General features: G+C 44.3%; 1 protein-coding gene across 1 annotated transcript; it reads left to right on the top strand.

Annotated features, from left to right (window-relative positions):
• The first annotated feature begins 33,124 nt into the window (after window positions 1–33,124).
• On the top strand, window positions 33,125–52,901 carry MAPK6 (mitogen-activated protein kinase 6). The gene is made up of 6 exons (XM_083183899.1): window positions 33,125–33,284; window positions 42,755–43,991; window positions 47,017–47,161; window positions 47,994–48,158; window positions 48,269–48,470; window positions 50,435–52,901. The coding sequence occupies exons 2-6, from the start codon at window positions 43,437–43,439 to the stop codon at window positions 51,525–51,527; spliced, it is 2,160 nt and encodes a 719-aa protein (XP_083040025.1). The 5' UTR covers window positions 33,125–33,284; window positions 42,755–43,436; the 3' UTR covers window positions 51,528–52,901.
• Window positions 52,902–72,089: the final 19,188 nt, after the last annotated feature.

Raw genomic sequence — 72,089 nt, 5'->3', positions numbered from 1 at the left:
TTAGCAATGGGACATTCGGTGGCGAGTCTGAGATGCATGTTAATTGACTATGTTCCCCCCCTACTCCGCGGTGGAGATCGAAGTAGAAAGCTACATCAAAAAGAACCCCGTTGGATTTATGACTTGGGGACAGTTGCCCCTCGGGGCCTTAATGAACAGATAAGCTATAATGTGTTCCTCTAAAGGAATCTTTTTTGACAATGCAGCAAATGTCATTTTGTCTTTTTCTATTTCTTCTATTTTTTTCACAATTGATATGGTCTTGGGGTGAGACTATTGGTGTACTTATATAGTTTGTGTGCATCGTATAGTAGTCCCCATTTTTCACTTTTTCTTCCCCTTCCCCTCCCAGTTTTTAAGTGTATGTCTATTGTATGTATATACTGCATAAGTGAATTGGTCATATGTATATGACGTATGATGAGGCAGTTCTCTACTGGCTATTTGAGGCATAATACATTTAATATCACTCTATTAGACATTGTGGCATCGCATGTGTTCAATTAATTTTTTGCCAAGTTTTTTATAACTTTTTAACCATAATTATTATGGTATCCAGCGCAGTTTTGCGTTCCAATACTTTGGAACGCATGACACTTCCTGTTATTGGCATTCCGTTTTTCAAGAATATTCCAGTGACGTTTTTTACCCCCTTTTTTCTATGGTGCTTGCGTGCCAGGGTTCTGACAGGCAAAACGCTTTTGTATCATCCCCACACTGGCGTCTTTTGGCTAATTTTTCCGTTTCTCAGTGGGTGCATGCGTTCCAGGGCTCTGGAGCGCATGGCACTTCCTGTGTATATCTTCTATAGCGCCTACGGCGCGTGTGCGTGCGTTCCAGGGCTCTGGAGCACATGACACTTCCTGCAATCCTCCATAGCGCCTGAGGCGCGCGTCACTTCCGTGATTGGCGTGCGTTCCAGGGCTCTGGAGCGCACGCGACTTCCGGTATCGCGCTGGTGGCTTTTTTGCGTTTTTCTCATTTGTTTGTTAACACATGCTGCTACAATCTTATACAGTTATTAATCGCCACTGTATCTGGCGATACATGTTTAAATACACTAGGCTAATTGAGTATATATGGTGTTTTTGGCCACTTCCTGCATTTAATTTTGGCAGGAAGTGGGAGTGTTTGCTAATCAGCACCTGTGTGCTATAAATGGCCAGTGGAGAAGCTGTCTGGTTACACTGCCTTGTGCCTCCAGTCCTTTGGATACTTGCTGTCTTGACAAAGGTCCCTGTTGAGGATCGAAACGTCGACTCCAGCTATGACTGAATAAAAGTTTTTGCTTCAACCCTGAAAAATTGCCTATGGTGAGTGCCTGCTTCTACAAAACTCTTGTTATATATATATATATATACAGGTGAAATGACGGGCGGCACTCGGAGTCTTTATAAACGTGAAGCAGTGAAGGTATTTATTCTACGTTTCGGAGCTCGTGGCTCCTTCGTCAGGATAACACACCAAGTGTACAGCAAAGTGAATTTAAACATAACTTACCGGCATGTCTCCTCCCCGCCGCGCTCCCGCACGTCCTCCGTCGCCGGAACTCTCCTGTGACCGCTTCCGTCTTCCTCACTGGCTTCCGGCGGGTACTGGAGGTCCCTGGCGTCATTGGTCGTTATGGCAACGCGGCGTCGTCAGAGGCTGCACTACAGAAAAAAACATATAGTACAAATATTGTTTAAAACACGTGTAAATTCATTGCAAACTTGCATCTGCAATGTAAGTGCTCTATACAGACACATACTGCGTGATACATTCTTAAAAAACGAAAGTGACCAACATCATAAGACCATGTATGCATACATGGATGTACTAGTGTGCTAATTAAAGAACGCTGCTAACATACATAAAACAAAGTACCCCTTAGGGCACCATGATTAAAAAGGAGCACCATCACCCTGTTTCTGCAGGGGAGTATAAGCTCCTGTGGGCGCTTCTACCTGTATCGACAGCGTCGACAGCATCTGTGTCGACCATTTGCAGCTGGTGACAAAACTTTGTCATATTGTTAATATATTTGCAACTGCTAGTATTAGGAATTCTATTAGTGATGTTTGATACATCAATCTAATGGATTACTCTGCTAATGGTGTGTATTTAGACAAAATGAATGAGCCCTAGTGAATCATTGAGTCCTCGTGGATGGATGGTACTTAGTTTGTAAATCCATCTGGACTCTAGTTGCAAAAGTTTTTTTGCCCTATTGCCTCCTCTCATGCTTTCTGGTACATGATCTATGATCTTGTACTGAAGTGTGGCCATGCTGTGTTTTTTTATCGCAAAATGGCGTGCCACTGGTTGTTCACTTGACCCTGTGCTCAGGGCTGCTCTGATAGCTGTTCTATGTTGTGCCATGCGGGTCTTGAATTGACATTCCGTCTTACCGACGTAGTACAACCCGCATGGACAGATGATTACATAAACAACGAATTTAGTGGAACAAGTGAGGGGCCATTTGATAGGGTACGTTTTGCCAGAATGGGGGTGTAGAATGGAATCCCCTGCTGTGAGATAGTTACACGTAACACAACCTAGGCATCTGAAACACCCATTCTTTCTACGTAGAAAGTGTTGGGTGGTGTTTTTCTTGAAATGGGTGAGATCAGTTTTGACTAGTAGGTCCTTTAAATTGGCACTGCGCCTATAACTTGGCATAAGCCTGGTGTTATTAAGGGGGAGTTCCGTGTCTGTGGTGATAATTGGCCACAAGTTTTTAGCCATTTTAGCTACCTCCCTGCTCCCTGTGTGGTATTCTTGTACCCAGGGGCAGACCTTCTTTTTCTCGGTGGTCTTCTGGGGGAATAATAATTCATTCCTGGACTTCGCTAATGCTTTGCCTTTGGCTACTTTTAGCTCTTTGGGGGGATACCCTCTCTGGAGGAATTTGGTGGTCATTTTGTCTAGTTGTCTTTGAGTTTCTATTGGGTCACTAGTGGCCCTACATACCCTGATGAACTGTGAGTATGGTAGACCTTTAGTGGTGGCCAGGGGGTGAAAGCTATCGTGGCTTAAAATGGTGTTTCTGTCCGTGGGTTTGCTATATAGCTTCGTGGAGATCTTCCTGGACTTTAAGCTGATCTGTAAATCTAGAAAACAGATGGTTTCTGTACTGGTGTGCATTGTTAATTTTATAGGACTTGATGAATCATTCTGGACCTCGATGACCTCTTCTAGTGCCTCTAGGCTCCCTGTCCAAAACAGTATGAGGTCATCAATGTACCTATAATATAACAAAATGTGGGGTGTGGCCACCACATTGGACAGCCACAAATCTCCCTCCACCTCCCACATAAACGCGTTAGCAAATGTATATATATATATATTCATATATTTTGACATTATATATATATATATATATGTCAGCGCAGGCGGTTTCTGTGTTCCCGGCTGTGACCGTGGTGGACCAGTGGAGGGCGCTGTGTAGCAGAATGCCGGGGGTTTAATGTATGACATGCACTAGGGGACGAGGGCACAGCGTACCAGAGGGTTGGCGGAGACCAGTGACAGGGGCGCGGAGTCTAAACTTGCCAGCGGTGTTCACCAGGGAGTCCCGCAAGGAACTTTGGACTTTGCTGCGTCTGACAAGCAGGTCGCGGCCCCCTGCCCTGGTCCTCTGGACGCAGGCTGAGACTAGGGAGACTGAACCCTGGAGCGGCTTTGAGAGATCAGGGTACTCAGGGAGCAGTCTGGGAACTGCGGGACTGACGACTTGGGATGTCGACGTGGTATGCACTCAGGTGTATTGGCTGGATAGGACAAAGATGGAATAGTCTCTATGGAGCACAATAGCTGTAAGTCAACCCAGGTGTTGACGGGAACTGTCGACAGGATAAGGACAAGATGTTGATAGTCACTGAGAATGGCAACTGACTAAGAGCCAGTGAGGTGCTCAGCGAGACACCTTATACTCGACTGCAGGGATGGTATCGCAGGAGTCTTCTGGAGATGGGACGAACCAGGAAAGTAACAGCAGCTGGGAGAAACGCTGTAGACAAGGACACAGGTGAACCTGGATATCCTGGAGCCTTGGGAACTTCCTCTGAACACAGGAGAACTCTGGAACAGGTAAAGCAATTGTTCAAGGCAAGGAGGACTCTGGGAAACTGGCTTATATTCCTCCAGGTGATTGCTTGATTGTCTGCAGCTTGCAGCAGCAGCAGACAGAACCAGGAAGTATGCCTTGAGTTACCTGGGATCATGTGACTGGTGCTGAACTCAGGGAGCTTCACTGGAGTTCTAATCACTGAAAATGCAGAGCAGCTGCAACAGCAGCAGCTAGGAAACAGACAGGCATGGAAACCTCAGGAAATAACTGTGAACCAAGTCAGGTTCATGACAATATATATATATATCTCTTATATATTTGGCTACATCTGTCACTCAAAGTGTGTCTGGAGCTGTAACGCTGGGTTGTGGACTTCCATCTTAATTTGTGATTGTCATCACCTGTTTTAAACAGGGTAATTGATAAGAAAGGTGTTTAAGCACAGGTGATGGTAATCCATAAATTAAGAAGAAAGTCCAGAAACAGAGCAATGTGTCCCTCCTGGAGAGGGTCATGTTGGGAGGTATGCACCTCCCCCCCCCCCCCATTCACGGCATCCCCACGATTAAATGGCACATGCAAAACACTGACATGGCTATGGTCGACAATGAAAAAGGTTGACAAGATTTATTTTTCACTTTTTCAATGTTTTCATATTCATTCTCATGTGTCGAAATGGACACCAATGAAGTGCCACACTTATGTCAACATTTACATGTGTTGACCTTTCTGTGTTGATTTTTTCTTGTGGCGATTCGCGGCGACCCCCCTCCTGCGATTTGCAGCACACCCCCCGCAATTCGCGGCACCCCCGGTGACTCCCGCGATTCGTGGCCCCACCCCATGACACACCCCCCCTCCTGCGATTCGCAGCACCCCGCGACCCCCCCTCCCACAATTCGCGCCAACCCCCCAGGCCCCCCTCCCGCGGTTCACGGTGCCCCCACGACCCCCCCTACCACGATTCCCCACCCCTGACCCCCCCTCCTGTCATTGCGGCAACCCCCCGCCCCCGCGACCCACCCTCCCGTGATTCACTGCAACCCCACACCCCCCCGCGACCCCCCCTCCCGCAATTCACGGCATCCACCCATGACCAGTGTTCCCTCTAAGCTGTGCGCGCGTGCGCGCGCACACAACTCAACGAGCGTGCGCACAGACATTACAACAGAGCGCACAAAGCAGCAGTGGTCCCTTTTTGCAGTTGTGGACTCAATTAATGTGTGTTTCACCCATTAACTACATTGTGTGCTGTGTTTTGAATGTTTAAATGTTTAATATCATTTTGAAGTAAAGTTAACACAAATGCTGAAAGTCATTTTCCAGTTATATATAAGTGACGCACAAAAATGATAAATTTCCTTCCAAAGTTGCACAGCCAAAATCTTTTGCCGCACACAGCCTTCGTAAAATTAGAGGGAACATTGCCCATGACCCCTCCTCCCGTGATTCGCGGACACCCCTCACCTCCTCCCTCCCCCCCCACCCCCGCGCGCGATTCACGGCAACCCCAGGATTAAATGGCACATGCAAAACACTGGCACAGCTATGGACGACAATGAAAAAAGTTGACATGAGTTTTTGAAGATTTATTTTTCTTTTTTTGAATGTTTTCATATTCATTCTCATGTGTCAACATGGACACTTATGTCAACATTTACATGTGTTGAACTTTCTGTGTTGATTTTTTCTTGTGGCAATTCGCGGCACCCCCCGCGACCCCCCACCCGCGATTTGCAGCACACCCCCAGCAATTCGCGGCACCCCCGGTGACTCCCGCAATTCGCGGCCCCACCCCGTGACACCCCCCCCTCCTGCGATTCACGGCACCCCGCGACCCCCCTCCCACGATTCGCGCCGGCCCCCCCTCCCGCGGTTCACGGTGCCCCCCACGACGCCCCCTTCCGCGATTCCCCACCCCTGACCCCCCCTCCTGTCATTGCGGCAACCACCCGCCCCCGCGACCCACCCTCCCGCGATTCACTGCAACCCCCCGCGCCCCCCCCTCCCACAATTCGCGGCACCCACACCCCCCCCCGCAATTCACGGCATCCACCCACGACCTCTCCTCCCGTGATTAGCGGACACCCCTCACCCCCTCCCTCCCCCCACACCCCCACGCGCGATTCACGGCAACCCCAGGATTAAATGGCACATGCAAAACACTGGCACGGCTATGGTCGACAATGAAAAAGGTTGACATGAGTTTTTGAAGATTTATTTTTCTTTTTTGGAATGTTTTCATATTCATTCTCATGTGTCGACATGGACACCGATGAAGTGCCACACTTATGTCAACATTTACATGTGTTGAACTTTCTGTGTTGATTTTTTCTTGTAGCAATTTTTTTCCAGTGACAACTATGAACTATGTGCACACACATCATCAACCAATTCTTTGTATAATATATAACACCTGTTCTGTTTTACTGTAGGTGTTTTAAGTCAGACCTTTTACTGCTACTATTACTGTTTATGTAAATGCATTCTGAATGACAGCAACATCCTACCATCCTTCTACAAGAATATATAACCAACTAGGTGATTCATCGCGCCCCATGCCCCCCCCCTCCCGCAATTCACGGACCCCCCGCGCACCCCCCTCCCGCGATTCGCAACCCCCCTTGCGCAATTCACGCCCCCTCCCGCGCTTTGCGCACCCTCTCCCGCGATTCGCCGACACCTGCGCCCCCCCTCCCTTGATTCACGGCACCCCCCCCGCAATTCACAGCACCCCTAAGCCCCTCTTTAGTCCCCCATATACTCACACACCCCTATCACTACCCAGCTTCCTGCTCTCCTGAACCGTAACTTCCACCACTGGGGAGTCGCTGACGCTGTTTTGCCCACATGCCCCTATCATGCCTCATAGCCCAGCCTCCTGCTCTCATGCACCCGAACTCCCACCCAGTAGGAGGAGACACTGACTAAGGGCCACCATCCTGTACTGCCACGCTGGACCCTCACCCACTGGCAGAAGCTGCACAGTATCTCCCACCCTCCTCTTTAGTCCCCCTTATGCCCACACACCCCTATCACTACCCAGCCTCCTGTTTTCCTGTGTCGTGACCTCCGCCAGTGGGGAGCCGCTGACTCAGAAACACCCTACTATACTATTGCACACACACACCTAAACAACATGCACACACAGCCCCCCCCCCCACACCCACAAATGTCACTGTACCATCCACACTATCAATGTACATCTTACTCTGTAACCGCTTTTTAATTAAACAAAACAATACACACCCCCTTCCACATCATATGCTCTCTATTTAACACATTTCACCTATAACTCAAGTTGCAATACAGGCCATCTTTCATACAATTCTAACCATCTTTCTCATATGCAAATGTTCACAAATTAAGGGGGCGCAGCCCCTTACGACGGTGTGAAGAGCGCCCGTAGGGCGCGATGAATCACCTAGTATATATATATATATATATATATATACAAAGCAGGGATCCCCACGGGGAGCAAGCACGTCACTGCAGCAATTTCTTGTAAAGAATAGATATTTATTGAGCCTCGACGGGCCGTTTCGGGGTACAACCCCTTCTTCAAGAGACTTCAAACAGGGTACATATATATATATATATATATATATATATATATATAGCAGTGGAGGCGGCGGCACTCCCAGCAAGCAGTAGTACAGTGGTGAAAAAAATGGTGCCTTCCACAGGCTGAGCAGACATGAAAGACGCTGGCCAAATGTAAAATGTAGAGGAGACGGCGGCACTCAGTGCAGGAAATAAATCACTCGGTAGGCATGTATAACCAGCGTTTCGTGGCCAGGGTTGCCACTTTATCAAGGTGCCAATTGGCACCGATGGATACAATTAAAATCGCTGGCGCCGTGCTAGGAAACAAGTACCAAAAAAACAATATTGAAAACACCATCTTAGGTAGCTTATTTCATAATAGTGAAAGTAAAAGTCTTAAGGAGATCAGGTGACAGTTTGAATAATATGCCACAAACACGGGAACTGTTGGTTTTGTTGGTTTTGTTACTGAACACAACAGGGCGTTTACTTTCTTGCATTGGCATTCATATTGAAAACAACGACACCTAAATTATCCACTTTCAGATTAATTGAAGGGGATATGTCACCCTCCTGCAAGTTTTAGTGAATACAGTTACTTTCAAGATTACTTCTGTTCTCCTCAGTATCCTGCTTAACTGAATAAACAAGTAGAATATAGAGAGAGAGAGAGAGAGAGAGAGAGAGCGCAAGAGACACTGAAAAATATCACTGTATAAAAATACTATTTTATTTAAGCTTCCTTAAACACAGATATTATATTTAATAAAAAAATACATTGTACATTAAACCCACAGATAAATTAATAAACATAAAAATATATTAAAAATGACTGTGTCCCTTTGCCAATTTCTGCCAATATTTATTTTCCAGAGAAAACTGATAATGTGGATTTCAATAGCCAGATTAATGGTGTTATTTCAGATGATCATATCCACAGAGTTCGAATGTTTCCAATTGATACTGTTTGAATAGCTGGAGATGGAGCAAGTCCAGATATAACCAGATGTTTTGAGGGTCAATTGGACCGTAATTCTGGCAAACACATAGATGATATCAGTAGTCAGTATTATGGTTGAAATACGGAGGCACCTGTATTATTCTCACTTTTAGCCTTAGGTTTATACACTGTCAGTACAGGTAGTGTGGAGACAGGCAAACACGCACTTTCACAGTTACCTTCCTGGATTTGGTATGCCGTATAGTTCCTCAACCTGACCACAGCATGGAGACCTGCTCGCTGTGTCAGGGAGCCGACCGCCGGTTGACGGACGCTGCAGGGAATGGATGTCGCGGCAGTTAGAGGGTATAGCTACCTCTGCTTCCAGCAGGTGATTGGCGGCTTTTGCCATACTCTGCTTTGTAGCATATGTGCGGCTTGCAGTCTTTGCAGTCTCTGTCACTTTAAAGAGGGTTCCTTTGGCGCAGTGAGATACAGGCAGGCAAGGACAAGGGCACCACGGGCAGGGAGAGCTCTTGACGCGTTTCTCAGTCGTACTAATCTGACGGTTTCCTCAGAAGATGGTTAACTGTGTTATGTTGGATACTCCCAATCTGGATAATACTCTGTTCTGCCAATGAACATTCTGGGTACTGGAAAGTTTGGAGGCATGATTGTTCTCTGTTGTGAATAGGTGAATTGGCAATGAATGGTGGGCTATCTACACCTTGGGATGTGACAATAACCAAAATGTGATGAGACCACATATGTTTTTTCAGCCATGTATTTATATCACTATGAAGAGGTGTTGCTCATGCGTCCAGACTCAACCAATCAGCGTTCAAGACGGAAGAATTGCAACAATGGTAAATGTGAAAGCTGCAACTTCCCAGATAAAATGGTAGTGCCGCTGACAAAATTGAAGGAAATGATTTTTCCAGCAATACTGGCTGGCTATCCATAATAGTGAAGGTTGCACTTCACTATGGATCCACAAGCAGAAGTAACTTAAGACGATACTTGCCTACATTTGTGGGGCGGGGCTAAACTTGCTCATCATTAGGCCCCACCACCAATAATCACCCTCGAATTGCGGGTCCATTGCAAAAGGTGGAGCTAAATGATGCAATTCAACATTTAGCCCAGCCCCCTTCCCGTGAACCCTGTGATTGCTGGTGATTGTTATACCATCCTGCACGCTTTACTTGTAAGAGGGCAGGAGGTGGGGCAGTTACCCCTAAAAGTATTTATTGCATGACCCAAAATGTTTTTTCTTTCATAATAATGAAATAATGTATTGACTTTTAGTAAACCACTTATAGGGGGAAATTTAATAGGATGAGAGATTCAGAAAGTGGGAGATTTGGTAAGAAAAGCGGCAATCATTTACACTGCAACCCGGTAATTAGTGCGATGTGAAAGGGGTTACCGGGTCCCGCAAATGGGTAGCAACATGGCAATAAGAACTGATAAAAAAAGAAGTGTTCTTACCAGTTCGTTGCCGTGTTGCTGTGCAGTGTGAACGGGTTAATCGGGTCGAGCGACCCATTTTCCGTTCACACTATGGATGAGGCAGCGCTTGGAGCAGCACCAGCTCTAAAGCGCTGCCTCCTCCCCCACCCCCGATGACGCGCCACTCCATGCCGCACCCTCGGATGACATCAGCAATAATGCCGGTTCGCTAAGGGAATGTGAACATCCCAAAATACAGGGTCGAGCCGGGACTGAACTGTTTCAAAATCCCGATGCGACCCTGCATTTTGCGATGTGAAAGCAGCATCACTTTCTGAATCTCTCATCCTATTAAATTTCACCCTATGAATAAATTGAATTCTGGTGTTTTGAATATGCATAAATGAATAGGCATTTGAGGTTTTTCAAGTTGAATATACTGTATAGCCTTGGTGCAAATCTATGTATATTAACAGCTGCAACTGTGTAATGATTACCAGGGGAATATGAAAGGCTTCCCAGTTTCTGTCTATTATTGGACGTCAGATTTTCTTTACTCAAATACTGTTGTTATTGTCAGCGATGTTTTGTGCTTGTGAGGATATTCAAAGAATATGTTTACGTTATTGGAATGTTATATTATATATTTTTTTACAAGAATATTACAAGAAACACACGCAAACAGTTGCTGAGCTCTGTAATAAAAAAATATATATTCTGCCGTTGAGAAAGGAAAGCCTTATGTATTAAGTATTTAATAGTTGTTTGTGTATTTGTGCAACACTGTCACTAGTGAAACACTTACCCAAACAATAACACTGTAAGGCAGAACGCATCATGTTACAGTATCACTTTGCAACTCCTCATTGTTGATGTAAATAGCAATTGACCGGCAGTATTATTCTGTGCGGGTTCAGTATGATTTATGGACAATTGAAATACCGGCAATCACTTGGCCGACACTGTTATACTGACAGGGTGTAAACAATGATGGTCAATATCCCGACAGGTACATTATAATGACAGTTGAAAGGTCAACACTCAATATACCGACGAGTTCTTAATGTTAAATTGGACAGCGTATTAGTGTACTGCATCCCCTCGCATGGCTTGCTGTGCTCGCGATGCACTTTGCATACTGTTATATTCTCCTGCTGTGCCCATTTTTTGTGATATCTTTTAAAAAATTGTGTAGGGTGTACAGGGTTTAGCAGTGATAGCCAATATCAGACATACCAACGTCAGTCACACCATGCTATCTAGAGTGGCTGGAATTAAGCCCATATGAACTATTGTGAAAACTCGTATTGCTGATATTGACTTTTTACACAACCTCTGGCTAGCTTTTTATTATATTATTGGATGTATTATTTTCTGTAATGTTTTCATTGCTTACAGATAAAATGTAGGTAGTTTATCACAATTTATGCTACAGTATATCATCTTTTTGACAATTCTACTACTATCCTTATAAGCGGCATATTTATTGTTGGGCTTTACATCCAATAATTAGTTCTTATTAATGTAATGGGAAGTGCCCAGGTGGCTGCAGCTTGGATTGGGATGGGTCAGCAGCACAACGACAAAGCCACATCAATATTATTAATATAGAGCACATAATGAAAGGGGTGTGGTCTTACAAGAAATGGGGGTGGTCACACAATAGTCCCTCCATTCAAATTATGCCATACAGAATTACAATCTTATTCCCATTAGACTGCACGTAGCACCCCATATTCATATTACGCCATATAGTAGTGTCCCTGATACGCTACACACTCGTACCCCTTATTGACAGTGGCCTTTATTCAAATCTGATTGCAGTACAATACAGTATTATTTGTTCTCAAAATGGGCAAAACCATGTGCACTGCAGGTGGGGCAGATGTAACATGTGCAAAGAGAGAGTTACATTTGGGTGGGATGTGTTGAAATCTAATTTGCAGTGTAAAAATAATGCAGCCAGTATTTAAAGAAACAAAATAACTCACACAAATCTAACTCTCTCTATACATGTTACATCTGCCCCACCTGCAGTGCACATGGTGTTGCCCATTTTGAGAACAAATTTGTACTGCGATCAGATCTGCATAAGGGCCAATACCCACAGTAGTAGTAGTTACACATACAGTACTCCTCATAAATGCCACATTTACTGACCACCTGCACTGCAAGTCCATGCTATCCACAGTTGTCTGCCAGCTTTCGTCCTCACCTCATCACTTAGGTTACACTGTGTGAGATAAGCAACACAAGGATCCAAGGCATATATTGGTATAACCTAACAGAAGGGGAAACCATTTATGCCTTAATTGCATTTTACAGACCCAGATCTTCAGGCATTTCTTTAACCATAGTATACCGTTGGGTATATTGACTATACGTCCAAGTTTGAAATGGGAAGAGCTACATTTTATAAGCACAGGACAGACTCCAACCTAATGAAATCTCATTCAAGAAAGTACTTTACAAGAAATAGTATGATTACATATTTATTCAATTTATTCCACCCAGGGTAATCCTAAGCAGAGCGCCTAAAATGGCTGCCGTACCTGGTACCTTGTCAGGGTGGAGTACACAACCCATGGAAGTTATTATCCAAAATGCTGCAACACTCCTGTATTATGCTTACTGTGTGCTCAAGGGTTTCTTTGGTACTTGTTTCCTAGAACGGCGCCCACGATTTTGATCTTAGGCATCGCAAGGAAAAAAATCGCGTCGGTCGCATCGCATGCGGCCAAAAAATAGGATTTTGGGTACCTACCGTTAAATCCTTTTCTCGTAGTCCATATGAGATACTGGGCTTCACTACTATGGGGATTGAGACCTCCGCAGGAGAGACAGGCACATCAAAGAACTTTCAGTGTGGGTGCACTGGCTCCTCCCCTCAATCTCCCTCCACTAGTCAGTTAATGCAAAAACTGTGCCGAAGGAGAGCATGTGAGGAGTATGTTATAATGTATTGTGGTGAGATTCATCCAGCACACCCAAACGAAGAAAGCAACTTATAAAAAGAGGTGAATCCTAACAACTTTAGAGGACACCTGTAACTGTAAACAAGGCTATAGACATATATATGCTATAGAAAACAAGGCAATAAGCCTAACATGAAGTAGAATCTAGACAATTTAAGGACAAAAAATGGAGTATCTGCGCTGTTTTTAAATATCAATTTGCACCATGGATGAAGTCACTTCACATACACAATTTTTATCTGTTTCTGAATATTTATTTTCATTTACAGATGGCGCCGGGCTCATCTTTCCAGGGGATGGCGATGGCGACGCCATTCGCCATTCCCTGCTCCGGCGCCATCTGTGTGTCGGAAGGGGACGCGCGCGCACGAGGTGTGCGCGCGTCCCCTTCCGACGGTGCTGCCGTCCTCGTCCGACGGGCGCCCGGTGCCCACACCGGGCGCCCGCACCCCCCCACAGCCGCTTCGGGTCCCCCCAGCCCCCCTCGAGCGGGAGGCGGACAGTATTGCGTCCGCCTCGCCCGCCGGCCGCCCGGATACTGAGACGCACGTGCGTGGGGGACGCACGCGCGTCTCAGTCAGATGGCGCGCCGTGCTGCTGGCGGATCGCCAGCGGCATGCTGCTGGCGATTCGCCAGCAAGCATAAGGCCTGCCCCATCTGTATTTGTACAGTATAAAAAAGAATTTTATCATATATAATACAATACAATTTTATATAGGCGGCCACCTACAGATACATGCGATAGTATTATAGTGACTGCATAAACATTTTTTATGTCATGCAATCGATGTGTGAACAGATATTATATACACAAATATTATATAAAAAAAACTTTGTTTCACATAAAAAAAATTTTTCTCATATATATGTAAAAACATTTTTTAATCACATACATATAGAAAGAACTCCTGGTAAAAATGATTTTTAATTGTAAAAAACAATGTTATACTTTGTATTTTATAGCCCCAAGATAGCGAAAGCTGTAGACTCAGTCCATGTATCTAGAATTATGGACAGAGATTATATTTTTTGAAGAAAGACTGAACTGAGCGGGTCTTACTTTTCATATAGACCCTAATAGTCTTTAGTTGTAGATACAGTCTTTTCCAGTTATAGATGGATTGTAAGTGAAATAATTTGTATGTACACAGTTGTAACTTTAGTTGACTTAGCGGTATATGCCTTTGGAAAAAGTAAATTGCACAGCGGTGCGTCTCTCATCTGCACGAGCTGTGCGTGAATACTTGTCCCGGCAGCGGAATGTCTCGCTGCACACACTGCGCTCCGATGTCTGCGCTAGTCGTGGAGTGTCCCTCCGGTGAGCGGGGTGATCGGGGAGGACACCGCGTGGATGTTGTTAGCTGGCGTCTCACTCACCCGTGTAGTTGGAATCCGACAGTTAGCGCTGCTCTCACCTGCGCCGCTGTATCACCTGTTTCTCACCGGAGTTCTCCTGGCAGCTTGGAGGACGTGATGACGTGTAGCTTGGTCTGTATTTTCTCCCAATAGGATTGTGCTGGTAGTAGTAGATATGGGAGATAAAACAGGATCCAGGCAATTAAATTTCTTCTGAATTGAAAGCTGTATGCTGGGTGAACCTCTAATGCGTTTCGCCCTATCAGAGGGCTTTTTCAAAACTCACTCTTTGTTCTCAAAATGGGCAAAACCATGTGCACTGCAGGTGGGGCAGATGTAACATGTGCAAAGAGAGAGTTACATTTGGGTGGGATGTGTTGAAATCTAATTTGCAGTGTAAAAATAATGCAGCCAGTATTTAAAACAGGGGTGGGGAACCTTTTTCGTGCCAAGGGCCGTTTGTATGGGGGAAAAATCCTTCGGGGGCCATATGTGAAAATTTCTCTTACAAATTGTCCTGCTGCAGTTGTCCCACACTCTGGTGGCTGCCACTGACTAGGACTGGCAGTCTCCGGCTGTTGTTGATTAAGAGGAATCTCGCAAGAACTACCGACCTCTCGCGAGAATTCCCCTGTACTTGACTCCCGGCAAAGCTGCCAGGCGGGTGGGAGGGCCACTCAGACCGGCTACGGGGGCCGCATACGGCCCCCGGGCCTGAGGTTCCCCACCCCTGATTTAAAGAAACAAAATAACTCACACAAATCTAACTTTCTCTATACATGTTACATCTGCCCCACCTGCAGTGCACATGGTGTTGCCCATTTTGAGAACAAATTTGTACTGCGATCAGATCTGCATAAGGGCCAATACCCACAGTAGTAGTAGTTACACATACAGTACTCCTCATAAATGCCACATTTACTGACCACCTGCACTGCAAGTCCATGCTATCCACAGTTGTCTGCCAGCTTTCGTCCTCACCTCATCACTTAGGTTACACTGTGTGAGATAAGCAACACAAGGATCCAAGGCATATATTGGTATAACCTAACAGAAGGGGAAACCATTTATGCCTTAATTGCATTTTACAGACCCAGATCTTCAGGCATTTCTTTAACCATAGTATACCGTTGGGTATATTGACTATACGTCCAAGTTTGAAATGGGAAGAGCTACATTTTATAAGCACAGGACAGACTCCAACCTAATGAAATCTCATTCAAGAAAGTACTTTACAAGAAATAGTATGATTACATATTTATTCAATTTATTCCACCCAGGGTAATCCTAAGCAGAGCGCCTAAAATGGCTGCCGCACCTGGTACCTTGTCAGGGTGGAGTACACAACCCATGGAAGTTATTATCCAAAATGCTGCAACACTCCTGTATTATGCTTACTGTGTGCTCAAGGGTTTCTTTGGTACTTGTTTCCTAGAACGGCGCCCACGATTTTGATCTTAGGCATCGCAAGGAAAAAAATCGCGTCGGTCGCATCGCATGCGGCCAAAAAATAGGATTTTGGGTACCTACCGTTAAATCCTTTTCTCGTAGTCCATATGAGATACTGGGCTTCACTACTATGGGGATTGAGACCTCCGCAGGAGAGACAGGCACATCAAAGAACTTTCAGTGTGGGTGCACTGGCTCCTCCCCTCAATCTCCCTCCACTAGTCAGTTAATGCAAAAACTGTGCCGAAGGAGAGCATGTGAGGAGTATGTTATAATGTATTGTGGTGAGATTCATCCAGCACACCCAAACGAAGAAAGCAACTTATAAAAAGAGGTGAATCCTAACAACTTTAGAGGACACCTGTAACTGTAAACAAGGCTATAGACATATATATGCTATAGAAAACAAGGCAATAAGCCTAACATGAAGTAGAATCTAGACAATTTAAGGACAAAAAATGGAGTATCTGCGCTGTTTTTAAATATCAATTTGCACCATGGATGAAGTCACTTCACATACACAATTTTTATCTGTTTCTGAATATTTATTTTCATTTATTTGTACAGTATAAAAAAGAATTTTATCATATATAATACAATACAATTTTATATAGGCGGCCACCTACAGATACATGCGATAGTATTATAGTGACTGCATAAACATTTTTTATGTCATGCAATCGATGTGTGAACAGATATTATATACACAAATATTATATAAAAAAACTTTGTTTCACATAAAAAAAATTTTTCTCATATATATGTAAAAACATTTTTTAATCACATACATATAGAAAGAACTCCTGGTAAAAATGATTTTTAATTGTAAAAAACAATGTTATACTTTGTATTTTATAGCCCCAAGATAGCGAAAGCTGTAGACTCAGTCCATGTATCTAGAATTATGGACAGAGATTATATTTTTTGAAGAAAGACTGAACTGAGCGGGTCTTACTTTTCATATAGACCCTAATAGTCTTTAGTTGTAGATACAGTCTTTTCCAGTTATAGATGGATTGTAAGTGAAATAATTTGTATGTACACAGTTGTAACTTTAGTTGACTTAGCGGTATATGCCTTTGGAAAAAGTAAATTGCACAGCGGTGCGTCTCTCATCTGCACGAGCTGTGCGTGAATACTTGTCCCGGCAGCGGAATGTCTCGCTGCACACACTGCGCTCCGATGTCTGCACTAGTCGTGGAGTGTCCCTCCGGTGAGCGGGGTGATCGGGGAGGGCACCGCGTGGATGTTGTTAGCTGGCGTCTCACTCACCCGTGTAGTTGGAATCCGACAGTTAGCGCTGCTCTCACCTGCGCCGCTGTATCACCTGTTTCTCACCGGAGTTCTCCTGGCAGCTTGGAGGACGTGATGACGTGTAGCTTGGTCTGTATTTTCTCCCAATAGGATTGTGCTGGTAGTAGTAGATATGGGAGATGAAACAGGATCCAGGCAATTAAATTTCTTCTGAATTGAAAGCTGTATGCTGGGTGAACCTCTAACGCGTTTCGCCCTATCAGAGGGCTTTTTCAAAACTCACTCTTTGAAAAAGCCCTCTGATAGGGCGAAACGCGTTAGAGGTTCACCCAGCATACAGCTTTCAATTCAGAAGAAATTTAATTGCCTGGATCCTGTTTTATCTCCCATATCTACTACTACCAGCACAATCCTATTGGGAGAAAATACAGACCAAGCTACACGTCATCACGTCCTCCAAGCTGCCAGGAGAACTCCGGTGAGAAACAGGTGATACAGCGGCGCAGGTGAGAGCAGCGCTAACTGTCGGATTCCAACTACACGGGTGAGTGAGACGCCAGCTAACAACATCCACGCGGTGTCCTCCCCGATCACCCCGCTCACCGGAGGGACACTCCACGACTAGCGCAGACATCGGAGCGCAGTGTGTGCAGCGAGACATTCCGCTGCCGGGACAAGTATTCACGCACAGCTCGTGCAGGTGAGAGACGCACCGCTGTGCAATTTACTTTTTCCAAAGGCATATACCGCTAAGTCAACTAAAGTTACAACTGTGTACATACAAATTATTTCACTTACAATCCATCTATAACTGGAAAAGACTGTATCTACAACTAAAGACTATTAGGGTCTATATGAAAAGTAAGACCCGCTCAGTTCAGTCTTTCTTCAAAAAATATAATCTCTGTCCATAATTCTAGATACATGGACTGAGTCTACAGCTTTCGCTATCTTGGGGCTATAAAATACAAAGTATAACATTGTTTTTTACAATTAAAAATCATTTTTACCAGGAGTTCTTTCTATATGTATGTGATTAAAATTTTTTTTTACATATATATGAGAAAAAAAATTTTTATGTGAAACAAAGTTTTTTTATATAATATTTGTGTATATAATATCTGTTCACACATCGATTGCATGACATAAAAAATGTTTATGCAGTCACTATAATACTATCGCATGTATCTGTAGGTGGCCGCCTATATAAAATTGTATTGTATTATATATGATAAAATTCTTTTTTATACAAATAAATGAAAATAAATATTCAGAAACAGATAAAAATTGTGTATGTGAAGTGACTTCATCCATGGTACAAATTGATATTTAAAAACAGCGCAGATACTCCATTTTTTGTCCTTAAATTGTCTTTATTCGTATCTGTCTAGAACCTGTACCCTAAAAAGTCGGGCAATAGACAGATCAGGTGTATCCACACTGATACACATGGGAGAACTGCAAGCTAAAGTACAGATTGACTAGATTTCAAACTATTATAAGTCAAATAATTATTGTTTCTATAATTGATACCAACTAGCGCCCAATCTTCCACTAATTTAGTGGTTCCCCCTTCTTTTATGAAGTAGAATCTGACAGCAGAAAAGCCGCACCGAGGTGGGCTCCCAGTATCCCATATGGACTACGAGAAAAGGATTTACCGGTAGGTACCCAAAATCCTATTTTCTCTACCGTCCAATGGGATACTGGGCTTCACTACTATGGGGAGGTCCCAAAGCTACCAGAACGGGTGGGAACGTGCGGAGTCTGCTGTAAAACCGCATTCCCGAACTGGGAATCCTCCCTGGCCAGGGTGTCAAACTTGTAGAACTTCACAAATGTGTGTTGCCCTGACCAAGTTGCGGCCCTGCAAAGCTGCATAGCCGACACCCCTCGAGCAGCAGCCCAAGAGGTACCTACAGACCTGGTTGAATGAGCCTTTACTGAAAAAGGAAGCGATAGACCAGCTGATGCATAAGCCTGTTGGATAGTACATCTTATCCACCTGGCAATGGTACGCGTTGAAGCAGGTAAACCCTTCTTCTGCGCATCATAAAGCACAAATAGGCTGTCTGACTTACGGATCCTAGCTGTGCGCTTGACATACCCCTTAAGGGTGAGGACCACATCCAAGGTATCTGGAATATCCGGGTGTGCCGCGCCAGAAGGGACCACAATAGGTTGGTTTAGGTGGAACCCTGACACCACCTTTGGAAGGAATTGTGGTCTAGTCCTGAGCTCCGCCCTATCGTTGTGGAACACAAGGTAAGGGCTCCGACAAGATAAGGCCCCAAGCTCGGACACCCTCCTGGCCGAAGCTAGAGCCAGCAGAACAACTGTCTTCCAAGTAAGGTGTCGCAGCTCAGACTCCTCCAAAGGAACAAACCGGGCTGATTTTAAGAAAGTAAGAACTACTTCCAAATCCCATGGTGCAGTGGGAGGCACAAAGGGGGGCTGAATTCTCAGAACCCCCTGTAAGAAGGTTTGCACTTCCGGCAAGGCCGCAATCTTTTTCTGGAAAAACACAGACAATGCAGAGATTTGGACTTTTAAGGAACCCAATCTGAGTGCCTTATCCAAACCAGCCTGGAGGAAATGTAGCAGGCTGTTTAATCGAAAACTGGCCGGAGGCAAGTCATTCTTCTCGCACCAGGCAATATATCTTCGCCATATTACATGATAATGAGAAGCCGTCACCGGCTTCCTGGCTTTTATCATTTTAGTGACGACAGAGGGATGGAGACCCTTGTTGACTAAGATCTGCCGCTCAACCTCCAGGCCGTTAAACGTAGCCGCTGTAAGTCCTGAAAGACGAACGGGCCCTGGACGAGCAGGTCTCTTCTTAGGGGCAGACGCCACGGGTCCTCCACTAGCATGGCCTGAATGTCCCCGTACCAGGCCCTTCTTGGCCAATCTGGCGCCACCAGTATGGCCTCCGTCCCCTGATGCCGGAGCCGCTTTAGCACCCGAGCCAACAATGGGAGAGGTGGGAACAGGTACACCAATTGGAATTTCCAGGTCCAGGTGAGAGCGTCCACTGCTATCGCCCCTGGGTCTCTGGTCCGTGCACAGTGCTACCTTGTGGTTCAATCGTGAAGCCATCAGGTCGATCTGAGGGAGCCCCCACAGATCCACTATGGCATCGAACACTTGAGTGTGAAGGCCCCACTCTCCCGGGTGAAGATCGTGACGACTCAGGAAGTCCGCCTCCCAGTTGTCGACTCCCGGGATAAAAATGGCAGACAGGGCCTGGACATTCTGTTCCGCCCAAGATTGAATCTTTGACGCTTCTCTCATGCAAGGCATGCTCTTGGTACCACCCTGCCGATTTATATAGGCCACAGTGGTGGCATTGTCCGACTGGACCTGGATCGCCTTGCCCTGTAACAATGGAGCTGCCTGTAACAGGGCATAGTAGACCGCCCTCAACTCCAGCTTGTTGATATGAAGGCCCGACTCCAGTGGAGACCATCAACCCTGGAGGCGGACTCCCTGTGTGACAGCTCCCCAGCCCCTCAAGCTGGCGTCCGTGGTTACCAAAGTCCAGTCCTGGATCTGGAACCGTCTGCCTGCCAACAGATTGGATGAATCTAGCCACCACTGTAGCGAGATCCTGGTTCTTGTTGCAAGGCCAATCCTTCTGCGCATCTGCAGGGGGGAGCCGGACCATTTTGTCAGAATATCCAATTGAAGGACCCTGGAATGGAACCGGCCAAATTGAATTGCTTCGAATGAAGCCACCATCTTGCCTAGAAGCCGGAGGCAAAGATGGATCTGTACCAGGGGAGACTGTAGGACCTCCCTGACCAGCTGTTGTATTGCACTGACCTTTTCCATCGGCAGAAAGACTCTTTGCTCCGATGTATCCAGGATCATGCCCAAGAAAACCATCCTCTGGGTCGGAACCAGTGATGATTTGGACATGTTCAGGATCCACCCGTGGTCTCTTAGCACTTGCATGGACAGATTGAGAGCACTCCTCAAAACCTCTGCCGACCCTGCCTTTATTAGCAGGTCGTCCAGGTATGGCACGACATTCACCCTTGGAAGTCTGAGTAGTGACATCATTTCCGCCATTACCTTTGTAAAAACCCGCGGGGCAGTCGACAGGCCGAAAGGTAAGGCCCGGAATTGGTAATGGTCGTTCCCCAAGGCAAACCTGAGATAGATTTGGTGTGGGGGCCAGATGGGGATGTGTAAATAGGCGTCCTTGACGTCTATAGAGGCCAAGAACTCCCCTCTCTCTAGACCGGCGATCACGGAGCGCAAGGACTCCATCCTGAACTTGAACACACGCAGGAAGGGGTTCAGTGATTTTAGATTCAGGATGGGCCTTACTGAGCCGTCTGGCTTCGGTACCAGGAATAAGTTGGAATAATATCCCTGGCCCCGCTCCGTGCTTGGCACCGGTACAATTACCTGAGACTGGAGCAGCCTGGTAATGGCCCCCTGAAGGAGAACCTGATCCTCCTGGGATGCAGGAAGGGCCGACCTGAAGTATCTTCTGGGAGGGGGTTTGTCGAATTCCAGCCTGTAACCTAGAGAAATGAGATCCCTGGCCCAGGAATCCAGACCAGTGGCGTCCCACACCTGGCTGAAATGCAACAATCGCGCTCCCACCGCGAGAGAGTCTCGTGGCGGGAAAACCCCGTCATGCTGCAGGCTTGGAGGAAGCCGCGGCATTGGGACGGTCTTGGGTGCTGGAGGAGTTGGGCTTCCTAAACTTGCCTCTGGTGCCTCTGTTGGCATTGGAGGCGCCCCTAGCTTTGGGGCGAAACCTGTTCCCACGAAAGGACTGCTGGGAAGTAGCTGTGAAGGTACGCTTTGCTACTGTGGGAGCTGATGGGAGGAAGGTAGATTTTCCTGCCGTGGCCTTGGAAATCCAACCGTCTAATTCGCTTCCAAAAAGCCATTCTCCCGTAAAGGGAATACCCTCCACACTCTTTTTAGAGTCCACATCCGCAGACCACTGACGCAGCCACAGGGCCCGTCTGGCTGAAACCGCCATGGCTGAATTGCGTGCGTTTATTGCGCCCAATTCTTTTTGCGCCTCGCACAGGATCTTAGCGGTATCCTGAATGTGATGCAGGCTGTCGCCAATCTGAGCCACAGTCATGTCACCTAACAACCCTTCCTGAATCTGGGTTGACCAGGTATGTATGGCCTTAGCCATCCAGCAGCTGGCTAGAACTGGGCGCTGGGAGGCCCCACTAGCCGTGTATATGGACTTGAGGGTAGCTTCCAGCCTCCTGTCCGCCCCGTCCTTAAGAGTGGATACACCTGGGACTGGTAACAACACCTTTTTGGAAAGGCGGGAGACAGATGAGTCCACTACTGGTGGCTCCTCCCACTTCTTCCTGCCCAAAGGTTCAAAAGGATAAGCATTAGTGAACCGCTTTGAAAGAGTAAACCTCTTATCAGGGTTTTGCCATGCAGCCCTGAAAACCGTTTCTAACTCCGCCTGCTCAGGGAAGTATACTGGCTGTTTCCTCTGAATCATGAAGAAAGGATCTCCTTCTGCGGTTGCCTCCACCGGGAGATCTAAAACATCCCGGATGGCCCTGATAAGCGGTTCAGGACCATGCACTGCTGCCTCAGGGATTGGTTCCTGCAGAACCTGCTCCTCACCCTCCTCCAATATGTCCTCATCATCATCATCTGAATCAGGGGCCATCGCAGCAGCCGGCCTCTTTTGAGGCTGTGCGGCAGGAGGAGGTACATTAAGAGTATGAAGAATATCCACCCTGGCAGCTAACATGGACAATTCCCTCTGAACCCTCTGCGTTTGCTGAGTGTTAGTGGAAAGCTGTGAAGCCACAGAATCCAACAATGTCTTTATGTTGGAGGCCCAGACAGGCTCCTGCTCGTCAGCCTGAGATGGCCCCACAAGCTGTGGGGGCACCCCACTGATCTGAGTGTCAGCACTACTGGGCTGTGGTGACATACAAGCCTCACAAGTGACTTGGGACTGTGATTTTGGCACAAACTTGGTGCTACACACCATACAAGTGAACTTTTTCACCATGATGAGACAGTACTACAGTGTACAGCAGTACAATACAACCCCCACGCAGTCACACACGTGCACACACCACACTGCTGGATGTTAAAAAACAGACTATGTGCTTGTTTTATGTGTGTCTGTAACTAATCAGTGGGGGAAAAACAGAGCGATTGAGGAACCAAGTGCACCCCTAACCTGAACTCACAGATCTGGGTGAGCTGGTAACGCTAAACACAGTGATATCAACAACACAGTGTCTAAAATAAGCCAGATAGCGCAGCAGCGCTAAATCGCTATAAAACCTGCTGTCTCTGCCGTGCTGCAAGGACCCGGATCCACCACGCCAGTGAGGAGCCCTCTGTAATGGAGTCTGGCAGCGTGTAAAGAAGCAGGAAGTGACAGCGCGCGCCCAGCAGAGTGAAGCCCCGCCCCCCTGTACACGGAGCTGGCGCTTACATACATTTATACTGACATATAATAAAAGGGTATAATATTACATACATATACCCTGAGGGGTGTCCCTGGTGTCCAGCGGCAGCACCCCTATGCCAGTTTCCAGACGCGGGGTTCACGCGGTCCCTGCTAGAAGGCCGCCATTACTGCCCGTCGTCTTGCCGCACCAGAAATGGCTGCGGGGTCCCCTTGTGGGACTCCCAGTCTGTACTCACCACTTGAAGTCTTCAGACCTGTCAGGGGGTGTGCGGCGGCTAGGAGGCTTGCTCGCCACAGCGCAATGCTGTGCGGTGACAAGCCCCACACAGGACCGAATTGTCCTGTAGCAGGGTCAGCTCTGCACCTGAAGAGGTCGGGGACTGACCCTTCCCCTGACACCCACGAAGCAGGACAGCTGTGTGGTCACCACAGCGCCCCAAAATAACAAACTTGACAGTGGAGGGAGATTGAGGGGAGGAGCCAGTGCACCCACACTGAAAGTTCTTTGATGTGCCTGTCTCTCCTGCGGAGGTCTCAATCCCCATAGTAGTGAAGCCCAGTATCCCATTGGACGGTAGAGAAAATCGCATGCGATGCGACCGACGCAATTACGCGATTTTACATAGGGAACAATGTTAAATGGCCCAATTGACCCGATTTCACATAGGGAACAATGTTAAATGGCCCACAGACCCCAAATACCCACCCTGAAGTGTGAAATGGCTCCCCCCAATTGTTAACGCCACCCTGCGATCAACGTCAACCCGAAGCGTGGCGAGCGCAGCGAGCCCGCGCGGGGCGGCGGCACGCGTCCTCCGACCCTTTCATACCCCCACTATCCACGTCGGCGTGGAGTTGAGAATAGAAAGTGTGGCGAGCGTAGCGAGCCACCGAGCCCGAAGTGTGTCGAGCGTAGCGAGCCCCACGAGGGGACGCGGAACATGCTCCCGAAGCGTGGCGAGCGCAGCGAGGGGACACGGAACATGCTCCCGAAGCGTGGCGAGCGCAGCGAGGGGACACGGATTACTTAACATGTATTCTGCTGCGCTCGCCACGCTTCGGGCTCGTATTCCGCGTGCGCTCGCCACGCTTCGGGCTCGCCACACTTTCTATTCTCAACTCCACGCTGACGTGGATAGTGGGGGTATGAAAAGGTTGGAGGACGCGTACCGCCGCCCCTCGCGGGCTCGCCACGTTTCGGGTTGACGTTGATCGTGGGGTGGCGTTAACAATTGGGGGGGCCATTTCACACTTCAGGGTGGCTATTTGGGGTCTGTGGGCCATTTAACATTGTTCCCTATGTAAAATCGGGTCAATTGGGCCATTTAACATTGTTTCCTATTTAAAATCGGTAATCGCGTCGGTAGCATCGCATGCGTTTTTTGGCCGCATGCGCTGAGACCGACGCGATTTACATTTTACCATGCATTTCTATGTAAAATCGCGGACATCGCATCGGTCGCATCGCATGCCATTATAATGGCATGCGATGTACATGCGATGCCCGCGATGGGCGCCGTTCTAGGAAACAAGTACCGTTTCTTTTGTCTGTGACTTGTCTGTTACTGTACTACCAACATCCTCTGTATTATGTGCATTGTTTTTTAATGTCTGTTTAAAGCGCCTTGAGTCCCGTTGGAGAAAGTGTGCTATATAAATTAAACTTACTTACTTACTTACAATATATACACCAATAAAATCAGTTTAAAGTAGCCACAGTGTGGTCCCTCAAAATGGTATCATATACGTTTAATTATACCAACTCAAAAGGTACAATCACTCTAAAATGCTCTATCTTAATGCATATTGCAGATCATTCAATTGTCTTATATATATATATATATATATATATATATATATATATATAAAAACAATTGATTGAAAGTTCTCTCCAATGTTCTCCCCACTGTAACGAATCTGCTGCGCTATATAAGACGCTCTAACGGAATCTGCTGTGCTATATAAGACACTGTAACGGAATCTGCTGCGCTATATAAGACGCTCTAACGGAATCTTCTGTGCTATATAAGACACTGTAACGGAATCTGCTGTGCTATATAAGACACTGTAACGGAATCTGCTGCGCTATATAAATAGTAAATAAATAAATAAATATATATACAGATAAAGATATATACAGCACAGCAGGGCGGCAGCATAAGCCAGAGAGATTCACTCTGGCACTATTGGAGGCATATGTGTATCTGGCACTGCACTATTTTGGGCATATGTGTATCACACCCCCATTTTCATTGGCCGGACCCCATGTGGCTACACCCATTTTTGGGCGTGCGCCTCACAGTACAGTTTAGAATAGCACCACAATCAGGTGGGCATTGTTTATCTGGCAGTGCTGGGGGGCATTGTGTTTATGTCATTACTGTGGGGAAAGCCGCTCAGTGCATACACACTGAGCAGCTTTCCCCCTGCCCGGCGCCGATGGCCAAAGCCATCCTGAAAGCCACTCATCTGCTGGTATAACCAGCAGATGAACGGCTTTCCCGGCAATGTTGCGGGAGTGCGCAGCAGCGCTCATCGCCGGGCCATACACACTGGGCGGCTTTGAGCTGAAAGCCGCTCAAATCTGCTTTTTTGAGCGACTTTCAGCTCAAAGTCGCCCAGTGTGTACGGGCCTTTAGATATAACATTAAAGTTTGACTATGTAGTCAAAATCAAATGGAAATTGAATGCAGATTAAATCCCGATGTGTGTTCACATTTAGTGGAAATTGAAAAGAAAAATGTATATAGTAGACATCAAATCAAATGCCAAATCGAATTGAACGGCATATCAAAACTAAATCGAATTCCACATCTAACTGTGTGTACACACACCTTAAGATAGCACACCTCAGCTAGGGAGCAGAGCGGGGAGAGCAGCTCTCCACCCCAGTACCTACATGCACTGCAAACATTGCTGAGTTCCTAACGTCTGCTCTGGCCGCGAGCCACTTGGTGGAGTGAAAACTCTCCTCCAGCGATTGCAGCCAGGTCTCCACCCTACAGTGCAAGGCTGTGTCTATTCTCTGGCTGGCTCCACCAGTCATGTGTGAGATCTCACATGCAGCTTGGAGCCTGAAGATGCCGCAGGCAGGGACAACAATGTCTATGTGGTGATGAACTCTCATCGGATGCAAATGAAATAGGAATGTAATGAATCTCAGAATTGTACTGCATAGGTAAACATAAGTGGGCCTTTTATTTTTGTTGTTACTCCTTTGTTTAGATTTTGTTGTCTGCCATGTTGGTATGCAATGCTTGTTTGTTTAAGCTAATTTATTGCCTGGACTTTTAAATGGGAATGTTTTGGGTGGAGTTTGCTATCATTTATTTATTTATTTACGGTTTCTTATATAGCACAGCAGATTCCGTTGCGCTTTACAATATTAGACAGTGATAAAACAAACTGGGTAACAACAGACAGACTTGGGGGTTAGAGGGCCCTGCTGCAAGCTTACAATCTATAGGGATATAGGGGGGAAACACAAAGACAGGCACCAGTAATAGCATAGCAGTCCCACCTCCCACCAAGTTACAAGTCCAGAAGGGAAGCTATATAATACATAAGTGCCTCAGAGGGTTATGCGTGTAGAACTTAAATATCATAGGCTTGCCATATTTATCATATCATGCATTCACATGGAAAACTTTCCTATTTAAATTTTAGTATAAGCTGTAAGCCCTAGGCTGTTAGTGTTTCCATAGAAGTGCTGACATAAAAGTGCTATTATGTTAATAATTTTTAGCGTTATACCTGCATTAAACCGAAGGTAAACTGGAGGCGAACAACTACAAACCAACAACAGCACACATGGACTGCACTGATACCTCAAAAGTATGTAATTAATTTCCAAAATGCTCTCTACATTTCTGTAATACAAACTCTTGTATGATTTGAAAAATTTGGATATAATGAATTGACTGTAATTGTTATTACTTGTTTGGGGAAGTTGTTCAGTGAAGCATAGTTTAGTGTTGCATGCTGCCTGGTGTCTACTCAAACAGAGTGCAAAATATCTCCTTACACCATTTGGTCATTAGTGTTCAGGTGTAGCCTGACTTGAACAGACTCACTATATCTTTAGATTTAGTGACGGGAAGCTGTGTTGTAACTGATAAAGTGATTTCTGAACAGTAAAAAAAAAAAAACAGATGCACAGGCAAAATTTTTAAAGCTATGTGTGCAAATGCTAGAAGCCTAGGAGACAAAATTCCTGAGCTAATTGCAATACTGATAAGGGATGACCTAGACATTGTGGCTATTACAGACATGGTGTAATGAGAATCATGACTGGGACATAGCTATACCAGGATACAATTTATTTAGGAAGGACAGAATGGAAAGAATCGGAGGAGGGGTAGCAATTTATGTAAAGAAAAAGCATAAATGCGACTTTAATACAAAACATTGAAGAAAAAACTGAGGCCCTTTGGGTGACCATAGAAATGGGGGAGAAGGACACTATTCGCACTGGGGTAATCTATGGGCCACCAGGCCAGGGGCAGGATTTGGACAGGAGCCTATTGCTTGATGTCACTAAAATGGCTTTAAAGGGAGAGGCCATAATCATGGGAGACTTTAATCTACCTGATATGAATTGGGAGGAGTCTTTTGCAAGATCAACTACAAGTGGCACATTTCTAAATTCCCTACAGGGAGCCTCTCTTAAGCAATTGGTGAGGGAGCCTACTCGCAAAGACTCAATATTAGATTTAATACTCACAAATGGTGACAGGATATCAGACATATATGTGGATGAGAACCTAGGATCCAGTGATCATCAATCAGTATGGTTTAGTATCAAGGCAGGATCCAACTCCAGTCACACAAAAACGAAGGTGTTGGATTTTAGGAATGCTGACTTTGCAAAAATGGGGAGATGTTTAAGCGACTCATTAGCGGATTGGATGAACTTGAAAGGAGTGCAGGAGAGGTGGAAAAAATTATACTAAAGGCAACGGACCTTTGTATCAAAAGGGTTAAGGAAAGTACCAGGAAAAGGAAGCCAGTGTGGTTTACTAAAGAGGTATCAACTAGTGTAAAAGCAATAAAGATGGCATTTAGGACATACAAGCAGACTCAAAATAATAACGACAAAGAAGTATATCTTGCCAGACGCAAGGAGGCTAAGAAAGTGATCAGGCGTGCCAAGGCACAAGCTGAGGAGAAAATGGACCAGTCAGTAGATAAAGGAAGCAAAACTTTTTTGAAGTATATAAGTGAAGGGAGAAAATCAAATGGAGGAATAATAAGACTTCGGACAGACACTGAGAATTTGGTGGAGGGAGACAAGGCAATTGTAGATCATCTAAATAATTATTTTTGCTCTTTATTCACTATAGAAGGTGAAGGGAAGGGACCACAGTTAAGTTGCAAGGACATTCATACAAATAATGTAGATGGAAGTACATTTACTAAGGAGAAAGTCCTAACAGAACTCTCAATACTGAAAGTGGATAAATCAATGGGGCCAGACGGAATACATCCAAGGATACTAAAAGATGTGCTGGTAGCGCCATTAACAGATTTATTCAACCAGTCACTAGATACTGGTGCAGTTCCAGAGGACTGGAAATGAGCAAATGTAGTTCCACTGCACAAAAGCGGAAGCAAAGAAGAAGCAAGTAACTACAGACCAGTGAGCCTTACATCAGTAGTGGGGAAATTAATGGAAATCCTATTAAAAAAAAAAATAGTGGAATATCTTAAATTAAACAATTTACAGGATCCAAAACAGCATGGTTTTACTACAGGGAGATCATGCCAAACAAATCTTATTGACTTTTTTGACTCCGTGACCAAAATAATAAATGAAGAGGGGGGGGGGGGGGGGGGCTGTACATGTGGCATATCTAGACTTTAGTAATTCATTTGACACTGTCCCACATCTCAGACTGCTAAATATACTTGAAAATGTGGGATTGGATTATAAAACAATTAAATGAATAAGCACCTGGTTGCAGGATAGGAAACAGACAGTTGTAGTAAATGGTGTGCATGGAGGGACTTGTTACCGTGGAGTACCCCAGGGATCTGTACTTGGACCAGTGCTCTTTAATATCTTTGTTAGTGACATTGCAAATGGTATTGAAGGGAAAGTATGCTTTTTTGCAGATGACAAAAAGATATGCAACAGAGTAGACACACCAGGATGGGTAAATCAAATGACTGATGATCTAGGTAAACTTGAGAATTGGTCAAGAGCATGGCAACTACAGTTTAATGCTAAATAATGCAAAATTATGCACTTGGGACTCAAAACCCCAAAAGCTCAATATAGTATCAAGGTACTATAATGGAAACTGATGAGGAGGAAAGGGATCTAGGAGTCACTATTTTAAGTGACTTAAAGGCAGGAAAGCAATGTAGCAAAGCAATGAGGAAGGCTAGTCAGATGCTTGGTTGCATAGGGAGAGGAATCAGTAGCAGAAAAAAAGAAATAATAATAATGCCACTTTATAGGTCATTGGTACGGCCTCATCTGGAATACTGTATCCAGTTCTGGAGACCATATCTTCAGAAGGATATAAATACATTGGAGAGTGTACAAAGAAGGGCAACTAAAATGGTGCATGGCCTACATCACAAAACTTACCTGGAAAGACTAAAATATCTTAACATGTATAGTTTGGAGCAGAGAAGGGAAAGGGGGGACATGATAGAAATCTTCAAATAGATCAAGGGTTTTAACATAGTACAGGAGGGAAATTTTCTTCAAATGAAAAGAAGTAATAGAACACGAGGACATGCACTGAAACTGGAGGGAGGTAGGTTCAGGGGAAATGTTAGAAAAAATTACTTCACAGAAAGGGTAGTGGATAAGTGTAATAGCCTCCCATCAGAGGTGGTAGAGGCTAAGACAGTAGAACAATTTAAACATGCTTGGGATAGGCATATGAATATCCTTACAAAGAAATAAGGATCAAAGGGTTGAGATTACCTGAAGGGTAAAAAAATGGGGCAGACTAGATGGGCCAAATGGTTCTTATCTGCCGTCAAATTCTATGTTTCTATGTATGGGAAATTACACCTGCAGATGTCAAAATTGATCTGCAGGTGTCGGGACAGTCAGCGGTACTGACCGGCCATACATGGGGTAACAAAGGTATCAGCGCAGATAAGGCTTTTTACCCATAATGGCCATTCACACATCTACTCCATTATTTCTCACAATTTTATCCCTCTTCAAGCTTTGTTATATAAACCCCCTTTAAAAGATAAATGGGGATTGCTAAACTGTCAAGTCTGGAATACCAGGTATTCTGGAGTTTGGCCCAGCCCAGCTTACATTATCTGCAGATTGCCCACATTGAAGATTTTACTGAGCTACTGTATTCCCTTTTCCCCAGCAACATGTGCATGTCCAGTACCCGCAGTGACACCCAGCCTGGCAGCAGAGAGGTGGTGAGAGCCCTAAACCAGGCTACAGCTCTTAAGGCCCATACACACTGGGCCACTATGAGCTGAAAGTCGCTGAAAACATGTTTGAGCAGCTTTCAGCTCAAAGCTGCACAAGTATGCCCCGGCGATGAGCACTGCTGCGCGCTCCCGCATCATCGCCGGGAAAGCCGTTCATCTGCTGGCAATACAAGCAGATGAGCGGCTTTGGATAGCTCTGCACTATGCAAAGCCGTCTGCCCCCCCGCGGTCGATGCCGGACAAGGGGAAAGTGGCTCAGTGTGTCTGCACTGAGTGGCTTTCCCCCAGCGATGAAAGCAATCATTGCTGTCCATACACCAGGGGCGAATTTAGGGGTCAGGCCGCCCCTAGGCACAACATTTTTGTGCCCCCCCCCCCCCTATTTTAATGTAATCATATATGTATATACATTGTTATTTATATATTTCATAAAAATTTAACTGTAGCCCACCTTAATATTTTTTTAAGCACTCTGGACTGCTCACTGTACGGAGGACCCGGAGGGAGGCACTTATTAGTACAGTGATTAGCACAGTGTCTCCGTCAGTCTCTCTCCGGCTCACACACTGTAACTGACAGAGTGCAGGGAGGATCTGCACGCCGCTCAGCTCAGCTGCTGGATACACAGCAGCCAATAGACTGTATATGTGTAGAGTAGCCAATGAGCAGGAGCCAGCAGCAGTGAGCCTGAGCCATTTCCGGACGCGCAGGGGGACCGTCGGACCCAGCCACTAAGCGGTGATGTAATGTGCATGGCAGAGTGGGTGGGCAGTGCCGGGTGACGAGCGGGGCTGACGCCGACATATTATAATTCATGTCTGCGGCGGCGGCGCTCGTCACTCGCCGCTGCCCACCCGCTATGCCATTTAACAGAATGTCAGCCTGCCTGCCGCCCCTTAATTGGTGCCGCCCTGAGGCCGGTGCCTCACGGGCCTAGGCACAAATCCGGCCCTGCCATACACGCTGGGCACAGTCACCCAGTGTGTATGGACCATTATACACAGGTGCTGAGTGATCCATACAAATCGTTCTGCTGCTCCTCTCTGGTGTGCATTATTAGGTCGACAGTCAATAGTTTGGTTGACAGGTAAAAGGTCGTCATTGGCAAAAGGTCGACATGGAAATGGTTGACATGGGTTTTTCTCTTTTGGGGGGGGGTCTATTTCTAGATCTGCCAACATAGACACCATATAAGTGTATGGCCGTGCTCACCATGCTCCGGGCACAGGGACCACTTGAATTGTGAAGTGTTAACACGTCGGATAAAAAATAATAATAAAAAACACGTCAACTTTTCCTGTCGACCATTAACCTGTCAACATTCAATGTCGAGCATGTGTCGTCTTATTACCTTTTGACCAGATACCCTCTCCTCAGTACGCAGCTGCTCCGGGCACTGGCCGGGCTGTACGGTGCAGCAGCGCATCAAACAAAGAAACCTCAACGCCGCAGCTGACAGCAGCGGGTGAGGGTGACGGTAAGGGCGGCTGGTGGGTGAGTGACGGGCAGTGGCGTAACTTTGTCCCAGTTGCCCGGAGGCAAGATAAATATTGGTGCCCCCCCCCAACACACACACCATCTTATATAAATATATGTACTGTATGCGTGTATGTATGTTATGGATATTATGTTTATAATAAAGAGTGTGACATCTATGGTCCTGCTAGGAGGAGGAGGAGACAGCCACAGAAGCCATATCAATGGCTTTCAATTAGCTCAGTGGTTCCCAAACTGTGTGCCGTGGCTCCCTGGGGTGCCTTGGGACACTTGCAAGGGTGCCACAGGTTGGTGGTCAAGGACCAATTCAACTTATTTATGGGAAAAAACAGTGCTGGTGGCTGCTAATCATGAAATATGTGTACAAACAGATGCAAACGCTGCCCTTTACCACATAACTGACCCTAAGAATTGCCATATAAACCTGATCTACTTAATGTTATATTTATTCTGCTTTTTTGAGGGGGCCTAGGGGTGCCGTGAAAAAATTATGATACTCTAGGGTGCCGTGATTCAAAAAAGATTGGGAAAACCTGAATTAGCTAATTCAAACTCACAGGCTAGGAGAGGTGCTCCCTTGGAAGCAGGAGCACGAAGCAGAACTCCCTTGCCTCCTAGAGTTTTGCCCCTGGTGACGGGCGGCCAGGCATTTGCTGATTGTTGGCCCGTTTGAATCCTCCCGCTCGGGTGACGTGACGGCTGCAGGGGCGTCCCGGGTGACGCAGTGGGCGGCAGCGCATCGGTGTCTGCAGGTCTCCTCCCCCCTCCGTCAGTCCGAGTACATGGCGACTGCGGCAAACAACGAGCGAGAAGACGGAGCAGAAGCAGCGGGGCTAGAGGCAGGGCTGAGCGGGGAGCAGTGTCACAGGGGCAGCCGATCACATCTCCATATGAACCAGACAAGAGCTGTAAGTACCCGGCGCCCACCCCCTTGGCCCGGCGTCTCCATTGTGTGAGGAACAAGGTCCCCGGCAATCCAACAATGGGAGCTCCATAGCCGCCCTGGCTGCGCGTACACCGGGGACCCGTGTGCTGCCGGACCCGCTACATTGAGCCCTACACCCGTCCCGTTGTGCCCTACACCCGTCCCAGGGCCGCCGGGTGTGCGAGGAGCCTGTGTCCCCCACCTCCTACCCGGACAGTCCGCCGCCGGGTACCCGCAGACAGTGCTGCCGTGCTCGGTGCTGTGCAGTCTTGGGGGAGCCGGTGAGGACGGCGGCGCTGCCGGGCGCTACGGACACGGCGTAGCGGGTGAATGGTGAATCGGGATCCCCGTACAATGCGGCTGACGTGGTGCTGCCGGCCCAGCTGGCTGTCCTGGAAAATGCAGCCGGGGAGGGAGGGGTCTGTACCCGGCACGCCGCTCACCCAATGGTGACCCGGCACCCATAGCCGCCCTAATGCCACGCGTTATTGTGTCGCCCCTTCTGTGCTGTGCCCCATGGGCGCTACACCCCGAAGCGGGAGGGTGTTTTGGGCGATGTGGGGTATAGTCGGCGCTGAGCGCAGTCTCGCCGGTTACAAATGTACTCTGTGGCCTCCAGTCCCATCTGTTGCCGGTTCTGTGGAACTACAAGGCCCATCATGCACGTTGCCATGTGTAGCCCCCCAGCGGCGTGTGTGGTATATAGGCAGCTGTGGGACAATGGAGCTGCTGCGCGGCCGGGGGTGTTCCCCGGAATTCCCTGTAGGGTGTCCGGAACTAGTGCGTCACTCCCGGGTGTGCTGCTGCTGCCGGTTGAGGTGAGTCAGTGCGTCTTCTCCATGCGGTGGGTGCACTGGGTGAGTCAGGTGGCTGCGGCGCAGTGACGCTATGGGGTGATGTCATTGCTCCCCTTGTCCTCCTCAGTATAGTATCTGATCTGTGCTGGGTCTCTCGCTGCTTCCACTGCCATCAATAGTCTGTATGTTATGTTGTGAAATGAAACGTGTCAGTGACCCAATGTACCGGGCATGTGTAGTAGTTATTGAATGTACTGTATGTGACATTAACCTTCTGATAAATGAGGAGATAGTGTGAATGACGTTGAGACTAGGCCAAATTTTATAAAGGAATTCTGTGTTTTGTATTTAAAGCTGCATACACACTGGGTGATATTTTTTAAACAATGGTGCACTTTCTCCAATTGACATACTTGTTTCTTCCTCACCCTCCATGGCAGCCATTACTCTGGGTTATTTCCTCTTGCTCCTATGTTTAGACAGGTAGATTTGACTCCGCCCACCTTGGGTATATATCCTCCCCTTCCTCCATACCCTGCAGTCTTTTTCCTGTCTCAAAGTTTTAGGATAGGTAGATAGGTTTTTTATTTTGTGCCTGGCTTACCTCGTTTGCTGCAGCTATTGTCCCTGCGTGGCCAGGCTGCGGGGTGGCTCCCCGGGGGAAGAGGCACTCATCAGGCTGCGTCCTGCGCTGTGTGCCTGGAACTGCTGCCAGATATCAGGCTGTGCCTGTGGCATCCACTTTATTTGCCCCTCCAGGCTGAGTCTTTGCTGGTACAGCGTTGGGATTAAGCAGCTCAGCGTTTCTGGCTGGAGGAGGGCGGAAGCAGTGTGCTGGACTGTGCCCCGAGCGTCTGGAACGCAAAACCAGGAAGTAGCGCTCTGGGGCTGAGACGCAAAGCGGAAGTGACGCGGCTGGCGTCCGGAAGTCGCTTCTGCGCATGCGCAGGTGACTGGCGCTGGATTCAAAAACGCTGGATCTCACACACTATCTGAAGCTTGTATGCTGATTGAAGTGTGAAGTCTGCAGATGGATCCTGTAAGCGTTTCTACCCCCCCTGAAGCTGAAACTGCCATGGAGAGGTAAGCCCTCAGTGAGGCACTTGTATTACTACATGCTGTGCATAGTTTAGGGCAGTTAAGTGATAGGCTTTGTATCTGTCTGATCCTAGTGTGTCTAAAGCTTCTGGAAGGAAGAAGACTAAATCCAAGCATTTGTCCAATAATTGTATGCTGTGTGACAAGGATGAGTTAAAGGATATACAGGGGACTAAAAGAAATAGATCCCAAGTCAGCCTAGACTGTGCTGGTGGTGATGATGATACAGATTCCTTGTTGTTGGTTCAGGATACAGATGATGATACTGGTGATGAATCTGGAGAGATTACTGAGAAAGAGAGATCATACAATCCTGATTTAGTGGATAATCTCCTAAAGTATGTTTATAAGGTGATGGACATTAAGGATAAGGAGGAGGTCCGTGATGTTCTGTTTGAAGACAGGGTTGTCAAAACCAGAAACTTTCCGGTGCATAAAGTGCTTATGGACCTAATGGTTGGTCAGTTCCAGAAGGTGGACAGGAAGTCGAGTAACTTTAAGAGATTGGAACGGATGTTCCCAATTAAGGATGAAGCATTTGAAAAATTCTGTACTGTCCCTAAGGTTGATGCGGCAGTGGCCGAAGTGGTGTCAAAGACTACAATCCTTCTGGAGGATGGTGCTAGTCTCAAGGATAGTATGGATAAGAAAGCTGAGGGGGCACTGAAGAAAGTGCATGGCGCCTCAGCAGTATCCTTAAAAGCTGGAGTGGCTATGGCGTCAACTTCCAGGGCCTTAAGAGCGTGGGGCTCATCCTTGGCCAATGATATTGAAGACAATGTGTCAAGACAGTATCTGCAAAGAAGCCTGACTGTCATGATGAAGGCCATTGATTTTCTGTGTGAAGCATCCCTGGATGTAGTGGAATATGCTGCTAAATCTATGGCAGCGGGTGTGGCAGCAAGGCGGGCAGTATGGCTGCGCAGCTGGTCCGCAGATGCAGGTTCAAAAAATAGGCTAGCCTCTCTTCCCTATGAGGGGTCACTATTATTTGGAAGTAAGTTGGACTCAATTATCCAACGTATGACCTGCGGTAAATCGGCTAGATTACCACAAGATAAGAAGCAAAGATATCAGGGTCAGTCATCTAGAGACCAGTTCAAAGAAGCCAGGACCTATAGGCCTGGTAGACAGTACGGTAGATTCTCTGGATCTACAAGGCAGTCCTTTCGTCAGGCCTCCAGAAGGGGGTTCAAGAAATTCTGACAACGAACATGTGGGAGAGTCCATCCCAGTGGGAGGAAGACTGTTGAAGTTCGTCCACCAGTGGGAAGAATCAGTACAGGACAGATGGGTCCTGTCAGTGCTAAAATTTGGATACAGGCTGGAGTTCAAGCAGGTTCCAATAAACAAAAGATTTCTGAAGTCAAGAAATCCCACAGATTTAGAAGAGATACAGGCCTTGAGACAAATAATCAAGGATCTGTTAAAATCCAGAGCAGTAGAACCAGTTCCCTGCGGAGAGAAAGGGGCCGGCTTTTACTCAAAAATGTTTTTGGTTCGAAAGCCATCAGGGGCGTTTCGGACAATATTAGACCTCAGAGACTTAAACAGATACATTGTAGAAAAAAAAAAAGTTTCAGATGGAAACCCTGAAGTCCATAGTACAAGGCATAAAACAAGCAGATTTCATGGCATCGGTGGATCTGAAAGATGCTTACTTTCATGTACCCATTCACCCAAAGTACAGAAAGTTTCTCAGGCTTCACGTATTAAATCAACACCTACAGTTCACATGCCTCCCCTTTGGCCTTTCATCCTCTCCAAGGATCTTTACGAAGGTCATAGTGAGTCTGGTAGCCTACATAAGATTACAGGGGATAGCCATGTGGTCCTATCTGGACGATCTCCTAATCTGCGGAAGATCAGAGCTAGAAGTGGAACTAGCAGTCCAAAGAGCGATAGAGATTCTACAGTCTCACGGCTGGTTGGTCAATCGAGACAAGAGCCATCTCAAGCCCTGCCAGAAACTGCAGTTCCTGGGGGTGATGATAGATACTACCCAGTACACGATTTCTCTGTCGCAAGAGAGGTGCGTCAAGATCCAGGAGTTAGCTGCATTAGTTCAGACTCAGACGAAGTCATCTCTGTGTCTAGTTCTTCGCCTTCTAGGGATGATGTCTTCCACCATCGACATAATTCCGTGGGCAAGATGGCGGATGAGGACTCTGCAGGCGGAAGCTCTGGTTCTCAGGAGAGTGCATTCAGACCTAAATACCAATGTAAATTTAAGTCAAGGTGCAAGAGGTTCTCTGGTGTGGTGGCAAGGTCCATTCCTGAAGCACAGAAGCACTCCACTATCTTAGCCTCACTACGTGACATTGACCACAGACGCAAGTTCCTCTGGTTGGGGGGCACATATGCAAGAAGCAAGCTGCCAGGGCCTATGGTCCAAAATAGAACGCACCATGTCTTCCAACCAAAGAGAAATGCGAGCGGTAGTAAATGCAGTGCGTCACTTTCAAGATCAAGTAAAGCACAGCCATCTAAGAATACTGTCAGACAACACCTCTGTAGTGGCATATGTCAACAGACAGGGCGGCACCAAAAGTCAGGCCCTGTTAGAAGAAGTCACAAAGATACTACCGTGGGCAGAGTCAAATCTGCTGTCACTAACAGCTCTGCATGTTCCTGGAGAGGACAATACGCTGGCAGACTTCCTCAGCAGGGAACAAGTACGGCCAGGGGAATGGGAGTTAAATCAGCAGGTGTTCAACGAAATAACACAAAGATTCGGGGTCCCTCAAATAGACCTTATGGCGACACACCTAAACAGGAAGGTCCAGCGCTTCTTCTCAAGGTACCATCTCCCAGGGTCAGAAGGAGTCGATGTGTTCGCCCTAAAGTGGGAGTTCAAACTCGCCTATGTGTTCCCCCCATTCCCGATGATCTCTCGCATCCTGAAGAAGATACGGCAGGAACAGGCCACAGTGGTGATCATTCTCCCCTACTGGCCCCGGCGGAGTTGGTTCCCAACTGTCCTCAGGATGGTGGTGCAGGGGCCGTGGACTCTGCCAATGATCCCCGATCTACTGCATCAGGGTCCACTACTCCATCCAGACATCAAAACACTGAAATTAACTGCCTGGATGTTGAGCGGGCGATTCTGACAGAGAAAGGGGTGTCAGAGCAGGTGGCAGGCTTTCTGTTGAAAGCAAGGAAGGCAGTTTCTTCAAAAATATACCACAAGGTCTGGAAGAAATTTCTGTCCTGGGCTCAGTCGTACCCCGAAGATATTAGGTTTGGAACACCTTGTGTGCTACAATTCCTCTATGAGGGCTTTGTGCTAGGTCTAGCAGCCTCTACTCTAAGAGTTCAGATTTCCGCTCTGTCTGTCCTCCTAGATAGGAGACTATCAGATGATCCTCTCATCAAACAATTCGTACAAGCATTGAAGAGAGAACGTCCAAGACTTAAGGAACCCTTGGCTCCATGGGACCTGAATCTGGTTCTGAATGTTCTTATGTCTGCTCCCTTCGAACCATTGGATCAAGTACCCTTAAAGTATGTTACCTGGAAGGTCATCTTCCTAACAGCCATCACCTCTGCCAGGAGAGTGAGCGAACTTCAGGCACTGTGGTCGGAGCAACCGTACCTAAATATCTTTCCTGACAAGATAGTGTTAAGAACAAATCCTGGTTTCCTACCAAAAGTAGTCTCAGGGTTTCACTTGAATCAGGAAGTGATTTTGCCAACTTTCTTTCCAAATCCAAAGAATGCTGAAGAAGAAAGATTGCATAAATTAGATGTTCACAGAGCAATCTCAGTCTATCTCCTGAGAGTAAGTGAATTTCGGAAGGTGAAACAACTCTTCATTCTCCACTCGGGACCGAGGAAAGGAGAAGCAGCCTCTAAAGGAACGATAGCCCGATGGATCAAGGAAGCTATCTCGTTTGCTTATAGAGAAAACAACATGGAAGCTCCTGAGAAGCTAAAGGCACACTCAACTAGGGCAGTCTCGACGTCGTGGGCCAACAGAGCGCTGCTCTCAGTGAAAGAAATATGTGCCGCAGCTACATGGTCTTCCATTCATACTTTTTCAAATTATTATAATTTGGATGTATCTCCCGCCCCCTTTGGGAAGGTGGTGCTCCAACAAGCTGTACTGTGATATGTTTAATATATCCTTCTTGAGCATCATCTAGTTGTGTGGTTTTATTCATTGACCCTCCCTTATTATAGTTTGCTTTGGTACATCCCAGAGTAATGGCTGCCATGGAGGGTGAGGAAGAAAGGATCTAATTATACTTACGATAATTCCGTTTCTTCCGATCCACTCCATGGCAGCCTAGAATTCCCCCCCTGTAATTATCCTTTATATAGGAGACACTCAAAAGACTGCAGGGTATGGAGGAAGGGGAGGATATATACCCAAGGTGGGCGGAGTCAAATCTACCTGTCTAAACATAGGAGCAAGAGGAAATAACCCAGAGTAATGGCTGCCATGGAGTGGATCGGAAGAAACGGAATTATCGTAAGTATAATTAGATCCTTTCCATGATCTATCTCTGGTATTCCCAACCACAGTCCTCAAGGCACACCAACAGTGCAGGTTTTAGGGATATCCAGGCTTGACCACAGGTGACTTAGGGGCAGATGTATTAAGCCTTAACAAGAGATAAATGCAAGGGTGATAGAGAGATAAACGTCCAGCCAATCAGCTCCTTACTGACTTTTTTTTTTTCAAACACAGGCTGTAACATGGCAGTTATGCTGTGTACACACGGGGGCGATAGGGGCTATAATCGCTGGGAATATGGTCGCAGGCGACCATATTGCCAGTGATTGGAGTGCGCACCAGCGATAAATCGCCGGGTGCGCGCTCCCGTTTTTTTGCTAGCAATATATTCCTGAGCAATATATCTCCCCCCATGTGTACGGGGCTTTTGCAGGTGATTGGCTGGACATTTTATCTCTCTATCACCCTTGGGTTTCTCTCTTGTTAAAGCTTAATACATCTGCCCCTTAATTACTATCTTAGTTATTTTGATTTAACCATTAGCCTGGATATCCCTAAAACCTGCAATGATGGTGTGCCTTGTGGACCGTGGTTGGGAATACCTGATCTATCTGATGGAACCTAAGGGGGTGATTCAATGTTTGCAGTGGAAGTAAACCACCACTGTAGGCTCTATATACAGATTAATAAACTATAATTTGTGTGTAATATGATTTATGTTTATCCTGTGTCTTCATTGTATGTTAAATAGTAGTAGAGTTGTACAAGGGCTGTAAGTGATGATGGCAGTGTAATACACATGTGCCTACATCTATGTACACCCCCTTTGTTATGTTTCTGAGAGTTCAGTAATACTGTTTTTTTCCCGCCAGAGTTATTGCTGGAGCAACCCAATTCTAGGTTTGGGGGAAAAGATCAAATTAGGGTCGATTCTGTGAGACTCTTCTGATGCGGGGACGTGCATCAGATTGGAGGGAGCTCCGATTTGACCTGTTTTCTTCAGATTGGTCTCTCAGGTCTAACAGGCAAATTCTGACAAGTAGATGAGGGCCTACCTATGGGAACTCCCTCCTCGTGCTATTCACAGCACTGTGAAATGAGTCAACCTCATTGACTTGGGTTGCTTTACCTGGGAATCTTCACCTGATAGCTACGAGGGTTGAACCTAGCATCAACCCATGTAGCCTGCTGTTTGAAAGATGTGACCCAGGTAACACCAAGGGCCCGATTCAGCAAGGCTTGCTAAGCAGCTGACGACCCCTGAAACACCATCCGACCGAACAGCCCCCGTCCGCTGCCACATACCCTCGGTAACATGCCAGGGGATGAACGTGAATACATCCCCTTGCATGTGGCAGAAGGGAAGAGAAACCATTCAATGGTTGTCGACCATCTAATGCAGGGGTGTCCAAACTTTTTGCGATGAGGGTCAGATTTGGTGAGGCGAAAATGTGTGGGGGGGGCCGGCCATTCAGCCTGACATTCTTTGAATCATTAATCACATCAGAATGGTCCCCTACTCTGCCCCCTTCACATTATATTCCCCTGCCTATCCTTCTTTGTATGTCCCCCAGCCTGCCCCTCCTTCATTGTATGCCCCCCCAACCCTTCTCTGAATGTCCAGGGGTTGGAAGCACTCTCACCCGAAAGCTGCAAAACACATATCACTGTGGCGGTCGGCACCTCCTCACTGCTGCAGATAGCAAGGTAAAGGCATGCTCGCCGGGACCCCACTTTAGTGTCCTGTGCATCCTGCATCTGATGCTCTGCCCACTTCTGGCTAGAGGCTGCGGGTGACTTGAAATGACGGCACGGGCCGCAATTGGCCCTCGGGACGGACTTTGGACATGCCTGATCTAATGGTTTCTCTCCCCTTTGGGGGAGGGGATGGGCTGTGACGTCAGCCACACGCTTCCGGCAGGTATTGGCCCGCCTGCGTTCTCAGGGGATCACCTTGCGTTTTTAAGGGGATGGATATATGTAAATGTAGTGTTCATTCTAGCACCCGCCATATTTGAAAACCCATGCAGTTCCTGTTCCCTGCCTGGGGTGTCGTTGTCTGCTGTGGTGTTTGTAGCACAGGTCTGGTTTGCATATTAGTGCTGATATACAGACCACACTGTGCTAGAAGCACTACAGCAGACAGCGACACCCCAGGCAGGGAAGAAGAACTGCATATGTTTTCAAATATGGTGGGTGCTAGAATGAACACTAGCACAACAACACTGTCACCAGTGTTGCTACTTGTGCAGCTCTGTCCAAACTGTAGGGTATGTGGCATGGTACTTGGTCTCAGGTGTCTGGGAAAGTAACATTATGGCTTCATTTAATCCGTTCTGATGTTAAGGTGTGCTTTCAATGAGTTTGCTGCTAAATGTAATGTTTGGTTTTGTTTTATAACAATTGCCGCTTTACATTTAGTGACAAACTTGCCGAAAAAACATGCCTGTTCATAAACTTGGCACTTCTAACGTAAACCATATATATCCAGAATATGCAGCAAAAAGTACTAGTTTGGTGCAGGGCTAATTAGAATATGAATCTAAAAACGGAATAGAGATGTGTATAGCCATGTAGGCAAAAATACATGTTAATATCTGATAATTGCACGTGCATAATCCCGGGACTAGCGTATGTCTGACTGGCTCTTCCTGGGATTTTAGTTGACTAAAATCCAGGGTCATGCGCACCTGCAGTTGACCCGGGATTTTTAAAAAACCCGGTATTGTATCGGGTTTAAAATCCCGGGTAGTAGGTCTGAAAGTGTTGTTAGTAGAGATCTTAGCACCATTTCATTCAAATTGAAGATATTTTGAGCAATTCTGTAAATTCATAATTAAAGTAGGGACTATAGCAACCAATTAATTCTCTGTTGCTTTGGTGAGGCGGAAGTGGTACCAGGATCCCTCTTACATTGGTGGTAGATCGATTTGTAGCTAAATGTGGATTGAGTCAAATATTTTTCTCATCTATTTCATAGTAGCTTTTTTTGTATTTATTTTTTTTATACTTTTTGTCAATGGACTGAGCGGAAATAATCTTGGTGACCCAAATCATTTTTTAACACGGACTTACATTTAATTTTTTTTTTTTTTTCAGGTTTTCTGAGAATAAGATGGATGGCAGCTTTGATTGTGATTGTGGTGAGCTGGAGCCACCTGATCATTAACAGAAGAACTATTCTGTAATTAAGATCTGCCACGAGTTCCTCTTCGGATGCACTGTATGCAAAAAATATCATCGGAATAACATTTTTAGTGCTTACCAGCACCGTAGAATGCCGCTGCTCAGGACCAGTTCAACACTGAATGTATCTGCACTGTGAGGAGGAGGATGATAATAGAAGCCTTTTTCTTTCATATTTATTCACGTTTTTGTTTAATGTTAACTTTGTTTTTCACACTAGTGGTGAGTGCATAGTATGTCATTTCATTCCGTTTCACTTCCATTGAGTGTTTTTGTCGATGTTTGCGGGAATGCTGCATCTCTTGTGAACTATGAATTCTGTCATTTTTATACAGCCGAAGCTGAGCTTTAGCATTGTTGCTTGTGGGATACACCAGGCCTGGCAGGCTGACATGCAATGAAAATTGGAGCAAACCATTCTAAAGAAGAGGTTTTCTTTGCTTTTTATTTTTATTATTTTTCTATATTCTAATTTTTTTTTTTTTTTTACATTTTGTTTGGAAGGTATATTAAACCTTTTCTTTAGATACCAGCAGTGGTTTGTCAGATACTTAGGAAAAGTGAATTTCTGCAGGAAGGAAGTAAAGTAGCCAATATGGCAGAGAAGTTTGAAAGTCTCATGAACATTCATGGATTTGATTTGGGCGCTCGATATATGGACTTGAAACCCCTGGGCTATGGTGGCAATGGCTTAGTTTTCTCTGCTGTTGATAATGACTGTGATAAGCGAGTGGCTGTGAAGAAAATTGTCCTGACAGATCCTCAGAGTGTCAAACATGCTTTGCGGGAGATCAAAATTATCCGGAGACTTGATCATGAAAACATTGTAAAAGTTTTTGAAATTCTCAGCCCTAATGGACAGTGCTTAACAGATGACGTGGGTTCCCTAACAGAGCTGAACTCTGTTTACATTGTTCAGGATCATATGGAAACAGATCTAGCCAAGGTTCTTGAGCAGGGCCCACTACGCGAAGAGCATGCCAGGCTTTTCATGTACCAGCTGCTACGTGGGCTTAAATATATCCACTCGGCCAATGTGCTGCATAGAGATCTTAAGCCAGCAAACCTGTTCATAAATACTGAAGATTTGGTAGTAAGGATTGGAGATTTTGGTCTCGCTCGTATTATGGATCCCCATTACTCACATAAGGTAAGGACAATGCTTGTGTGATGTGACTTGAATAAATCCAATGCTAATTAATTTGTTCCTTGCTTGCAGTGAACCATTTACGTGGTCACTGTGTGGTTCTCTTTACTAGAACATTTCTCAGTGAATGTATTTTTATATATAAGCAATATAACAATGGCCTTGTTTAATAGTTAACATTGAGACTGGGTAAGGGTGGTAACTTCTATTCTGGTCTTTTAAGGGGTTATACCAGCAAACTATGAATGGAATGCAGTGGCCGGGAATAGATGGTGACATAGGCAGGTTAGAGATGCATTGCTAGAAATGTTGGCAGTGAGAGGACAAGCCTTTTAAGATGCTCCAGTGGTCATCAAATTAGACCATTCCAGCTGTACAGTCCATGTGTCCAATCCAATCTACAGTCTGTACAGTCCATGTGTCCAATCTAAGATAATGTCTGCTTGGACAATGATCACATGCTGCCAAAACATTTGTCTTGGTACAATTGCATATTAAGTCAGCACAGACATCTGTACATTCCCAATAATACCACTTTCACATCGCTGACACGTTTTAAAAAACGGTATTTAAAACGGTAATTAAAACGGGTCAGAGCCTTAACATTGCCGCAGATTACCGTTTTAAATACCGGTTTATACCCCTTTCACTTCGCACTTTTAAAACGGTAAATTGCCGTTTTTTTCTTCCCTTTTTAAAACGTTTAAGCCTGCACTGTGAATGCATAGCATTGTACACATTCACATTGCACAAAAAACGGCAAGGAACCGTGTAGGACTCTGCTTTTTACACGGTTCGAAATGCCAGTTAACTTTAAACGGTAAATCGGCTGTGGTGCATTCACAGTGCAGGCTTAAACGTTTTAAAAAGGGAAAAAAACGGCAATTTACCGTTTTAAAAGTGCGATGTGAAAGGGGTATAAGACACTGATGAATATTTGCAGTCAGTTTGTGTGTAAACAAACTGTAGCTTTTGGCTATTTAGGTCTCTAATTGTCATAATTGCCCTAAAGTCTGCAATGTACATGGGGTACTTTAAGCTGGTGTCTGCGGAATTTGCTTATTTGTGTATCCAGCTTTAAGCTGCACATATACTAAAGTGCTGGTTTATGTAATGAATATCTTATTTATTCTGTACCACACTGCATGATACACATAACTTTTAGTGGTTCATATCAGACCATGTCCCAGTGGAGAGAGTCTGTGTGAGGGACCAGTACTCCCCACAATGTCACCGTGCATAGTTAACATTCATAAATAACTAATTACCTATATAGTGTTTTTAATGCAAAAATTGTATAGTCTATTACTTGATTCTTTTATAGGTATGTAAAGGAGAGATGTTTATTTCTCCCCTTATCTTATTGTACCTTTTACCTTCCAATATCAGGTGCCATACTAAAATAAATGGATATCTGTAAGAACATAATTTCCATTGCTTAAAGAAAAGCTAAGCATGAATATGTTCTAACAATATAATTTCAGTATAACCTCAGTAGGGATTTGTGCTGCTGGAATACATGTTCTTGTGGAAAGACATGACTATTGCTTTTTAACCCAATTACTTGTCCCAACTTTTCTAGTGGTCTCCAGTTTTGTCTATCTGTAATACCTTTTTTAAAATGTTGAATTGCTTATTAAGATGTCATGCAGGCACAGTTCCACATGACATCTTATTGTCATGTCTCATTGATAGAATCAGAAAATAAATATTAAGTACATTTCAGTTATATCTTCTTTAGGGTCAGTTATGTGGTTATGGACAAGATTCACTTCTGTTCAGGCGCAATTCGCCTATTGCATTGATCATAAATAATATTGAATTGGTCATGGGCCACTTATCCAGGGCATTGCTGCAAGTCCCCCAAGGTGCCACAGCACACAGTTTGGGAACCACTGGCCAAATCTGATCCTATGTGACTGCACATGTCTTGCACATGTTTTTCCCTTGTGTTGCACAATTCAATAGAATGCCATGCAAGACGGGAACATATGTTATCTCTGTAGTTAGTCACTACATTAAAAAAGGCTAGTACAGACGTACCCTGGATGATAGGGTGTGGGTTGTTAGGTCTCGACCAATTAGGTCGACATGGGTCTAGGTCGACACAAGCATTAGGTTGACATGGGTCTAGGTCGACGTGGGGGGTTCACTTTTTTTTTACCTGAATGTCGACATGGATACAGTTTGAAGTGCCTTGCATCGCTCGCGATGCTTTGGGGACAGTACCTCACTACGCTCGGAACACTATTTTATTCTACCACTATGCCCTAGTGGATGGTAGGGCATGAAATACCGCCTGCCGACACGTCTGCTCAAAAAACAGTGAAAAACCCCATGTCGACCTTTTGACTGTCAACCTAATGCTTATGTTGACCTAGACACAGGTCGACCCAATGCTTGTCGACCTAGTTGGTGTAGACCTAATGACCGTATCCCGGATGACAAATGAATAACATTTATTCATTTTTTTTTTTTTTTTTTTAAACCTGATTCCATTGTATCCCCTTTCACTCCTCCCCCTGGGAGAAGCCTTCCGTTGATTCCCTAGGCAGCACATTAAGTTAATTGTTACATAATTACAAGTATTCTAAAAAGCTTTAATGCCCTTTGTAACACATTTTTTTTACGGTCTGCCTTGCGTTCCCCTTTCTGGCATGCGCAGTGTGTTTATTTCTACCCATCAATTGACTAGTAATGTCTTCCATGGCATAGTGTTCCTGCTAGGCTGTTTTAGCATGGCACTGCGCCCTGCCCGATTTTTAAAGGGCAAAATGCGCCCTGCCCCTCTAGCAGCGCCCCGCTAAAATGGCCTTGTGTCTGCCCGACACACCGCACGGGGAAGCCCATTTGCCGCCGCCCTTTGGTGACGGCGGTGGCCGGGCCCGCCCCTTTTGTGATTTAGACACTGTATACATTCAACAGCTTGTCTTTACATTTTTTTTATAATCATATACTTGCAATAACATAGTAGCTTATTATAAAAAAAATAGATACCACTTCACTGTTTATTTTTACATCCCTCCAGGGACATCTTTCTGAAGGCCTTGTCACAAAATGGTACAGATCACCACGCCTTTTACTTTCACCCAACAATTACACTAAAGCTATTGATATGTGGGCAGCTGGGTGCATCTTTGCTGAAATGCTAACTGGAAAGACCCTTTTTGCAGGTAAGTTGATATAAGTGGCATATTGGTTCTCTGCACTGTGATGAAATAAGGGACAAGAAGCATGTTCTATGCAATAGTAATGCTGTAGGAGGGAGAGGGCCATGCTTGTTTGATATTGCAAACTACTTGGAGAACTGGAGCGATAATATGTTGGCAATGACAACTGAATCTAGACTAGTTTATTGTAAACCAATCTAGCACTTCGAAGAAGATGAAAGAAGATCTGGAGAGATGGGTAAGGTGTGCACAATTGCATGAATGCCTGGTGGGGTGGGTGGGAATAGGGGTAGATGGAATCAGGTTTAGCACAGGTGTTGCTGACAGTCAAAAGGAAGAGAGAAGTTATTTATAGATTTGTGGGTGAAAAGTTTTTATGGTGTGGGAGGTTGGGTAAGAACATAACTGCAAGAAAGTGCAGTATGTTCTGCAAAAGATGTGCAAGAAAGTGCAGTATGTTCTGCAAAAGATGTGGCAAGAAACTATGTGGGAGAAAATACTGGTTGTGAATGAGTGGGAGCATTAGTATGACTGGGATGGTGTAGAGAAAGGGACAAAAGACCAGCAGGAATGGGAGGTGGGAGAAAATGTTAATGGTGACTGCTCATGTATTTGTAGAGGGATGGTAAACATGGTATGATGTAGAAAGTCATGGGGTGTAGAAGAAAAATGTGAAGCAATTAAGAATGTGGACAGTGAAGTGTTGCAGGGATGAATTCCCAGGTCACTGGGCAAGAGCCAGGGGTTAGGCATGGTTAAGTGAATTATAACCTGATCTAACTTGTAATATTGTAACATTTTACACACATTTCAGTATTTCTTTTGCTTTTTTAAGGTGCACATGAACTTGAGCAGATGCAGCTGATTCTAGAATCAATACCTGTCGTACATGAAGAAGACAGACAAGAACTCCTCACTGTAATCCCAGTTTACATTAAAAATGATATGACTGAGCCACATACTCCTTTACCACAGCTACTTCCAGGCATCAGCCCTGAAGGTGAGCCCCTGCAATGTACCCATGCTTCATCCTTTTGTTTAACTCCTAACGAGTTATGTTTATGGTTTTCCCAAAAAAACATTCTAACACTTCTTTTTTGGGTTTCCCAGCGCTAGATTTTCTGAAACAAATCCTGACTTTTAGTCCTATGGATAGACTGACGGCAGAAGAAGCTTTGTCTCACCCATACATGAGCATCTATTCCTTTCCATTGGATGAGCCAATTTCCAGCCACCCCTTTCACATTGAAGATGAGGTAGATGATATATTACTGATGGATGACCACTACAGCCATGCATGTAATTGGGAAAGGTAATGGCTATTTATTTTGTATCTCTTTATCAAAAGTGTATTACGTACTGCCTTTTTAACAATAGTTTGCCCACAATGTAAAGCGTTGGCAATGTTTTACCGTAGTACAATCATTATAAGGCTATTCTAGTTATATATAGTAATGTTCATTGTAGCACCTTTTCAAAAGCTCTGCAGTTCCTCTTTCCTGTCTGGGGCGTCAATATCTGTTGTGGGAGATGCAGACCAAATTGTACTAGAAGCACCACAACAGAGTGATAACCCAGGCAAGAAAGATGAACTGCACGGATTTTGGAAAAGGCAGGGTGCTCCTACGAACACAATACTACACTTCCTATGTATCCAGTGCATCACTGACCAATGTATTTAATGCAGCGATAATAACTTTATGTATAACCAGTTTACTGGTAAAGAGCCGTATTCTTACATTTTTGTTCCAAAATGATTAATAAATAGTAATTCCACACATTACAGGTATCTGAGCTGGCCCCCTTGTGTATAGCTTAATACATCTTCCCTACTGTGTCCAGTTCTGGAGACCATATCTTCAGAAGGATATAAATACATTAGAGAGTGTACAAAGAAGGGCAACTAAAATGGTGCATGGCCTACATCACAAAACTTTCCTGGATAGACTAAAAGTTCTTAACATGTATAGTTTGGAGCAGAGAAGGGAAAGGGGGGACATGATAGAAATCTTCAAATAGATCAAGGGTTTTAACATAGTACAGGAGGGAAATTTTCTTCAAAGGAAAATAAGTAATAGAACACGAGGACAAGCACTGAAACTGGAGGGAGGGAGGTAGGTTCAGGGGAAATGTTAGAAAGAATTACTTCACAGAAAGGGTAGCGGATAAGTGGAATAGCCTCCCATTAGAGGTGGTAGAGGCTAAGACAGTAGAACCATTTAAACATGCTTGGGATAGGCATATGAATATCCTTACAAAGAAATAATGATTAAAAAGGGTTGAGATTACCTGAAGGATAAAAAAGGGGCAGACTAGATGGGCCAAATGGTTCTTATCTGCCGTCAAATTCTATATTTCTATGATATCTCCTTTTTACACCGCGGCCAGGCACTTCCAAAGTGTAATCCATGTTCAATCAGAAGAAACTTATTTTATTTTTAAAATTAGTTGACTTCTCCATGGAATTTCCTCATTTTGAAAGTATTTCACTAGGCTTCACATTCAAATTCTACAGACTGTGGACTGCATTACTTATCACAATGCACCTACATAATCAGTGACCTGAACAATGTCCCAGCCCCCTGCCCATATTTTCTATATAAGCCTATTATAACCTTTTTTCTTCTTACTTTGGATATGCAGTTTATCCCTTGTGTGGTGTGTTTTTATGGGAATTTGATGCCAGCATCTGAGAGATGTGGAAAATATCTGATTACAAATACCAGTGTTGGCTCACATTTGTTATATAAATAAAATAAAAAATGTGTGTAAAAAAAAAAAAAAAAAAAAAAATATTTAAAAAAAGGTAATCATTACAGGTCATTTTGATCTAAAAAAATGTTTGCTTGGCAATTGTCACACCTATTGTGACAAATTCACTTGCCACGATTCTAACCCAGGATCTTTTCTTATTCCCTTCTTTATTCTGTATCCTACCCATTTTATGTTTTTTAAACTATAAAAAATAAAGTAAAAAAAAAAAATACTGGCCCTTGGGTACTTTAAATGTTTTTGCTACCAGCAAAAGTCTTAATACTACAACTAGATATGTTTATATCCTCCACCCTACCAAATTCTACCAGTAGTAATTACAAGTTACTTAAAAGAAGAAATTTGTTAAAGAAATGTGAACAGATTATTTTGCATTCTGAGTTAATTCCATAGCCATGTGGAATGGTCTTGTACGAAGTATGTTGGTAGAAATGAGGCAGTGTTTTTTTTTTTTATCTTACTGTGTATCAAAGGAAAAATAATGCTTTTATTTTTGGTTCTCAGATATCATGACAGTCAGTATTCCGACCACGAGTGTCAAATACATAATAATTTTGAAGCTGACGAGGTTCAGCGCGATCCAAGGGCTCTTGTCTCTGATGGAAGTGATGAGGAAGAAGTTCAAGTAGACCCTCGCAAATATATGGACGGAGATCGAGAAAAATACATGGAAGATCCAGCATTTGATCCGTACTTTTCTGTTGAGCCTTCCTGGCAATATCAAGATCACCATGAAAACAAATATTGTGATCTAGAGTGTAGCCATACTTGTAACTACAAAATGAGGTCCTCATCTTACTTAGATAATTTAGTTTGGAGAGAGAGTGAAGTCAATCATTATTATGAGCCAAAACTCATTATAGATCTTTCTAACTGGAAGGAACAAAGTAAGGAGAAATCCGATAAGCGAGGCAAATCAAAATGTGAAAGAAATGGTCTGGTGAAAGCTCAGATAGCTCTAAAAGAAGCATCACAGCAGCTAGTTGAGAGGGAGAAGCACAGAGAATTTGACTTTGATTCATTTATAGCAGGTACTATTGAACTTAGTTTGCAACATGAGTCTTCCAGCGTTGACAAACTCAACGACTTGAATAGCTCTGTAACACAACTTGAATTAAAATCTATAATATCAAAGTCTGTAAGCCTAGAAAAGCAGGAGAAAGGAATGGTCAACTTAGCACAGTTGGGTGCCAAAAACCAAAATCCTTGGGACAGCCCAATCGGTAGTAGTGAAGAATGCTTCCTGATAGACCAGTTTTGTTGCGAAGTAAGGAAAGATGATCACGTTGAGAAAGAAAATACTTATACAGGTTACCTAGATAACTTATTTAGTAAGAAAGAAGAGACAGAAGAATTGGACCCTGATCCAACAGAAGATGGAAAGGTTGGGAGTAAAGAGCATGACGAGAGCTTATTAAGTTTTAGTGGTGACCTATTCCTTAATAAGCAGCTGGATTGCATTGGTATTCCCCAGTTTCAAAATCCCATTGGCTCCCCTCTAAAATCGATACAAGCCACATTGGCACCTTCTGCCATGAAATCCTCCCCTCCAATCCCCCACAAAGCCTACAGCAGCATTCTGAAACATTTAAACTAAAACACTCAGTCATTTTTTTTCATATACTTCATCATCAATTGTCTTGTGTGTGGTTTTCTTTTATATTTCTTCAAATTTTATTTTATTTTTTGTTTTTTTTTATTTTTTTCACCCAACTTGTATTTTAGTATGTATTTAACTTTTAGTTTTGTTTACCATTTTTGTTTTTACAATCTAGAATTACTTTCTACATATTTTAAACTGGCATGGCATTTGCACACAAGGAAAAGAAAAACAACTAAATAATGCAACACAGGTGGAGACAGGAAAAAATGCACTAAATGAAGTATCAATCAAATCAATTGCTATATTTCTCAATATTAAATGATCTTGCCTTGATGTTAACACAGTGAGACATTACACCATTTTTTTTTTTTTAGTGGAACTGTTCAGTCATTTTTATTTTTTTCGGAGCTAGATCATATTGTGTAGCTTTATTCATATCCATTTCTTGAAACACATGATACCAGCAGCAACTGAAGAATGCAGATTTCGGTATGCATGTGTTATCTACCTCAAGGTAACAACAGTTTGTGGCCTATTGTTAGCCACCAGTAGTGCTATCCATCACGCACCTCTGTTAAGCCAGCATTATTGTAGTATCGTTCGTTAAATTTAGAAAATTGCAGAGATATTTATTAAATGTTATGAATTGCATCCTATGTAGTGAAGTTTAATATGCAGTATTTTATTTATTATATCATGAAGATGTTAAAAAAAAAAAAAAAAATCAACATCTTGAATGGTTTCAAAAGGTGGTGCACAACTTTGTTTCTAGCTGTTGAACTATACAGCATGCCTTATCAACTGACTAGGATTGCTGGGGATTTCGGTTCCACAGCTAGAAAGCCTCAGGTTGAGCTAGTAGTATGGTATAGATTAGAACTTTGATTTATGGTTTACATTTCTATAGATTTAACCTGCATATTAACAGTTTGCGCCTTTACTTTACTTTTTTCACCCAAATTTCTTCATTTCAAGATAAGTGCTCACTGTGTATAGGAATTTGTAATTTCAAGGTGCTTGAGAGAGCTCTAAAAAACCATAGGAAATGCTTAAATATTACTTCTAGAAACGTTTTTATTTTTTATTGCAATGCTAAGAACGGCATGCATGGAATTATGGTACAACATTACTGTAAGTTAAGATTTGTCTGTAAGAATTTTTTTTTCCTCTTGGCTTTTACTGTATGTTTTTACTGAAATTTCTTTTTTATTTATTTTATTTTCAAATCTGCATGAGAAGAATAGCATGTAGTATGTCAATTCTCTGGACACTTGTTTTGCCTCTGAATTCTGCATACTATTTATGTACTATTGGTTCCCCTATTTAAGAAAAATAAAACATGGCCAGCAAGAAAAGTTGTATGTATTATTTCCCATTCAAATTACTTTGCAAATAGCTGCACACTGTTTTAAAAAAGTTTTACATTTGCAATTAATCCTGTACTGATTTACTTCTGCCAGGGGGATTTGAACAGACACACCCAGTAATGGTGTCCCTGATCTGCTTACAGTACAAAGATGCAACATTGGATCTCTGAGAAACCCTATTGTTGCTCAACGTTTCCATGGCAATTCAGCCCCCCATCTCAGTACATTCCACAAATAAATCCTCACGGTCTGTCATGCTAACCATTTACTGCACATGTGACTGTTCAAAAATAAAAAATGCTCAGAATTGCAAACATTAGTATTGTGTATAAGTCCCTAAACCAGATTCAGAAAATGCCAGTAGCAACACACACCCCCCCCCCCCCCAAACATATATTAAAGAAGTATAAGCATAATTATTTGCACCCCAACCTGTGAGCATCATATCAGGAAAGTAAACCGCGCTAGTCTTAAAAGACCCCCAAGCAACTGTTAATGCTTATTGACAAGGATAAGCTTTGGGCACTTTCATGTTAAGAGTGTGCACAACTTAACCCACAGCAAATTATCTGCCCATGAGTAACTTGACTTCTCGCCAGAGCACAAGGTGGATTGGTGAAACTGTTTTGAACACTTAATTCAGCCCTGAAGAATAAGCATTTATCTTGCCTGTTGTCTTCCTGCGATGCTCCATAGCAGCTTTAGCTTAGGTTTATTATGAAGGCATAAAGTTACACACATTTTTGTTTTTACAGCAGAGGTGACACTTTACCTCTGGGTAAATCCACACTGTTAGCTGTGGAAGTAAAGGATTTGTATTTCATTAAAATAGGATTATTTTACAAAAAGGCCCTTCACATGAGTGATTACATTTATTTGAAGTTTGGATTTAATTTGCCCCTAACACTTGCTTACATCAGCAAATGTTGTAGTTTGGCCTTTTAATAAGTCCATTGGTAGCAGTCCAGACCTGTTGTAACCATGGACTATGACTGGCAAGTTGGCCAGTTATGTGGAAGCTTGCATTGCAATTCTGCTTGGCAATGCTTTGAGCCACTGCGTGCATTATGGATATGCGTGCACATCTCTAATACAAGCTAACAATCCATACCACATCCACAAATGCTTACCACTAGGGATGCCAATCCCAGGGCATTTTTTCAATCCCGGGATTCGGGATTGAAAAATGCTCAATCCTGGGATTGGCCTCCCTAATAAAACAAAAAACGGCCCCTCCCCCAGATGACAATATAAATTTCTCCTAAAGCTGCCCCCTGCACTGTCACTTACGGCGGCGGGGGTTGTGGTGACAGGGCAGCAGCAGGACGGCTATCTCCGGCGGGTGGGCGGAAGGCTGGGGTTGGCACATCGGGCGTCTGTCCGGCTTTGGGACAGTGTGCTGTGCTGACAGGCAGAGCAGCGACCGGGCTGCACAGTGTGACGTGATGTCAGGGTTCACGCTGCGCAGCCTGGGCGCCGCCATGCTTATCAGCACAGCACTCAGTCCCTCCCAACTCCCGACAGCAGCACCGGGGGTAAGAAAGTCAGCCGGGCAGCGTCTGAGCCATATTCTGGTGCTCAGTGCTGCCCGGCTTTAAACCAAAACTAATGGGGTTACTAATCCCGGGATTGGAAGCTTCAATCCCGGGATTCAAATCCTGGCAATTTTAGGCCGGGATCCCGCCGATCCCGGGATTGGCCTCCCTACTTACCACCCACCCACCCCAGCAAAACAAAAGTCTGATGATCAGATATCCTTGCAGCAAGCCATACAACTTGAAGTGGTTGGGCTGTTCAAATCACATCCCAGCTGTCCTGAAACTGAAGTGTGTTTTTAGAATTCCAGTGAAGGTGATGGCCCTTGTATATCTTTTATATGTGGCAAGGTACCATGGGCATGAGATGTTAATGTCTGTTTTTAAAGTTGTCAAATTTCCCCTCTCTCAAATAAGAGCGGAGTGATAGTCCTTGGATATGGAGTGCATACTGACTTTTGGATTTGCATTTTTTTTATTCAACATTTAACAAAGGAAAAACAAAACAACAAATCACAATTGGCATTTTTCATTTCTGGAGTATTAACATTAATTTCCAGCCAGTTTTGACTAGCTCACAATGTTGTTCACGAACTTAGACCTAACGCTGACTGGCTAAACTAGGTGCGTGCGTGATACAAAGCAGGTTGAAAATAGTATGGGTTCGATATCATCCAGGCCAGGTACAGTATGGGTTGGATATACCAATAGTGACAGGGGCTGCTGGGGTGTGCTCGGTGTGGTGGCAGCCATCTTCACTTTCAAAAGCCCCATTGAGGTCTATGGCTAACTGCTTCTTGGCTGAGAGCCGTGACCAATGGTTGCCTTTTGATTTCAATGGGAATTTTGAAAAAAAAAAAAAACCTTCAGACCAGACAGTGGGATTTCCAAGGTTTTGCCCCTAATTGGGAATCTGGGGCAGACAAGGAGAATTGAGCTTCAGGTCCTTATTGTTCAGGCAGGTTTGGATTTCTTCTACCTCAAAAGACTTATTTCTTAAAATCTGAACTGCTGGACTCTAGATATTGCTATCCATATGCTATTTTCATACCTGTATCAAACATTAGGGTGCATTTTCCTCCAGTTTTATACTTGGTGGAACAGCTCCATCTGAAAGCAGGCCTGTTTATACCTATACACAACTATATATAGCCTCCTGTTTTCATCACCACATCCTCTGCAAACTTGCTTTAGAGTACCCCCTTCACCCACAACTCTGCATTGATCATAGATGCGTATGCTCCTCTCTGGAGTATGCACCTTTATGAGAAAACATGGGGGTGTATCTGCAAAGCTGACATATTACCTATGCATCCGCTTCTTTGACTTTTAATAAAGGTACCAAAGCCGTGACAGGATGTTTAAACACATGAAGTAAATCTCAAGTGACTAGTTTCAGTTTTGGAGAGACAGGCCTAACATAAATATTTTAATTGCATGCTTTCATTTTTATATTAACATCAGTAACTCATTCTCCACCAGAACCATTTGCAAATTATCCACATCTTCAATAAACGTAGCACAAAGGCGAATTGTCTGCAGTAGTCATAACAACGCAATTACTTGCATAAACAACTGACCCATATTTGTTTTCAGGAGTGTACTGCCCTAAACATGTACAAGGAGCTTTAGCTGTCTGGAGAGGGTTGTAGAAGTAAGCTGTAAAAGCTACAGTCAAATAAAATGCTAACTCTGGACTATGTATTTTACCTGGGTGGAAGAATTTATTAGCTTTTAATGTGTCTTTTTATAACTCTTAATAGGGCAGAGTCCAAATCAGTGTAAAAACAATAATGTGGTAAAGGTACATGGAAGAACATACAGAAAACATCAGTTGGTTATTTTTTGGCAATAGATTTTCTATATCTTTTTATTGTTCACTATGGCCAACAAATGCCACTTTATAAAATAACTTCATAATAATGTAAATGTAATACCCTGATACTTAAGTGTTTTGATAGTACTTTAACCCCTTCACGACATTTGACGTATATATACGTCATGGCCGGGAAGTACTTCCCGACCGTTGACGTATATATACGTCATGGCTTAAAACTGTCACTGCGTCTAGAGACGCAGTGACAGAGGGACGATGTCTGCTGTCCCTGACAGCAGACATGTCCGTGCATGCCCAGGGGGGGCGGCGATGCCGCCCCCCCCGTCGGCGATCGCTGTGATTGGCTGTTCATTGTGAACAGCCATTCACAGCGTTTTCTGTGTCACCGGCGAATAACGTTCGCCGGTGACACGGGATCGGAGGTGATTGGTGCTGTAAAGTACAGCACCAATCACCGCGGGGTGTAAGGGTGACACTGGTGTCACCCCACCTCACCCCTCCCGCCCCCAAAGGCCGTGATTGGTTCGTCGGACCGACGGACCAATCACAGCCATGGAGGGGGGTTTAAACTAACGGTGACTGCACTGCAGACGCCATTCCGGTCTGGAATAGCGTGCAGTGCGGTCACCGTGCCCAGCTGCCGCCTATACTGACCAGAACCCATCCAAAATACTTACCTGATCATTGATATTGCTTATGCTTGTGACATCTTGTGACATCCTGTGACATCTTGTGCTGCTGCGATTTATTAGATAGAGAGAGAGTTAGAGAGAGAGAGATAGAGAGAGATAGAGAGAGATAGAGAGGCCTAGTGCTATATTTTGTGCTGCTGCAGTGTGATAGAGCTATAGATAGAGAGATAGAGAGAGATAGAGAGAGAGATAGTGACAGATTGTGCTATATATTTTTTATATAACTGAAAGAGATAGAGAGAGATAGAGAGGCCTAGTGCTATATTTTGTGCTGCTGCAGTGTGATAGAGCTATAGATAGATAGAGAGAGATAGAGAGAGAGAGATAGAGAGATAGTGACAGATTGTGCTATATATTTTTATATAACTGACTGCTGCCCCCCCTTTTGTGCTGATCAGTATAAATTAACTGATCAGCAACTTTTTGGGGGCGCAGGTTTTTTTTTATATATAGATATACCTGTCAGTGCTGCTGCTGCAGTGTCATAGAGTGATAGATAGTGAGAGATAGAGAGAGATAGTGACAGAGAGTGATAGAGAGTGCTAAATTTTGTGTCTGCTGCCCCCGCCTTTTGTGCTGATCACTATATCTGAGGTGATCAGCAACTTTTTGGGGGTACAGAGGTTTTTTTTTTTATATATACCTGTCAGTACCACCAAAGGTTGTGCACCTGCTGCCCCTCACTGGTAATCAGTGTCGCATCACTGATCACCTTTTTTTATTTTTTTGTGAGTGCTGTGGGGTCTTTTTTACATTTTTTTTTTACACACACTGTGATTTTGTGTGTGTCCTGTGGCCACTGTGCGCTGATCAGTGACGTACATCACTGATCAGCTTTTTCGGCACAGGGTTGATCTATTTTTTTTTTTTTTTGGATCAAATTCCTGTTGCCTTTGAGCGCTGTTCAGTGACGGACGTTACTGACCAACATCTGTGCTCAATTTTTGGCGCAGGACCTTTTTTTTTTTTTTTAACCCCTTCCATTTTTTTTTTTTTTTAACCCCTTCCATTTTTTTTTTTTAACCCCTTCCATTTTTTTTAACCCCTTCCATTTTTTTTTTTTAACCCCTTCCATTTTTTTTTTTAACCCCTTCCATTTTTTTTTTAACCCCTTCCATTTTTATTTTTTTGAACCCTTCCATTTTTTTTTTTTTTGTATTTTTTTTTTTCTGCACTACACACTACATACCCCCCGGGTTGAAATAAAGTTTGTACCCCCCCCTACACTATACACGTGTTGAAACATTTCACTACCAGTAACACAAAAATATAAATGGCATCCCAAATGTCATCCCAAATGTCGTCCCAGTCATCCAGGAGAATGTATTCGGTGGAGGAGGCATATGCCATGCTTGCCTCTGACTCTGACACAGCCAGTGAGGCAAGCGGGGAATTTGAAGGATTTGTCTTAAGCTCCTCTTCCTCCTCTGATGAGGGACCCCCTCAAAGACGCCCCCGTAGAGCAGCTGAGACCCCCCCCCAATAATTGATCTCGTATGGACCCCACCACCAGACAATTTTGAGCCCCAGGTTCCTGAGTTTTTGGCCATCCCAGGAATCCAATTTGATTCAACAGGTCTCAGAGAAATTGACTTTTTCAAATTATTTTTCTCTGATGATTTTATAAATTTAATGGTGGACCAAACTAATTTATATGCCCAGCAGTTTATTGCTCAAAACCCCACGTCATCATTTGCTAGGTGGACCCCTGTAGATGCAGTAAAGATGATGACGTTTTGGGGTCTGGTGTTACATATGGGCATAGTAAAAAAGCCACAAATTAGGCAATATTGGAGTACAGATGTTCTGTACAGCACCCCATTTCACCGTATGGCCATGCCCCGGGCTCGTTTTGAGGCAATCCATAAATTTATACATTACACCGATAATGCACAGTGCCCACCCAGAGATGATCCCACCTTTGACAGGCTATTCAAAGTCAGGCCGGTCATTGATCATTTCAGTGCCAAATTTGCAGAGCTATACATCCCTGATAAATGTATTAGTATCGACGAGTCCCTTATACATTTTAAAGGAAGGGTTAAATTCCGCCAGTACCTTCCCAGTAAGAGGGCAAGGTATGGCATAAAAATGTATAAGCTGTGTGAAAGCACCACAGGGTACACCCACAAGTTTAGGGTATATGAAGGGAAGGATTCAAGAATTGAACCACCAGAATGCCCCCCCTCCCTCGTAGGTGTTAGTGGAAAAATTGTCTGGGATTTAATGCACCCCTTCCTGGATAAGGGTTATCACCTCTATGTGGATAACTTTTACACCAGCATCCCCCTGTTTAAGGCCCTTGGTTCAAGAGGTACAGCAGCTTGCGGTACTGTGCGCAAGAACCAAAGAGGCCTCCCCAAAACGCACATTGCCCAAGTAATGAGAAGGGGTGAAAGCAGGGGAATATGCACCGAAAATATGTTGTTGGTCAAATATAAGGACAAGAGGGATGTCCTTATACTGACAACAATTCATGGAGACAGTACCACCTCCATCCCTGTACGAGGTACCAGTACCCACACCTCAAAACCAAATTGTATCCTAGATTACAATAAGTACATGGGCGGAGTGGATCTTTCAGATCAGGTACTGAAGCCGTACAGTGCCCTGCGGAAAACAAATATCTGGTACAAGAAGCTGGCCGTGTATATCATCCAGATGGCACTGTATAACGCTTACGTGCTATTCCGTTCTACCGGCCAGAGGGGGACATTTATGCACTTTCAAGAGGAAGTCATAAAGAGCCTAACATTTGGGAATCAGCAGGCAGAGGGCCCCAGTACTTCTAGTACTGGCCCCCGTATTGTACCAGGGCAGCATTTTCCCAACGAAATCCCCTCCACTGCAAGAAAGGGCAGGACACAAAAAAGGTGCAAAGTTTGCTATAAAAAGGGAATAAGAAAGGAAACTATTTTCCACTGTGAAACTTGCCCCGACAAACCCGGCCTATGTATAAAGGAGTGTTTCAAAATATACCACACATCTATGGATTATTAGGTTCATCATTTCACCGTGCTTCGGGGGTCTTGCTAATGCCACATAGCACCCACCATTCATTCCACCAGAATCTGAGCTGCAAAAACCAAAAATCACTCCTTCCCTTCTGAGTCCTGCCATGCACCCAACTGGTATTTTTTGGTCACATGTGAGGCATTGCCGTACTCTGGAGAAATTGGGGCACAGATTTTGGGGTGCTTTGTCTCCTTCATTCCTTGTGAAAATGAAAAATTTTGAGCCAGAAGTACATTTTTGTGTAAAAAAATGTATTTTTTTCATTTTCACTGCCCAGTTGTACCAAAATTGATGAAACCCCTGGGGGTTTGAAATGTACACTATACCCCTAGATGAATTCCCTGAGGGGTGTAGTTTGCAAAATGGGGTCACTTGTGGGGGTTTCCACTGTATTGGTAATGCAACATAGCACCCACCATTCATTCCACCAAAATCTGTGCTGCAAAATCCAAAAATCACTCCTTCCCTTCTGAGTCCTGCCATGCACCCAACTGGTATTTTTTGGTCACATGTGAGGCATTGCCGTACTCTGGAGAAATGGGGGCACAGATTTTGGGGTGCTTTGTCTCCTTCATTCCTTGTGAAAATGAAAAATTTTGAGCCAGAAGTACATTTTTGTGTAAAAAAATGTATTTTTTTCATTTTCACTGCCCAGTTGTACCAAAATTGATGAAACCCCTGGGGGTTTGAAATGTACACTATACCCCTAGATGAATTCCCTGAGGGGTGTAGTTTGCAAAATGGGGTCACTTGTGGGGGGGTTCCACTGTATTGGTAATGCAACATAGCACCCACCATTCATTCCACCAAAATCTGTGCTGCAAAATCCAAAAATCACTCCTTCCCTTCTGAGTCCTGCCATGCACCCAACTGGTATTTTTTGGTCACATGTGAGGCATTGCCGTACTCTGGAGAAATGGGGGCACAGATTTTGGGGTGCTTTGTCTCCTTCATTCCTTGTGAAAATGAAAAATTTTGAGCCAGAACTGCATGTTTGTGTAAAAAAATGTAATTTTCCATTTTCACATCCCAGTTGTACCAAAATTGGTGAAACCCCTGGGGGTTTGAAATGTACACTATACCCCTAGATGAATTCCCTGAGGGGTGTACTTTGCAAAATGGGGTGACTTGTGGGGGGGTTCCACTGTATTGGTGCTTTGGGAGTCTTGCTAATGCAACATAGCACCCACCATTCATTCCACCAAAATCTTTGCTGCAAAATCCAAAAATCACTCCTTCCCTTCTGAGTCCTGCCATGCACCCAACTGGTATTTTTTGGTCACATGTGAGGCATTGCCGTACTCGGGAGAAATTGGGGCACAGATTTTGGGGTGCTTTGTCTCCTTCATTCCTTGTGAAAATGAAAAATTTTGAGCCAGAACTGCATGTTTGTGTAAAAAAATGTAATTTTCCATTTTCACATCCCAGTTGTACCAAAATTGGTGAAACCCCTGGGGGTTTGAAATGTACACTATACCCCTAGATGAATTCCCTGAGGGGTGTACTTTGCAAAATGGGGTGACTTGTGGGGGGGTTCCACTGTATTGGTGCTTTGGGAGTCTTGCTAATGCAACATAGCACCCACCATTCATTCCACCAAAATCTTTGCTGCAAAATCCAAAAATCACTCCTTCCCTTCTGAGTCCTGCCATGCACCCAACTGGTATTTTTTGGTCACATGTGAGGCATTGCCGTACTCTGGAGAAATGGGGGCACAGATTTTGGGGTGCTTTGTCTCCTTCATTCCTTGTGAAAATGAAAAATTTTGAGCCAGAACTGCATGTTTGTGTAAAAAAATGTAATTTTCCATTTTCACATCCCAGTTGTACCAAAATTGGTGAAACCCCTGGGGGTTTGAAATGTACACTATACCCCTAGATGAATTCCCTGAGGGGTGTACTTTGCAAAATGGGGTGACTTGTGGGGGGGTTCCACTGTATTGGTGCTTTGGGAGTCTTGCTAATGCAACATAGCACCCACCATTCATTCCACCAAAATCTTTGCTGCAAAATCCAAAAATCACTCCTTCCCTTCTGAGTCCTGCCATGCACCCAACTGGTATTTTTTGGTCACATGTGAGGCATTGCCGTACTCGGGAGAAATTGGGGCACAGATTTTGGGGTGCTTTGTCTCCTTCATTCCTTGTGAAAATGAAAAATTTTGAGCCAGAACTGCATGTTTGTGTAAAAAAATGTAATTTTCCATTTTCACATCCCAGTTGTACCAAAATTGGTGAAACCCCTGGGGGTTTGAAATGTACACTATACCCCTAGATGAATTCCCTGAGGGGTGTACTTTGCAAAATGGGGTGACTTGTGGGGGGGTTCCACTGTATTGGTGCTTTGGGAGTCTTGCTAATGCAACATAGCACCCACCATTCATTCCACCAAAATCTTTGCTGCAAAATCCAAAAATCACTCCTTCCCTTCTGAGTCCTGCCATGCACCCAACTGGTATTTTTTGGTCACATGTGAGGCATTGCCGTACTCGGGAGAAATTGGGGCACAGATTTTGGGGTGCTTTGTCTCCTTCATTCCTTGTGAAAATGAAAAATTTTGAGCCAGAACTGCATGTTTGTGTAAAAAAATGTAATTTTCCATTTTCACATCCCAGTTGTACCAAAATTGGTGAAACCCCTGGGGGTTTGAAATGTACACTATACCCCTAGATGAATTCCCTGAGGGGTGTAGTTTGCAAAATGGGGTCACTTGTGGGGGGGTTCCACTGTATTGGTGCTTGGGGGGTCTTGCTAATGCGACATAGCACCCACCATTCATTCCACCAAAATCTTTGCTGCAAAATCCAAAAATCACTCCTTCCCTTCTAAGTCCTGCCATGCACCCAACTGGTATTTTTTGGTCACATGTGAGGCATTGCCGTACTCGGGAGAAATTGGGGCACAGATTTTGGGGTGCTTTGTCTCCTTCATTCCTTGTGAAAATGAAAAATTTTGAGCCAGAACTGCATGTTTGTGTAAAAAAATGTAATTTTCCATTTTCACATCCCAGTTGTACCAAAATTGGTGAAACCCCTGGGGGTTTGAAATGTACACTATACCCCTAGATGAATTCCCTGAGGGGTGTACTTTGCAAAATGGGGTGACTTGTGGGGGGGTTCCACTGTATTGGTGCTTTGGGAGTCTTGCTAATGCAACATAGCACCCACCATTCATTCCACCAAAATCTTTGCTGCAAAATCCAAAAATCACTCCTTCCCTTCTGAGTCCTGCCATGCACCCAACTGGTATTTTTTGGTCACATGTGAGGCATTGCCGTACTCGGGAGAAATTGGGGCACAGATTTTGGGGTGCTTTGTCTCCTTCATTCCTTGTGAAAATGAAAAATTTTGAACCAGAACTGCATGTTTGTGTAAAAAAATGTAATTTTCCATTTTCACATCCCAGTTGTACCAAAATTGGTGAAACCCCTGGGGGTTTGAAATGTACACTATACCCCTAGATGAATTCCCTGAGGGGTGTACTTTGCAAAATGGGGTGACTTGTGGGGGGGTTCCACTGTATTGGTGCTTTGGGAGTCTTGCTAATGCAACATAGCACCCACCATTCATTCCACCAAAATCTTTGCTGCAAAATCCAAAAATCACTCCTTCCCTTCTGAGTCCTGCCATGCACCCAACTGGTATTTTTTGGTCACATGTGAGGCATTGCCGTACTCGGGAGAAATTGGGGCACAGATTTTGGGGTGCTTTGTCTCCTTCATTCCTTGTGAAAATGAAAAATTTTGAGCCAGAACTGCATGTTTGTGTAAAAAAATTTAATTTTCCATTTTCACATCCCAGTTGTACCAAAATTGGTGAAACCCCTGGGGGTTTGAAATGTACACTATACCCCTAGATGAATTCCCTGAGGGGTGTACTTTGCAAAATGGGGTGACTTGTGGGGGGGTTCCACTGTATTGGTGCAACATAGCACCCACCATTCATTCCACCAGAATCTGTGCTGCAAAATCCAAAAATCACTCCTTCCCTTCTGAGTCCTGCCATGCACCCAACTGGTATTTTTTGGTCACATGTGAGGCATTGCCGTACTCGGGAGAAATTGGGGCACAGATTTTGGGGTGCTTTGTCTCCTTCATTCCTTGTGAAAATGAAAAATTTTGAGCCAGAACTGCATGTTTGTGTAAAAAAATGTAATTTTCCATTTTCACATCCCAGTTGTACCAAAATTGGTGAAACCCCTGGGGGTTTGAAATGTACACTATACCCCTAGATGAATTCCCTGAGGGGTGTACTTTGCAAAATGGGGTGACTTGTGGGGGGGTTCCACTGTATTGGTGCTTTGGGAGTCTTGCTAATGCAACATAGCACCCACCATTCATTCCACCAAAATCTTTGCTGCAAAATCCAAAAATCACTCCTTCCCTTCTGAGTCCTGCCATGCACCCAACTGGTATTTTTTGGTCACATGTGAGGCATTGCCGTACTCGGGAGAAATTGGGGCACAGATTTTGGGGTGCTTTGTCTCCTTCATTCCTTGTGAAAATGAAAAATTTTGAGCCAGAACTGCATGTTTGTGTAAAAAAATGTAATTTTCCATTTTCACATCCCAGTTGTACCAAAATTGGTGAAACCCCTGGGGGTTTGAAATGTACACTATACCCCTAGATGAATTCCCTGAGGGGTGTAGATTGCAAAATGGGGTGACTTGTGGGGGAGGTTCCTAACTTTTAGCACTTATGGTGCCTAGAAACCTACATGGTGCCTAAAAAAAAATCTCATAAAAAGGAGGCTCCAAAATCAAGTAGGTGCTCCTTCTATTATGAAGCCTGTGGTTTGGTCAACGTGCACACTAGGGCCACATATAGGATATTTTTGAAAACAAAAGAATTGGGGGAATCAATTTTTAGTCACATTTCTCTAGTAAAATCTACTGTATTCGTTAAAAAAATGTATTAAAATTGAAACTCTGCAAAAAAAAAGAAATTTTGAAATTTCACCTACACTTTGTTTTAATTCCTGTGAAACACCTAAAGGGTTAACAAACTTCCAAAATGCTGTTTTGAATACTGTGAGGGGTGCAGTTTTTGAAATGGCATCATTTATGGGGGTGTCTCACATACAAGTCCCTCAAAGTCACATCAGAACTGAACTGGTCCCTAAAAAAATCAGTGTTTGAAATTTTCATGAAAATTTGAGAATTTGCTATTCATATTGTAAGCCTCCTAGTGTCCAAAAAAATTAAAAGGAAGTTGAAATAATGATGGAAACATAAAGTAGACATATGGTCTATGTTAGTTATTAACTATTTTGAGTGGTATGATTATTTGTCTCACAAGCAGAAAATTTAACATTTTGCAAATTGCTAAATTTTCCATTTTTTCACGATATTTTGGTATTTTTCACAAAAAAACACAGACTGTATCGACGAAAATTTACCACTAACTTGAAGTACAATGTGTCACGAGAAAACAATCTCAAAATCACTGGGATAAGTAAAAGCAAAAAAAAGTTATCCCCACTTAAGTGAGACATGTCAGATTTGAAAAAAAGGGCTCTGTCATGAAGGCACAAACTGGCTCTGTCATGAAGGGGTTAATTTCATGGCCTGCAACAATATGACACAAAACTGGATATTTTAAGATCGCAGCACTAGTACTTTGTAAACCATTTCATAATACTACAGGCTGGCATTGTTGGGCCACAGATTAAACAAGGTTAAGTAAATGTTCCAGAGGAAAATGTGTATATGCTGTGTAAAGCATAGGGAAAAGTATCCATGGATGAGTAATCCTGACAAGTGGCCAAAGGTATTTGGTCTGGCCAGTGACTTGGCCATGCCAGTAATTTTTTTTTTTTAATGTAAGGAGCCATGAATTATTTAGGGATTAAACATTTTTGGGAAAAGGTGTTGAGGGTCAATGCACTTGCTAGAGAAATATTTTTGTTTTACCCACCATGTTTCACAATGGGTTCCAGTTACCTTGCATTGTAGCTTGTTTTTTTATGGCAATACTATTCCATCAGAGCACTGGACAAATTTGCACTTTTCACTACATAACTTTTCAGACCAATCCTTGGCAACAGCAACCCTTGCTCTTCTATTCACTGACCATGGGCTTCTTGCTTGGATGGAAATCCAGTAAACAATCCTTCAATCTACTCTTTACGGTTATGTGGACATTTGCCTTATAGTTTTCCTGTAAATCTTGGGCTATTAGCTGTGCGGTTTTGAAGGGGTCAGCTACTGACTTATTTCTGATCAGTCTGTCCACCCTGGCACTTACCTTGGTTTTTGTTGTCATGCCCCAATCCCTCAGGAGATAGTTCCAAACATTGACTATTATACATGAGACCAACATCTTGTGTAACGCTTGCATAGGTACGTCCTTGTTGAATGTATGACAACCTCCCTCGCATTTGCCATTTTTTTTTTTCTTTTATACAAAAATAATATGGGTTGGAGAGAATTTAGGGTTCCATCCAAACCTGGATCCTCAGCGCTGTTCAAAAATTACAATATAGTATAATATAAGGTCTTCTCTGTTTAAGCAATTAATCTATCAAACCCAACTGCTGCATGTGTATCTAGGCTTGCCAAAGCCCAATCAATACTAAAACAACAGAAGAACAATATACACTGCGCTTGTTGGGTTTCATTAATGAAGGTGTCTCATGCCGTTCATAAATACACAAGTTTCAATAATAAAAAAATCTTTAGAAAAATAAACACATAGAATATCCAAAAACACATTAAAATAAATGAGTGTAAAGAATACAAATTTTATATCATATCCAAACTAGCAGATTAAGTGTCCCGGTTTCAGTGCTCAGGCTCCACCTCCGGTGCCGAAACCCACCCGGTCTAAAACGATCACACCTGTCTTGGAGCCAAGTACAAAATCCCGTGTGTGACCTAGGCTTGCTGGTGTAAAAGTGGCATTATACTGTATTATGAAGTACAAGCTAAGGCGCAAGCAGAGATCAGAAAACATATAACATATAAGAGCTTTGCCTTATCTTTTAGATGACTAGTCTATATTTATACATTAAAAATGGGATGGGGGAGAAATAAAGAATGGAATGATAAGATAAATACTCTGTTATAGTACAAAGGCCAAAATGATGGGGGATTGCAATCGATAAAATATAATTTCAGCATTCTACCTAAATCAAACAGATAAAATATAATCTCCATCAATGGCAGCCATGTCTGATTAGATTACAGTTGTTGGAAGAAGATATGTTGTAGCTTCAAACACTTTAAGCATTTTTTTCCCTGCTCATGCAAGTGCACGGTTCTATTAATTAAGACAATTTTTAAAGAAAATTTCTCTATCCTGTCAAGGAGAAGTGAATAAGTCAAAAGTGATTTAATAGCGTTAGTGGAGGAAGAAATCCACCTACTTACAATTACCGATAGGGTCAAATAAGTTTGCCAGTATGATTTAGTGATATGGTTCACCAGGCATCAAAGTAACTGCAAATGTATAATATGCCAATATGCAACAATTTTAGGGTAAATAAACAATTTTTGAGCAGGGGTAGCTACATCTCTTTTGCATGGCATACACAATCCCAGTTCAACCGTATGTGGAGGAAGTTCTTTATCCACCACTGTATAGCGTAAAATTGGCTTTGTGTTAAAATAATGTAATTTTAGGTACTCTTTACCTAGCACGGCGCCCACGATTTTGATCGTGGGCATCGCAGGTAAAAAAAATCGCGGGCATTGAATGCACTAAAAATCGTGTGCGACGCGACCGACGCGATGCCCGCGATTTCCCATAGGGAACAATGTTAAATGTCTCAATTGACCCGATTTTCATGTTCAATGCCTCAATTGACCCGATTTTTCCATAGGAAACAATGTTAAATGGCCCACAGAGGCCAAATAGCCACCCTGAAGTGTGAAATGGCCCCCACAATTGTTAACGCCACCCCACGATCAACGTCAACCCGAAGCGTGGCGAGCGGCGGCGGTACACGTCCTACGACCTTTTCATACCCCCACTATCCACGTCGGCGTGGAGTTGAGTATAGAATAGAGTGGCGAGCCACCGAGCCCGAAGCGTGGCGAGGGGACGCGGATACCTTCACAGGTAAACGCGTCCCTTCGCGGGCTTCACAGGTATCCGCGTCCCCTCGCGGGGCTCGCTGTGCTCGCCACACTATTCTATTCTCAACTCCACGCCTACGTGGATAGTGGGGGTATGAAAAGCTCGTAGGACGCGTACCGCCGCCCCTCGCGGGCTCGCTGCGCTCGCCACGCTTCGGGTTCACGTTGATCGTGGGGTGGCGTTAACAATTGTGGGGGCCATTTCACACTTCAGGGTGCCTATTTGGCCTCTGTGGGCCATTTAACATTGTTTCCTATGGAAAAATCGGGTCAATTGAGACATTTAACATTGTTCCCTATGGGAAATCGCATCGGTCGCGTCGCACCCGATTTTTTAGTGCATTCAATGCCCGCGATGGGCGCCGTGATAAGTAAAGAGTACCTAATTTTATTCTGATGGACGTCCCCTTGAAAATGAGCAGCTCTTGTCTATATTGAGCTGAAATGATAAATCTGCAAAACATTTGTCTCTTTCCTGCTAATTGATTAAAAAAACAGACTGCCGATTAGGAGACATGGATTGAAAACATGTTTCTACCCGATCACTGTTTATTTCTATGCATTGTAAACAACAGATTGATGTCACACAGGTTTGGCAGCTTGACTTAATGTGTACCAAAAACTCCAGAATCCCTTCAATCTGTTCAGAGATGCTGCTTGGAACGTTTGAAGCACAAATTCTAAGAACAAGATTTAACGCAGTTAAAAAAGGTTTTGTTATCTTTTTTTGATCAAGATGGACATTTATTTTGCCTAGATTCGGTTTTAATTTATCAGTGATATATTTCAATTGTGACATGCAATGGAACATTTGCCTCATTCTGCGTTTGTCTAGGGATTTTTTCTCTATCTGCTTTCATTCTCTTTATCATTTTCAGTTTGCTGTGAGCTCCCCTTTACATGTTGTGTTCTGCTAGCATGAAATGTGGAAAACTCTTTATATTCACTTTCCGCAAATTGACGCTTCTAAGCAAATTGGTAGATTGACATTAAAACGTGAGATAAATGCCAAAGAGATTGAAAGAAGTTTGGAAAAAATATTGGAAAGGAAAATAATGGATGAGACAAACAGACATTTGGCAAAATGGTGCATGCCAGAGTACATTGCCTCATCTGTAATGTCACAGAAGCATACCACTTTCACACCACACAAATAGCCTGGGTCCGACGTGGGTTACTGTGCGGTGTCAAAGGTCCTTTGGAAAAAACCCGGGTCCAGCAACCTGACAATCCAACATGGGTAAAAATAAGGGTTTTACCTGGGTTGCTGGGCAGTGTGAACGGGTAACCGGGGTCGAGCAACCCAGGTCCCTTTCACTTCTATGGAGGAGGCAGCAGCGTTTCCTTAGTGCTGCCTCTTCCCCTGCTTGGCAAGCCGGCATGCCTCCTCCCTGCCTCCCCAGAGGACGTCAGCGACCCGGCAATAAATTGGCTCGCTGTGAGCCGCAGTTGGCGCAAATGCCAGGTTGCTCCTGGGATGAACCCGTGTCCTAATCCGGGTGTGACACAGATTTTGCGGTCGGAAAGCAGCATCATTTACACACAAAGAAGACATCCAGAAGAACTCAAATTGATAAAGATAAATAGTAAATCAGTATGGGTGGGATAATAGGACACATAATTATGTGCCCTGTTATAATAATGGCCAAGCACTCCTAAAATTTCTCTTCCGCTAGGTACTTACTGTTCATTGTACCCAATCACTGTTTGTATTGATTCCTTCATTATAATATCAGGACATGCCCGTTACTACACTGATCAGGTTATTACTTAACTGTGTGTACACTCAGAGGTTTCTTAGATAATTTTCTATCCCTACTATTACATAAAATCGAAATGTATGACTGTTGCCCAATCATGGCCAAATCTTTGAGTTGATTAACTTGACATTTGGCATAAGAATAGTATAGAGCAGGTGTTCTCAAACTCAGTCCTTAGGACCCCACATAGTTCACGGTTTCCAGGTGACCCAGCAGGTGCACAGGTGCATTCATTACTCATTGACACATTCTAAAAAACCCACAGATGGAGCTAATTATTTCACTTATGATTCTGTGAGGAGACCTGCAAAACATGCACTGTGTGGGGTCCTGAGGACTGAGCTTGATAACCAGTGGTATAGAGGCTGGTATAGAACATTCCTGTTTTTTTTTCGGTACTGTTATACCAAGTTCAACACGCATACATTGCTCGAAACCCACCATGCACTGAGAGATGTCAAGAAAAAGTATCCAAGAGATACTAAGCTCCAGTAGAAAATATATACAAAACCAATACACAGGGTTCCTGCAGTGTTGCTGCACAGCAGTAATAAAGCATACCTCCCAACATGACCCTCTCCAGGAGGGACACACTGCTCTTTTTCTGGACTTTCCTCTGAATGTATGATTGCCATCACCTGTGCCGAACAGGGTAATTGATAACTGTGTTTTTCAACACAGGTAATGGCAGTTATTTATTCAGATGGAAGTCCAGAAACAGAGCATTGTGTCCCTCCTGGAGAGGGTCATGTTGGGAGGTATGATAAAGTCTACAACTGCCTACCAAAGAACTTCATAATGGAGTAGCTGCACTTGGTTAAAATCACAATGTTTGTAGCTTATAGTATGTGAGCGTCTTCCGTCAGAATGTGTAGGAGTCTGCCATAATAAACATGTCATGTCTACTGATTACCTCAGGGTTTCCTACTTGACCCTCTCCTTCAGGGAGGAAATGCTCTGTTCCTGGGCTTCCCTGGTAATGTATGATTGCCATCACCTGTGGTGAAACACCTTTCTTATCAATTACCTAGCTCCCCACAGGTGATGGCAATCATACATTACCAGAGAAGTCCAGGAACAGAGCATTTTCTCCCTCATGGAGAGGGACAGGTAGGCAACCCTGGATTATCTTTAACATTGTTGCTATGCATCTATCATTTACATTAAGCTACTGTCCGAGACTGTTATTTAATAACAGCCAGAACTCACAATGCAGATAACTTGAAAGTGGCTTTACAGTACAAGGAAATCCCGAAGCGACGTTTCAGAAAAACTGGCGGCACAGTCAGTCTGATACTTTGAGCTCTATAGCACTGCTATCTGGCAGATTACTTGCAAATGCAATCTAAGACTATTCACATGACGTTACTGCCATACTAACGCCAATGCACATGTTCAGACCTATCGCACAGAGTAAAACGAGTGTGCAGTAGTGATGAACGCTAGCTTAGGCATTTAAATCTTAGCAGTAAAAAGGTGACCTTCACTACTATTGTTTTTGTTCTTCAGAATATTGCTTTAAACATCACTTGAATACATACACAATCTCCTTTCACTTTTATTCTGTTGACATGTGGTCACAAACTTGTCCTGGCAATGATGGGTACTATAGCTAGTTTGATATATAAACTTGTATAAATAATAGGTACTTGTGTATAATCACTGCACCCACGATATTAAGTCGTACGATATATAATCGCATTGCATGCCATACACCCGATGCACAGCGATGCGATTTTAAATTGTATAAGCCCCCTATATGATTTAAAATTGTATAAGCACCCTAATGGGGGCTTACAATGTTAAATGCACCCCCACGCCACCCCCACTATGAATGCCAACCCGAAGCATGGTGAGCGTAGCGAGCCCGCGAGGGACGGCGGTACGCGTCCTCCAACCTTTTCATACCCCCACTATCCACGTCGGCGTGGAGTTGATTCTATATAGTGTGGCGAGCGGACGCTTATTACTTTACATTTATTCCGCATCCCCACGCTGCGCTCGCCAGGCTTCGAGCTCGCCACACTATATAAAATCAACTCCATGCCGTCGTGTTTAGTGGGGGTATGAAAAGGTCAGAGGACGCGTACTGCCGCCGCTCGTCATGCTTCGGGTTGGCGTTGATAGTGGGGGTGGCGTGGGGGTGCTTTTAACATAATAAGCACCCATCACGTTTTCATTATGTTATAGGGGGCACTTTTAACATTGAAAAACCCATTAGGGTGCTTATACAATTTTAAATCGCATACCATTGTATATGCGATACAATGCCATAC

The sequence above is a fragment of the Crinia signifera genome, chromosome 4 (assembly GCF_055691185.1).
Source record: "Crinia signifera chromosome 4, ASM5569118v1, whole genome shotgun sequence".
Taxonomy (NCBI): Eukaryota; Metazoa; Chordata; class Amphibia; order Anura; family Myobatrachidae; genus Crinia; species Crinia signifera.
This window is presented reverse-complemented; position numbering and strand designations above follow the sequence as displayed.

Bases quoted from the DNA above. Each gene is read 5' to 3' on its own strand.
- MAPK6 (XM_083183899.1), top strand. From the start codon at position 43,437: ATGGCAGAGAAGTTTGAAAGTCTCATGAACATTCATGGATTTGATTTG. The intron at 43,992-47,016 runs GTAAGGACAATG...ACATCCCTCCAG, and splicing joins ATCCCCATTACTCACATAAG to GGACATCTTTCTGAAGGCCT. The intron at 47,162-47,993 runs GTAAGTTGATAT...TGCTTTTTTAAG, and splicing joins TGGAAAGACCCTTTTTGCAG to GTGCACATGAACTTGAGCAG.